Consider the following 72,089-nt stretch of genomic DNA (forward strand, 5'->3'; position numbering starts at 1 on the left):
TTCTGAAATTTTAGTAACTTCAAATAAGAAGTGAACCAAACTCATCAAAATTGATAGCAACTATTCCCACAAGTGCCTAGAGACTATATCATGCATTAGAACTACTTGGGACCAAATAAATTTTACATGCAAGCTCAAGAACATGGTCACCTAAGCAGCAAAAATTTGCAATGGATAAAGCACTAGAACAAAAACTAATTGGACCATTGGAGGAGTTACATACCAAAGAACAATCCCCCAAAGCAGTTTTGTGAGTGGAGCTTTGAGCAAGGAGATCGAAAATGGCAGCAAGATGAGCTAGAAATCGTGCTTGAGCTGGCTGGTGATTTTTTTGGGAGGAAGAAGGAGTGTGTGGGTGCAGGAATAAGTGGAGGGGGGCCACCAGGGACCCACGAGGCAGGGGGCACGCCCAGGGGGTGTGGGCGCGCCCTGGACCCTCGTGGCCAGGTGCTTGCTCCCCCTGATGTGTTCTTAGTGCCAGATGTTCTCAAATATTCTTGAAAAATCATATTTCATTTTCAGGGCATTTGGAGAACTTTTATTTTCGGGGTATTTTTTATTGCACGGATAATTCAGAAAACTGACAGAAAATACTATTTTTGCTTTATTTAATCTAAACAACAGAAAGTGAAAGGAAGGTACAGAAGGTTGTGCTTTCTAACTTCATCCATCTCATGCTCATCAAAAGGAATCCACTAACAAGGTTGATCAGGTCTTGTTAACAAACTCATTCCGGATCGCATGAAACTGGAGAATTTTCGAATAGCACTAGGTTACCTCAACGGGGATATGCACATCCCCAATAATAAGAATATCATATTTCTTCTTGACAGTAGGAAGAGGAAATTCAAAACCTCCAATAGTAATAGTTGAAATTTTTCCAATAGAATTGATACTGTAGACTTGACGTTGTTTCCTCGGAACGTGTACCGTATGCTCATTGTCATTAACATGAAAAGTGACATTGCCTTTGTTGCAATCAATAACAGCCCCTGCAGTATTCAAAAAGGGTCTACCAAGAATAATAGACATACTATCGTCCTCGGGAATATCAAGAATAACAAAGTCCGTTAAAATAGTAATGTTTGCAACCACAACAGGCACATCCTCACAAATACCGACAGGTATAGCAGTTGATTTATCGGCCATTTGCAAAGATATTTCAGTAGGTGTCAACTTGTTCAAATCAAGTCTACGATATAAAGAGAGAGGCATAACACTAACACCGGCTCGAAGATCACATAAAGCAGTTTTAACATAGTTTCTTTTAATGGAGCATGGTATAGTTGGTACTCCTGGATCTCCTAGTTTCTTAGGTATTCCACCTTTAAAGGTGTAATTAGCAAGCATGGTGGAAATTTCAGCTTCTGGTATCTTTCTTTTATTAGTAACAATATCTTTCATGTACTTATCATAAGGATTCATTTTAAGCATATCAGTCAAACGCATACGCAAAAATATAGGTCTAATCATTTCAGCAAAGCGCTCAAAATCCTCATCATCCTTTTTCTTGGATGGTTTAGGAGGAAAAGGCATGGGTTTCTGAACCCATGGTTCTCTTTCCTTACCGTGTTTCCTAGCAACAAAGTCTCTCTTATCATAACATTGATTCTTTGATTGTGGGTTATCAAGATCCACAGCAGGTTCAATCTCTACATCGTTATTATCGCTAGGTTGAGCATCAACATGAACATCATCATTAACATTATCACTAGGTTCATGTTCATTACCAGATTATGTTTCAGCATCAGAAATAGAAATATAATTGGGATTCTCAGGTGTGTCAACAATAGGTTCACTAGAAGCATGCAAAGTCCTATCATTTTTTTTTCTTCCTCTTAGAAGGACTAGGTGCATCAACATTAGTTCTCTGAGAATCTTGCTCAATTCTCTTAGGGTGGCCCTCAGGATACAAAGGTTCCTGAGTTATTTTACCCCCTCTAGTTGCAACTCTAACAGCAAAGTCATTATTCTTACTATTTAATTCATTGAGCAAATCATTTTGAGCTTTAAGTACCTGTTCTACTTGAGTGGTAACCATAGAAGCATGTTTACTAATGAGTTTAAGTTCACCTTTAACTCTAGACATATAATCACTCAAGTGTTCAATCATATAAGCATTGCGTTTTAATTGTCTACCAAAATAAGCATTGAAGTTTTCTTGTTTAACAATAAAATTTTCAAACTCATCTAAGCATTGGCTAGCAGACTTATAATGAGGAATATCACCTTCATCAAATCTATAAAGAGAATTTACCTTTACTACCTGTGTCGGGTTATCAAGACCACGTATTTCAACAGGCGGCAAATTAAGACCATGTATTTCTTCAATAGGTGGTAAATTCTTAACATCTTCAGCTTTAATACCTTTTTCTTTCATAGATTTCTTTGCCTCTTGCATATCTTCAGGACTGAGAAATAGAATACCCCTTTTCTTCGGAGTTGGCTTACGAGTTGGTTCAGGAAGTGTCCAATTGTTTTCATTAGTCAACATATTATTCAATAGCAATTCAGCTTGATCAACTGTTCTTTCCCTGAAAACACAACCAGCACAACTATCCAGGTGGTCTCTGGAAGCATCGGTTAGTCCATTATAAAAGATATCAAGTATTTCATTTTTCTTGAGAGGATGGTCAGGCAAAGCATTAAGTAATTGGAGAAGCCTCCCCCAAGCTTGCGGGAGACTCTCTTCTTCAATTTACACAAAATTATATATTTCCCTTAAAGCAGCTTGTTTCTTATGAGCGGGGAAATATTTAGCGGAGAAGTAATAAATCATATCCTGGGGACTACGCACACAACCAGGATCAAGAGAATTAAACCAGGTTTTAGCATCACCCTTTAATGAGAACGGAAATAACTTGAGGATATAATAGTAGCGAGTTTTCTCATCATTAGTGAATAGGGTGGCTATATCATTTAATTTAGTAAGATGTGCCACAACAGTTTTAGATTCATAGCCATAGAAAGGATCAGATTCAACCAAATTAATTATCTTAGGATCGACAGAGAAATCATAATCCTTATCAGTAACAAAGATAGGTGAAGTAGCAAAAGCAGGGTCATATTTCATTCTAGCATTCAGAGATTTTTCTTTAAGGTTAGCTAATAATTTCTTAAGATCATTCCTATCATTGCAAGCAAGAAAATCTCTAGCAGTTCCTTCATCCATAACATAACCCTCAGGCACAACAGGCAATTCATATCTAGGGGGAGAATCTTCATCATCACTTTCATCAATATTATTAGTTTCAATAATTTCATTCTCTCTAGCCCTAGCAAGTTGTTCATCAAGAAATTCACCTAGTGGCACAGTATTATCAAGCATAGAAGTAGTTTCATCATAAGTATCATGCATAGCAGAAGTGGCATCAACAATAACATGCGACATATCAGAATTAATAGCAGAAGCAGGTTTAGGTGTCGCAAGCTTACTCAAAACAGAAGGTGAATCAAGTGCAGAGCTAGATGGCAGTTCCTTACCTCCCCTCATAGTTGAGGGATAAATTTTGGTTTTCTCGTCTTTCAAGTTCCTCGTAGTGACCAGCAGATATAAATCCCAAGTGACTCAAGGAATAGAGCTAATCTCCCCGGCAACGGCGCCAGAAAATAGTCTTGCTAACCCACAAGTATAGGGGATCGCAACAGTTTTCGAGGGTAGAGTATTCAACCCAAATTTATTGATTCGACACAAGGGGAGCCAAAGAATATTCTCAAGTATTAGCAGTTGAGTTGTCAATTCAACCACACCTGGATAACTTAATATCTGCAGCAAAGTATTTAGTAGCAAAGTAGTATGGAAGTAACGGTAACGGTGGCAAAAGTGACGATAGCAGTTTTGTAGTAATTGTAACAGTGGCAACGGAAAAGTAACTAAGCAAAGATCAATATGTGAAAAGCTCGTAGGCATTGGATCGGTGATGGAGAATTATGTCGGATGCGATTATTCATGCAACAGTTATAACATAGGGTGACACAGAACTAGCTCCAATTCATCAATGTAATGTAGGCATGTATTCCGAATATAGTCAAACGTGCTTATGGAAAAGAACTTGCATGACATCTTTTGTCCTACCCTCCCATGGCAGCGGGGTCCTATTGGAAACTAAGGGATATTAAGGCCTCCTTTTAATAGAGTACCGGACCAAAGCATTAACACATAGTGAATACATGAACTCCTCAAACTACGGTCATCACCAGGAGTGGTCCCGATTATTGTCACTTCGGGGTTGCCGGATCATAACACATAGTAGGTGACTATAGACTTGCAAGATAGGATCAAGAACTCACATATATTCATGAAAACATAATAGGTTCGGATCTGAAATGATGGCACTCGGGCCCTAGTGACAAGCATTAAGCATCGCAAAGTCATAGCAACATCAATCTCAGAACATAATGGATACTAGGGATCAAACCCTAACAAAACTAACTCGATTACATGATAAATCTCATCCAACCCATCACCGTCTAGCAAGCCTACGATGGAATTACTCATGCACGGCAATCATGACGACGGCGACGGATTCCCCTCTCTGGAGCCCCGAACGGACTCCAGATCAGCCCTCCCGAGAGAGATTAGGGCTTGGCGGCGGCTCCGTATCGTAAAACGCGATGAATACTTCTCTCTGATTTTTTTTCTCCCCGAACGTGAATATATGGAGTTGGAGTTGAGGTCGGTGGAGCACAAGGGGTCCACGAGGCAGGGGGCGCGCCCAGGGGGGCAGGCGGGCCTCCCACCCTCGTGGACAGGGTGTGGCCCCCCTGGCCTTGATTCTTTTGCCAGTATTTTTTATTAATTCCAAAAATAATCTCCGTGAAGTTTCAAGTCATTCCGAGAACTTTTATTTCTGCACAAAAATAACACCATGGCAACTCTGCTGAAAACAGCGTCGGTCCAGGTTAGTTCCATTCAAATCATGCAAGTTAGAGTCCAGAACAAGGGCAAAAGTGTTTGGAAAAGTAGATACGACGGAGACGTATCAACTGTTCATTATGGGCCAATTTCATATCGGGCCTTTGATGGGCCGAGAGTTACAAAGTGCCTCATATGGGCCGAAAGACATCATGGGCCATACATGGGCCGAAAGTTACAACGGGCTGGAATCATGTTGGACGGCCCAGATGAAGCTACTGGGCTTAATTCCGATAGGCCGTAACGGGCCGGTAGTTAGCGGGTCGTAAATGGGCTATATACGAACAGGCCGTTAACAGGCTTTCCGTGGAACGGCCCGTTACCTTTTGACCAAGTCAAATGGGCAGGCCTTTTCACCGGAATGGGCCTCTGTTGGGCCGTGCCATATGTCGACGTATCATAGGCGCCTTCTGTCCAATGAGTGGATGACATCTGTCCCAACGGTGAGCCAACATGTGTTTCCTCTGGCCAATAGAATTTTAAACGTGGAAAATACCCATTGGTCCGAGCTGTTAACGGGTTATCGGATCCAAAACCGGACCCGATAGCTTAACAGCGACCTGTTATGGTGGATGCCACGTGCCGGTCACCCTTGACGAAAGCACTTCTATGCCGCGCGATTTATCATCATGGAAGTGGACACTTCTGTGATGATAATTTTGGTAATGTCATGCAACACTTCTACGATAGCACAGGTATGACTATCTTGATTATGTCATAAAATCGTCATGGATGTACATGCATGACAGAAAACGTGACCTACTGTGACAAACACGTATCATCACGAAAGTGTATTTTTTTGTAGTGTCTCATATGCTTTGTGTTGCTCAAAACGCTTTTGGAGCCCCGGTTCTAAGCTGTAAAGCATGCCGCACTGAACCAGGGAGTAATCATCACTACGTGACTGCCAGGCGTTCATAATGTCTTGAGTTGCTGGGAAAATGGGTGCGTCACCTAGCGGTGCTTCAAGGACATATGCTTTCTTGGCAGCTATGAGGATGATCCTCAAGTTACGGACCCAATCCGTATAGTTGCTACTATCGTCTTTCAGCTTGGTTTTCTCTAGGAACACGTTGAAGTTGAGGGCAACATTAGCGTGGGCCATTGGGTCTACAAGATAGATTGTAAAGACAATTTTAGACTAAGTTCATGATAATTAAGTTCATTTAATCAAATTATTTAATGAACTCCCACTCATATAGATATCCCTCTAGTCATCTAAGTGATACATGATCCGAATCGACTAGGCCATGTCCGATCATCACGTGAGACGGACTAGTCATCAACGGTGAACATCTCCATGTTGATCGCATCTACTATACGACTCATGTTCGACCTTTCGGTCTCTCGTGTTCCGAGGTCATGTCTGTACATGCTAGGCTCGTCAAGTCAACCTAAGTGTTTCGCATGTGTAAATCTGGCTTACACCCGTTGTATGCGAACGTTAGAATCTATCACACCCGATCATCACGTGGTGATTCGAAACAACGAACCTTCGCAACGGTGCACACTTTAGGGGAACACATTTCTTGATATTTTAGTGAGGGGTCATCTTATTTATGCTACCGTCGTTCTAAGCAAATAAGATGTAAACATGACAAACATCACATGCAAATCATAAAATGACATGATAAGGCCAATATCATCTTGCACTTTTGATCTCCATCTTCGAGGCGCGGCATGATCACCATCGTCACCCGCATGACACCATGATCTCCATCATCGTGTCTTCATGAAATTGTCGTCTTGCCAACTATTACTTCTACTACTCTGGCTAACGGTTAGCAATAAAGTAAAGTAATTACATGGCGCTTAAATTGACTCGCAGGTCATACAATAAATTAAGACAACTCCTATGGCTCCTGCCGGTTGTCATACTCATCGACATGCAAGTCGTGATTCCTATTACAAGAACATGATCAATCTCATACATCACATATATAATTCATCACATCTTTTTGGCCATATCACATCACATAGCATACCCTGCAAAAACAAGTTAGACATCCTCTAATTGTTGTTGCATGTTTTATGTGGCTGCTATGGGTTTCTAGCAAGAACGTTTCTTACCTACGCAAAAGCCACAACGGTGATATGCCAATTGCTATTTACCCTTCATAAGGACCCTCTTCATCGAATCCGATCCGACTAAAGTGGGAGAGACGGACACCCGCTAGCCACCTTATGCAACAAGTGCATGTCAGTTGGTGGAACCTGTCTCACGTAAGCGTACGTGTAAGGTCGGTCCGAGACGCTTCATCCCACAATGCCGCCGAATCAAGATAGGACTAGTAACAGTAAGCAAATTGAACAAATCATCGCCCACAACTACTTGCATTCTACTCGTGCATAGAATCTACGCATAAACCTGGCTCTAATAACACTGTTGGGGAACGTAGTAATAATTCAAAAAAATTCCTACGTGTCACCAACATCAATCTAGGAGATACTAGCAACGAAAGAGAGGCAGTGCATCTTCATACCCTTGAAGATCGCTAAGTGGAAGCGTTACAAGAACGCGGTTGATGGAGTCGTACTCGCGGTGATTCAAATCGCGGAAGATCCGATCCAAGCGCCGAACGGACGGCGCCTCCGCGTTCAACACACGTACAGCCCGGGGACGTCTCCTCCTTCTTGATCCAGCAAGGGGAGAGGAGAAGTTGAGGGAGAACTCCGGCAGCACAACGGCGTGGTGGTGGAGCTCGTGGTTCTCCGATAAAGCTTCGCCAAGCACTACGGAGGAGGAGGTGTAGGAGGAGGGAGGGCTGCGCCAGGGGGAAGGGGTGCAGCTCCCATGCACCTCCCCACTATATATAGGGGTGGAGGGGGCTGTTTTCTTGCCCTCCAAGTCCATTGGGGTGTTGGCATAGGTGGGAGGAAAGAAATCCCATCCTTTCCCTTCCCCACCGATTGTTATCCCCCCTTTTTAGGGATCTTGATCTTATCCCTTCGGGATATGATCTTATTCCTTCTAAGGGGGGGTCTTGGTGCGCCTTGACCAGCGGTGTGGGGCCTTTCCCCCACTACCCACGTTCATGTGGGTCCCCCCATGCAGGTGGGCCCCACTCCAGAACCTTCTAGAACCTTCCCGGTACAATACCGAAAAATCCCGAACATTTTTTGGTGGCCAAAATAGGACTTCCCATATATAAATCTTTACCTCCGGACCATTACAGAACTCCTCGTGATGTCCGGGATCTCATCTGAGACTCCAAACAACTTTCGGTAACCACATACAATTCCCATTACAACTTTAGCGTCACCGAACCTTAAGTGTGTAGACCCTACGAGTTCGGGAACCATGCAGAAATGACCGAGACACCTCTCCGACCAATAACAAATAGCGGGATCTGGATACCCATATTGGCTCCCACATGTTCCACGATGATCTCATCGGATGAACCACGATGCCGGGGATTCAATCAATCCCGTATACAATTCCCTTTGTCCATCAGTATGTTACTTGCCCGAGATTCGATCGTCGGTATCCCCATACCTCGTTCAATCTCATTACCGGCAAGTCTCTTTACTCATTCCGTAACACATGATCCCATGACTAACTCCTTTAGTCACACTGAGCTCATTATGATGATGCATTACCGAGTGGGCCCAGAGATATCTTTCCGTCATACGGAGTGACAAATCCCAGTCTCGATTCGTGCCAACCAACAGACACTTTCGGAGATACCTGTAGTGCACCTTTATAGTCACCCAGTTACGTTGTGACGTTTGATACACCCAAAGCATTCCTACGGCATCCGGGAGTTGCACAATCTCATGGTCTAAGGAAATGATACTTGACATTAGAAAAGCTCTAGCAAACGAACTACATGATCTTGTGCTATGCTTAGGATTGGGTCTTGTCCATCACATCATTCTCCTAATGATGTGATCCCGTTATCAACGACATCCAATGTCCATGGTAAGGAAACCATAACCATCTATTGATCAACGAGCTAGTCAACTAGAGGCTCACTAGGGACATGTTGTGGTCTATGTATTCACATACGGTTTCCGGTTCATACAATTATAGCATGAACAATAGACAATTATCATGAACAAGGAAATATAATAATAACCACTTTATTATTGCCTCTAGGGCATATTTCCAACAATTAAATCGGATAGAACTGCAAGAAGATCGTGGAGAACCTGGTATTGAAGATCAAAGAGAGAGAACAAGCCATCTAGCTACAAGATACGGACCCGTAGGTCTGTGATGAACAACTCACGCATCATCGGAAGGCGGCAGGGATGTAGAAGCCCTCCGTGATCGTTCCCCCTTCGGCAGAGTAATAGAAAAGGCCTCCAGATGAGATTGCGGAAGAACATAAACTTGCGGCGGCGGAAAAAGGGTTTTTGGTGGCTCTATGTTGATTTCGCAGTTTCAGAATTTATAGAAGTGGAATTAGGTCAGACGAAGCCTCGTGAGCCCTCAGGGCGCGCCCTGTTGCCTTGATGTCTCCTTGATCATCGTCTGGTCTCCTCCCAAAGATTCTAAGGTCTCTCTTGTCTAGAAAAAAATCGTCAAAAAGTTTCATAGCATTTCGACTCTGTTTGGTACTGATTTTCTGAAAAATCAAAAACAAGCAGAAAAAAGCAACTGACACGAGGCACTGGGTTAATAGATTAGTCCCAAAAAAGATATAAAATAGCACAAAAAGACATATAAAGTATCCAATATTGATAATATAATAGCATGAAAAATCAGAAATTATAGATACGGGCGGATAAGGTGTCCACTTTCCGGGGCCCATGGTCGGCCGGCGAGCTGCCAGACATGGATAAGTCATGTCGTGAGAAAAGGGCGTCCGCGATCATTTAGACTAGGTTAGAATAGGGTTTAATTGAAATATGTAAAAAAATGCATGTGCTCCGTTTAGATGAAAATCATCTGGTTTTAAGTAAAAAATATCCAAGTTTGAATAGAATTCGTCCGGTTTGTTCGAATTTGCATGATTTTTTTAATTCCATTTGAAATGTCTCTGGACATTTGCGGCTACGGTGGATGGTCGGCTCCCACATCAGTGTTCGTGAATCGCTGCCCACCGGTCCACGGGCGGATAAGGTGTCCAGTTTGGTGGTCAATGGTCCTAACACGTATACCCCAGACGACTGTACAAGCCTCTTCCCGTGATACCGTATTACTCTCTCCATTCCAATATAAGGTGCATTGGTTCCTGTGCAAGTCAAATTTATGCATGTTTGAGTAAGATTGTAGAATAAAATATCAACATCTACAATACAATATAAATAAGCATGAAAATACTTTTTGTGACAGATTCAATGATACAAATTTGGTACTGTAGATATTGATACTTTTTTTTCTAAAAATTTGGCTAGACATGCACATATTTGACTTTTCAAAAAAAGTAATACACCTTATATTCCGGAATGGATGGAGTATGAAATACCGATATAGTGTACACTAGTATGGATATTTGAATGGAACGAAGAGCACGGTGAGAAATACTCACCAAGTTTTCTTCGAAGAGGGAAATCATGCAAGGAAGGACGACACAAATGGAGGGCCGGCTACATGGTGGACTTTGAAAAAAAACATATTTCTATATCCCCAAAAATGCATTTTTCGTACATACACAAATATAACATGTTTAGAAAATTTTCATAACAATATACTTTCATACATGGTGTATAAAAAACTAATACATACATGAAAATGGGACATTCTTTGGTTGTTATTGTTGGCCGGCATTTTTTGTGTGTGTGCAGCTTGCAAATCGTAACTTTTTTTTTGAAAGAAATTTTACAAATATGTATAAGTTTCACAGAATTTTTTTCGATTTTTTTAAATTACAAAATATCATTTTTTAATAATTTGAAATAAAGTGCTCAATGTACCCGTTTATCAAAACTTCGCACTCCGCCCCGGGCTCCTCTTATTAAGCGCGCTATGCGCTACAGATCGAGGAAGCGCACCCCCTTCCCCCGTGCACCCTTTAGGCCCAGTCTATATGTGGGGCGGGATGACACCATTTTTATCATTTTTATTTTTTATTTTTTTATTTTTCAGTTTTTTTAATAATCCGAGATTCAGGAAAGTTACAGTTTTCAACAAATTCCGAATTTTGTAAAAATGTTGATGAAATAATAAATTTTTTGTGTATTAAAAAAATGACGATATTTTGAAATGAACGTTCACGTATTGTTTTGTTTTTTTGCTGAATTTGGAAAAACAAATCATCAACTTTAAAAATGTTCACAACAATGATTGTAAATTATAAAAAAACTTCATGGATACAAAAAATGTTCCTGAAAACAGTACATGATCATTCATTCAGAAAATTGTTTCCAAAATTCAATAAATGTTCCCCCATTCAAAACAAATGCTCACGATTTCAGGAAAATATGTTCTCTAATTTAAAATATATTCACAAATATGAAAGATGTTCACGATTAAAAATCACAAATTTGAAAATTCTTCACAATTTTATAAAAATGGTTGAGATATTTAAAAAAATCATGATTTCCAAAAAAACTTGACGAATTAAAAAATAATTTGTAAAATAAAAAATAAAAAATAAATGGGAAATAAAATTAAAAGAAAAACTAACCTGAAAATGGAAAAGAAAAAATAAAATAAAGAAAATAACCAAAATGAAAAAATATATGAAATAACGAAAATGAAAAGGTAGAAAAAACGCAAGTAAAAAACGTTATGGGAAGGTTAGCCACCCGCGCGCCGAATAGGATTAGCCGGCAACACAACTCCGGGGCTTCACGTCAGCAACTGATCCCAATGGTTGGAAACTGTAATCGTTGCCTGCGATATATCGTAGCCCGGCTGCCATAGTGTCATATTCTCGTGGAGGTCGTGCGGTGAGGCTGGGTGGGCAATGCGTCGTGGGCGTAAATGGGAGCTCCTATATGGCGACATGTGTGCCTGATGAAGCGGAAAAGCGGAGAGCAACTAGTTAACGAGCGCTTTTTCGGAAGCCTCGCAACGATCAGCGTCACTTGGAGCGCTCTCAGCTATTCGCCACGTCTCACGCTCTGGACTCTCCCTCTGGATTTTGTCTTTTTTATTTTTCAGCACGCGTTTTCGGCTTTTTAAACGGTTTTTTCGGGATTTTTTCGACGTTTTGGTTTTCCTCCGGTCTTTCTTAGCTTTTCGATAAAAAAAATTACGCAAAAAAACGAGTTTTTTTTCTTTCGCGGAAGTCACGGTTTTCTTCCGCGAGAGGCACGGTTGTGCTTTAGCGAGAGTCACGGCCGTGCCTTTCGAAAACGGAAAAAAACGCGTTTTTTCTTTTTTTTTCTTTCGCGAGAGTCACGGTTTGCTTCCGCGAGAGGCACGGTTGTGCTTTCGCGAAAGTCACGGCCGTGCCTCTCGGAAAAGGAAAAACAAAACGCATTTTCTGTTTTTCTTTTCTTTCGCGAGAGTCGCGGTTTTGCTTCCGCGAGAGGCACGGTTGTGCTTTCGCGAGAGTCACGGCCGTGCCTCTCGGAAAGGGAAAAAAATACGTGTTTTCTGTTTTTTTTCTTTCTTTCGCGAGAGTCACGGTTTTGCTTTCGTGAGAGGCACGGTTGTGCTTTCGCGAGAGTCACGGCCGTGCCTCTCGGAAACGGAAAAAAATGCGTTTTCTGTTTTTTTTCACGAGAGTGATGGTTTTGCTTCCACGAGAGGCACGGTTGTGATTTCGTGAGAGGCACGGTTGTGATTTCGTGAGAGGCACGGGCGTGCCTCTTTCGGAAAGGGAAAAAACCGTGCTCCCGGTTCGTTTTCCCGGTTTTTTCGTAAAAAAAAAGTTCGTTAAAACCTATCAACATGGGATCTAGTTTTAAAGATCTCGACGCGAGGAATCCAATGGTGAAAACGGTTCAAGATTTGGACGCATGGTTTAGGAGATAAAACGTTTTGAATAAACGGATCTACGAAAAAAGGGAAAACTCCCAGGTTGCGACAAGTGGCGCGCTGCATGTGCGCTACTTGTCGCGACCTGGGAAAGTGAAGTGTTCTTTGAAACGAGTACTCCTTAATTAGTGATTTCGGGAAAAGCGCATCCCCCCGCCCCCCCTCCTCGCACGCGCCCTGTTGGGCCGGCCCATGCACGGGGCGGGACGCCCCCTTTTTTTGTTTTTTCTTTTTCTTTTTTCCCTTTTTAAAATAATCCAGGATTTCAAAAAAGCTCCAGATTTCTAAATAGTTGTGAATTTTGAAAAAGAATGTTCAAAAAATCATAAAATGATCGTGAATTTAGAAAATAAAATATTCATGATCTTGATTTTGTTTCAAGAAATCGTAAAATGTTCGCACATTAGAAATATGCTCGTGATTTTGAAAAATGTTCAGATATTATGTTCCCAATTTTAAAAAATATTCGCATATTCAAACAATGTTCATGAACTAGAACAAAATGTTCCGAATTCAAAAAATGCACTTGAAATTTGTAAAAATGTTCACAAAAAACGAAAAAATGTTCGTGAATTTGAAAATATTCCCAAAAGTTCAAGGAACTTCATCGGTTCAAAAATGTTCGTTGATTCAGAAAATGCTCATGAATTCGAAAAAATGTTCTTACATTTCTATAAACTGTTCACAAAATAAATAAATGTTTGTTATATTCAAAAATATTCATGACTTCAAAAAACTGTTCACAAATGCTCCTGCCACATTGATCATCTTGGGCCTCCACTCGCGCCGTCGCGTGTTCCTTTTTCATCGCCTCATGTCCACTATGCTCGGAATAAAATCTTTGCTCGAAACAAAATCTTCATTGTCCCTCATGTCCCCGTCGCCCCCGTCGGCCGGATGACAGGTACCGCCGAGCCGAGGCACCGACCGGAAGAATTGTCCAGTTCCGAGCTTCCCAGCCCCTGCTCCCGTGCTCCGTCTGCGGTGCTAACCGAACATGCGTGGCATCAGCACCGGGGCCACACGTTGCCATGCATGGTCACTCGTGGCAACTGCACGTTGATGTGCTGCATGTCGACTGATCTAGGTGCTGACGCCACAACACAAGGAATTTCGTAGGCTCTTAAAACCCTCGTGTTGTTACACGCTACTCGCACATTGGCATGGCTGTGGCAAAATTGCATACAACATGATTCTTCTTTCTTTGCAAAATTGCATTGACAGGGACAGCCCTCTTTTTACGCGGGAAATAACAGCATGGGATATTTGTTTGCAGGGCATCTCCGACGCCGACGCATAAACTTCCCGTAACCGTCGTTAGAACCGACGCATAAACTTCCCGTAACCGTCGTTAGAACCGCGGAAGCTATCCATCGCGGCCCTTTATCGGTCTGCGAAGCGATCCGGACACGATTCTTTCTGCGAATCGAAGACAAAAGTAGAAAAGGTTTCTGGGAGTCTCGACCGATCACAAGCCCGTTTTTTACCACCTCGCCACCAGAAGCCCCTCACACCTCCCGCGTGTTTTTGGTCGGCACCCGCACTCATACCCGCCCAGAGCGAACGCGATCGCTCACTGGCGCCGGCATTGAAGCGGCGCGTCGGCCGAGAGAGCGCCGCTCGCGCCGCTTCCCGGTACAGGCGACGGTCGCGCGTTCAAACGACACGACGGCCGCCCGTCCGTCCGTCTGCCGCCCGCATTGATGACACGCGATTGCTGAGGCGTCTCCTCCGACGCCACCCGTTCGTCTGTCTGCCGCCCACCGATGCTATATAAACCGCTGCTCTGGTGCCCCGGCCATTACACTCATCCCTCTCCACACCACTCCCCGCCATGGATCCTTTCGCGGCCAAAGCTCTCTGAGACGGGCTGACACCGGAGCAGAAGCAGGCCCTGGCCGCCATTGCTACCGACTGGCAGATCGGCAGGCAGCCAGAGGACGTGCAAATGGAGGACGCCTCCTCCGACGAGCCAGCGCCACCCTCCACTTCCTCCGCGGCACCTTCCTCTTCCTCCACGGCACCCTCCTCCTCCGCTCCACTCTCGCCGGTGCATTGCACCCTTAGAGCATCTCCAGCCGCGCCCCCAACAGCCCCCCCAGGCGTTTTTTTGCCGCCGGCGCCCAAAAATCGGCCCAGTCACCCCCCAGGATCCGGTTTTTCACCGGTTTGGGCCGAAACCGGCGCTAGCGGACCCAGGCCGAACCCGGCGCGCTGGGAAGTGCCTGGGGGCGCCAGGGAAAGTGAATTTGGCGTGAACGGGGATGGGCCCGCCGAGTCAGCGACACGATGCTTCGTCGTCCTCATCGCCTCGGTTCTCGCGGGAATCAATGCCAAGGCTGTCGGGCTGCCGCGCCAGTCAGCCTCCATTGATGCCTCACGGGCGGCGCAGTGAAGAACAGATCGCCTCCGCCAACGGCATCATCCCCCGCGGCCACCTCAACGGCGGCGCGAGTGGTGGGGCGTGCCTAGCCGCACCCTCGAGGCCGTCCTCGACCACATCGAGACCGGCAACACGTCGCGCCTCGAGTACCCCTCGCGCTCGTCGTTCTCTCACCGTCGTGGCAGCTCTTGGATGCCGCGGCGAATGGAGCCGGGGACGTTGATACGTCTCCGTCGTATCTACTTTTCCAAACACTTTTGCCCTTGTTTTGGACTCTAACTTGCATGATTTGAATGTAACTAACCCGGACTGACGCTGTTTTCAGCAGACTTTCCATGGTGTTATTTATGTGCAGAAACAAAAGTTCTCGGAATGACCTGAAACTCCACGGAACGTCTATTTGGAAATAATAAAAAATCCTTGCAAAAGATGAAGACCAGGGGGCCCACCCCCTGGCCACGAGGGTGGAGGGCGCGCCCTCCCCCCTAGGGCGCGCCCCCTACCTCGTGGGCCCCCTGGAGCTCCTCCGACCTCAACTGCAACTCTATATATTTGCTTTCAGGGAGATAAAAATCAGAGAGAAGAATTCATCGAGTTTTACGATACGGAGCCGCCGCCAAGCCCTAAAACCTCTCGGGAGGGCTGATCTGGAGTCCGTTCGGGGCTCCGGAGAGGGGGATTCGTCGCCGTCATCATCATCAACCATCCTCCATCACCAATTTCATGATGCTCACCGTCGTGCGTGAGTAATTCCATCGTAGGCTTGCTGGACGGTGATGGGTTGGATGAGATCTATCATGTAATCGAGTTAGTTTTGTTAGGGTTTGATCCCTAGTATCCACTATGTTCTGAGATTGATGTTGCTATGACTTTGCTATGCTTAATGCTTGTCACTAGGGCCCGAGTGCCATGATTTCAGATCTGAACCTATTATGTTTTCATGAATATATGTGAGTTCTTGATTCTATCTTGCAAGTCTATAGTCACCTACTATGTGTTATGATCCGGCAACCCCGAAGTTACAATTGTTCTTCGCTTATTTAATTTTCTGTTGCTACTGTTACAATCACTACAAAACACCAAAAATACTACTTTTGCTACCGTTACTTTTGTTACCGTTACCACTACTATCATATTACTTTGCTACTAAATACTTTGCTGCAGATATTAAGTTATCCAGGTGTGGTTGAATTGACAACTCAACTGCTAATACTTGAGAATATTCTTTGGCTCCCCTTGTGTCGAATCAATAAATTTGGGTTGAATACTCTACCCTCGAAAACTTTTGCGATCCCCTATACTTGTGGGTTATCAAGACTATTTTCTGGCGTCGTTGCCGGGGAGCATAGCTCTATTCTTTGAGTCACTTGGGATTTATATCTGCTGGTCACTATGAAGAACTTGAAAGATGCTAAGACAACAATTTATCCCTCAACTACGAGGGGAGGTAAGGAACTGCCATCTAGCTCTGCACTTGATTCACCTTCTGTTTTGAGTAAGCTTGCGACACCTAAACCTACTTCTGCTATTCGTTCTGATATGTCGCATGTTATTGATGATGCCACTTCTGCTATGCATGATACTTATGATGAAACTACTTCTATGCTTGATACTACTGTGCCCCTTAGTGAATTTCTTGATGAACAAATTGCTAGGGCTAGAGAGAAAGAAATTATTGAAACTGATTATATTGATGAAAGTGACGATGAAGACTTGCTTGTTATTCCAGAGGGTTATGTTTTTGATAAAGAAGCTTCTTTAGCTATTTTAGCCTGCAAAGATAGATATGAGCTCAATAGGTTATTAGCTAAATGGAATCAGCAATCTCTTGATGATAGAATGAAACCTGACCCTGCTTTTGCTACTTCACCTACCTGTGTTACCGATAGGGATTATGAAATCTCTGTTGATCCTGATATAATTACTTTTGTTGAATCTGATCCTTTTCATGGTTATGAATTTGAAACTGTTGTGGCACATCTTACTAAATTAAATGATATAGCCACCCTGTTCACTAATGATGAGAAATCTCACTACCTTTATATCCTTAAAATATTTCCGTTCTCATTAAAGGGTGATGCTAAGATATGGTTTAATTCTCTTGATCCTGGTTGTGTGTGTAGTCCCCAGGATATGATCTATTACTTCTCTGCTAAATATTTCCCTGCTCATAAGAAACAATCTGCTTTAAGGGATATATACAACTTTGTGCAAATTGAAGAGAGTCTCCCACAAGCTTGGGGGAGGCTTCTCAAGTTACTTAATTCTTTGCCTGATCATCCTCTCAAGAAAAATGAAATACTTGATATCTTTTATAATGGACTAACCGATGCCTCCAGAGATTACCTGGATAGTTGTGTTGGTTCTGTTTTCAGGGAAAGAACACCGGATGAAGCTGAAATTTTATTGAATAATATGTTGACAAATGAAAATAATTGGACACTTCCTGAGCCAGCTCCTGAGCCAATTCCCGAGCCTATTCCTAAACCAACTCCGAAGAAGAGAGGTGTTCTATTTCTTAGTCCTGAAGATATGCAAGAGGCAAAGAAATCCATGAAAGAAAAAGGTACTAAAGCTGAAGATGTTAAGAATTTACCTCCTATTGAAGAAATACATGGTCTTAATTTACTGCATGTTGAAGAAACATATGATCTTAATCCATTACCTACTGAAGAACCTCATGGTCTTGATAACCCGACACAGGTAGTAAAGGTAAATTCTCTCGATAGATATGATAAAGCTGAAATCCCTCCTACTGAAATTGCTAGCCAATGCTTGGATGAGTTTGATAACTTTATGGTTAAGCAAGAAGATTTCAATGCTTATTTTGGTAGACAATTAAAACAAAATGCTTATATGATTGAACACTTGGGTGATTATATGTCTAGAGTTAAAGGTGAACTTAAACTCATTACTAAACATGCTTCTATGGTTACTACTCAAGTAGAACAAGTACTTAAGGCTCAAAATGATTTGCTCAATGAAATGAATAGTAAGAAAAATGACTATGTTGTTAGAGTGGCTACTAGAACTGGTAGAATGACTCGGGAACCTTTGTATCCTGAAGGCCACCCCAAGAGAATTGAGCAAGATTCTTAGAGAAATATTATTGATGCACCTAGTCCTTCTAAAAAGAAGAAAAAGAAAAATGATAGGACTTTGCATGCTTCTAGTGAACCTATTGCTGAAACACAATCTGGTAATGAAAATGAATCTAATGAAAAATGTTAATGATGATGTTCATGATGATGCTCAACCTAGTAATGATAATGATGTAGAAATTGAACCTGCTGTTGATCATGATAACCCACAATCAAAGAATCAACGTTATGATAAGAGAGACTTTGTTGCTAGGAAACATGGTAAAGAAAGGGAACCATGGGTTCAGAAACCCATGCATTTTCCTCCCAACCATCGAAGAAAAAGGATGATGAGGATTTTGAGCGCTTTGCTGAAATGATTAGACCTATCTTTTTGCGTATGCGATTAACTGATATGCTCAAAATGAATCCTTATGCTAAGTATATCAAAGATATTGTTACAAACAAGAGAAAGATACCGGAAGCTGAAATTTCCACCATGCTTGCTAATTATACTTTTAAGGGTGGAATACCTAAGAAACTAGGAGATCCAGGAGTACCCACTATACCATGCTCCATTAAAAGAAACTATGTTAAAACTGCTTTATGTGATCTTGGAGCCGGTGTTAGTGTTATGCCTCTCTCTTTATATCGTAGACTTGACTTGAATAAGTTGACACCTACTGAAATATCTTTGCAAATGGCTGATAAATCAACTGCTATACCTGTCGGTATTTGTGAGGATGTGCCTGTTGTGGTTGCAAACGTTACTATTTTACCGGACTTTGTTATTCTTGATATTCCCGAGGATGATAGTATGTCTATTATTCTTGGAAGACCTTTTTTGAATACTGCAGGGGCTGTTATTGATTGCAACAAAGGCAATGTCACTTTTCATGTTAATGGTAATGAGCATACGGTACACTTTCCGAGGAAACAACCTCAAGTTCATAGTATCAACTCTATTGGAAAAATTTCATCAATTATATTTGGAGGTTTTGAATTTCCTCTTCCTACTGTCAAGAAGAAATAGGATATTCTTATTATTGGGGATGTGCATATCCCCGTTGAGGTAACATAGTGTTATTCGAAATTTCTTCGGTTCCATGTTAGTCGGAATGAGTTTGTTAACAAGACCTGATCAACCTTGTTAGTGGATTCCTTTTGATGAGCATGAGATGGATGAAACTAGAAGGCACAACCTTCTGTACCTTCCTTCTACTTCCTGTTATTTAGTTGAAATAAAGTAAAAATAGCATTTTCCTGTCTGTTTTCTGAGTTATCCGTGCAATATAAAAATACCCCGAAAATAAAAGTTCTCCAAATGCCCTGAAAATGGAATATGATTTTTTCTAGAATTTTTGAGAATATCTGGCACTGAGAACACAGCAGGAGGGGCAAGCACCTGGCCACGAGGGTGGAGGGCGCGCCCCCTACCTCGTGGGCCCATGGTGTCCCTCCTCCACTCATTCCTGCACCCACACACTCCTTCTTCCTCCCACAAACACCAATATCCAGCTCAAGCACGAGTTCTAGCTCATTTTGCTGCGATTTTCGATCTCCTTGCTCAAAGCACCTCTCACAAAACTGCTTGGGAGATTGTTCCTTGGTATGTGACTCCTCCATTGGTCCAATTAGTTTTTGTTCTAGTGCTTTATTCATTGCAAATTTGTGCTGCCTAGGTGACCATGTTCTTGAGCTTGCATGTCAAATTTATATGGTTCCAAGTAGTTCTAATGCATGATAAAGGCTCTAGGCACTTGTAGGAGTAGTTGCTATCAATTTTGTTGAGCTTGGTTCACTTTTGTTTGAAGTTACTAAAAATTTCAGAAATTTTTCAGAGGAAGAAATATGCTTAGGAAAATGTTTCAAGGTGCTTCTTCAAGGAAGCAAGGACCCAGGCTTGCAATGCGTGATGCTGACGAGGAGCCACCAAGGGATGCTCCAGTGCGGCCCTGTGAATGGCCTTCAGAAAATTTTATGGATCGAGCGGGAATCAAGGAAGAATTTAACGCATATTTGCGTAACGCCGATCTTGTGAGCTTTGAGGCAGACAAATGCCGCCAGTACCACTATCTCACTAGTACATTTGTGAGGAGGTTTGAATTTTCATCTTCACGTAATTCTTCAACTGTCCTGTTTGATCTTTATGAAAAATCTTATACCATGGACTTAGAGGATTTTACTTCTGCTTGCAAACTTCCACAATGGGGTAGTGTTAGTGAACCCCGTAAATCTGAATTTAGAAACTTTCTTGCTGGTATAACCATGGGGGAATCTAGAGATATAGCACAAGCTACCATAGGGAGCATTCATTTCCCTGCTATACATTATTTTGCTCTTTTCATAGGTAGGTGCATAAATGGTAAAGATGAAGCATGTCACATGTGTGTCCATGATCTTAGTATTCTTAGGAGTGCTATGTTAGGAGACCAAACTTATAATTTGGGAGCCATTGTTGCACGTAGGTTGCATAATAATAGATTTAATGAAGATTTCTTTGGTGGAATTTATGCAACCCGCTTAGCTGATTTTCTTGGTGTGGACGTTTGTGAGGATGACATTGAGTTGCCTCCTACTTATTTAGACTATAATTCTATGGTCTATCACCAGTTTGTCGAGAGGAATGAATCACCTCTCCGATATCGCTTAATCTTTGATAGACGTCATGCTTTCCGTATTACTCTCCCTGCTCCTGCCTTCTTTGATTATCAGGCAAAAGGAAGACATTTTATCACCAGAGAGGAGGCAGATGAGTACGAGAGGAGGGCGGAGGCAGCTCGCCGCCACGTTGCAGCTCAGGAAGCGATAACCGCTGCATCTCAGAACGACCCCAGCTACACCTACGGGTATCCGCCAGGCCATCCTTGGCAATGAACCAACTTAGGCCAAAAGCCTAAGCTTGGGGGAGTACGTATTTCCCACCGACATTACATTTATGTTCACACACTCATTGCTAAGTGTCAGTGCTGATACTCTTTCACTGTAATATCCATGCTAGTTTATTTTCTTTTTCCTGCTTTCTTCTTGTGTGTTTAATAAACTTTAAGAAAAACAAAAAAAATAGTGTAGTTTTTAGTTAGTTTACTTTTCTTGCTGTAGTAAGTAATAATTAAAAAGAAAACCCAAAAATATTTCTCGTTCTTCTTTTGCTTGTTGGGAGCTTTTCCGTATAAATAGTTTTTATTTGTTTTCTTTTCTTTGGGGGTCGATAGGAGAAGACCATGATTAAATTGTTGAAGTGGCTCTTATATGCATTATTGTTGATTTAACCAAGAGCCCATATTTCCTTGTCTTCTCCTGTTTATTGAATGCACGCAGATTCTAGCTTAGTCCAATGCACGTGCACTCTTATTATTATTCACATCATTCGGTCGTGCAAGTGAAAGGCAATTATCACGATATATGATGGACTGACTGAGACGAGAAAAGCTGGTATGAACTCGACCTCTCTTGTTTTTGTAAATATGATGAGTTCATCGTTCCTGATTCAGCTTATTATGAATAAACATGTTTGCAATGACAATTAGAGATCATAGTTGCTCGTGCCATGCTTGATTAGCTATGAGTTATAATGGTTTACCTTGCGTGCCAACATGCTATTAAAATGGTTGTGATGTGTTATAGTGGGGAGGTATCCTCCTTTGAATGATTTAAGTGACTCGACTTGGCACATGTTCACACATGTAGTTGAAACAAAATCAACATAGCCTTCACGATATTTATGTTCATGGTGGATTATATCCTACTCATGTTTGCATCCAATGTTTATTAATTTTAATGCATGTTCATGACTGTTGTCGCTCTCTAGTTGGTCGCTTCCCAGTCTTTTGCTAGCCTTCACTTGTACTAAGCGGGAATACTGCTTGTGCATCCAATCCCTTAAACCCCAAAGTTATTCCATATGAGTCCACTATACCTTCCTATATGCGGTATCTACCTGCCATTCCAAGTAAATTTGTATGTGCCGAACTCTAAACCTTCAAATAAACATTCTGTTTTGTATGCTCGAATAGCTCATGTATCAACTAGGGCTGTCTGTATCTTCCATGTTAGGTGGGTTATTCTCAAGAGGAGAGGACTCCGCTCCTCATTCACGAGAAAATGGCTGGTCTCCGGGATGCCCAGTCCCATGCTTTATGCAAACTAAATCAAAATAATTGCAAACAAAACTCCCCCTGGGACTGTTGCTAGTTGGAGACACTCGTTGTTTCGAGAAAGTCATGGATTGATGCTTGTTGGTGGAGGGGGAGTATAAACTTTACCATTCTGTTTGGGAACCGCCTATAATGAGTGTAGCATGGAAGATATCGCCATCTCTTGGTTGTTATGTTGACAATCAAAGTATGCCGCTCAAAATATTATTTATCTCTATTTCAAAACCGAGCTCTGGCACCTCTACAAATCCCTGCTTCCCTCTGCGAATGGCCTATCTATTTAATTTCATGTTGAGTCATCACCCTCTTATTAAAAAGCACTAGCTGGAGAGCGCAGCTGTCATTTGCATCCATTACTGTTAATTTATATTGGGTATGACTATGACTGGATCTCTTTTACCATGAATTACAATGTCCAGTCAGTCCTTGATCTTTAAAGGTGCTCCGCATTTATGTTTTGCGGTCTCAGAAAGGGCTAGCGAGATACCATCTTGCTATATCATATCATGATTGTTTTGAGAAAGTGTTGTCATCCGAGATTTATTATTATCGCTCGCTAGTTGATTATGCTATTGATATGACTAAACATGAGACCTGAGAGTTATTGTGAATGTGGTTAGTCATAATCTTTGCTGAAAACTTGAATGCTGGCTTTACATATTTACAACAACAAGAGTAGACAGAGTTTGTAAAAGTTTTTCTTTATCACTTTCAGTTTATCAACTGAATTGCTTGAGGACAAGCAAAGGTTTAAGCTTGGGGGAGTTGATACGTCTCCGTCGTATCTACTTTTCCAAACACTTTTGCCCTTGTTTTGGACTCTAACTTGCATGATTTGAATGGGACTAACCCGGACTGACGTTGTTTTCAGCAGACTTTCCATGGTGTTATTTATGTGCCGATCCAATGCCTACGAGCTTTTCACATATTGTTCTTCGCTTATTTAATTTCCCGTTGCTACTGTTACAATCACTACAAAACACCAAAAATACTACTTTTGCTACCGTTACTTTTGTTACCGTTACCACTACTATCATATTACTTTGCTACTAAATACTTTGCTGCAGATATTAAGCTATCCAGGTGTGGTTGAATTGACAACTCAACTGCTAATACTTGAGAATATTCTTTGGCTCCCGTTGTGTCTAATCAATAAATTTGGGTTGAATACTCTACCCTCGAAAATTGTTGCGATCCCCTATACTTGCGGGTTATCAGACGTCCTCCTCGTCGGGCTCCAGCTCGCTCTCGACCGGCTCATCGGCGCTCCGCCCCGTCAAGCCGAAGCCGGAGTAGGAGACGCCGCTTCGGCGCCGCACCCGCAGCGGCGCCCCCGTCACCAACAAGGGCGGCCGCCCCTCCCCGAGCTCCCTCCGCCTGGTCCGGCCGAAGACCGAGCCGGGGCTGCTCCCCGTGAAGCCGGAGCATGCGAAGATGGCCGCGGACGACGAGGCCGCCCTCAAGTGGGCGAGGGAGGACTACGTCCGCGAGAAAGTGCTCCGCCAGCACCGGTCATAGGCTGAGCTCCAGGCCCGGCGCCGCGGGCGCGAGGAGGGTGTGAAGGAAATATGCCCTAGAGGCAATAATAAAGTTGTTATTTATATCTCCTTATATCATGATAAATGTTTATTATTCATGCTAGTACTGTATTAACCGGAAACTTAGTACATGTGTGAATACATAGACAAACCAAGTGTCACTAGTATGCCTCTACTTGACTAGCTCTTTAATCAAAGATGGTTAAGTTTCCTAACCATAGACATGAGTTGTAATTTGATTAACGGGATCACATCATTAGAGAATGATGTGATTGACATGACCCATCCGTTAGCTTAGCACGATGATCGTTTAGTTTGTTGCTATTGCTTTCTTCATGACTTATACATGTTCCTATGACTATGAGATTATGCAACTCCCGAATACCGGAGGAACACTTAGTGTGCTATCAAACGTCACAACGTAACTGGGTGATTATAATGATGATCTACAGGTGTCTCCGATGGTGTTTGTTGAGTTGGCATAGATCAAGATAAGGATTTGTCACTCCGATTGTCGGAGAGGTATCTCTGGGCCCTCTCGGTAATGCACATCACTATAAACCTTGCAAGCAATGTGACTAATGAGTTAGTTGCGGGATGTTGCATTACGGAACGAGTAAAGAGACTTGCTGGTAATGAGATTAAACTAGGTATTGAGATACCGACGATCGAATCTCGGGCAAGTAACATACCGATGACAAAGGGAACAACGTATGTTGTTATGCGGTTTGACCGATAAAGATCTTCGTAGAATATGTAGGAACCAATATGAGCATCCAGGTTCCGCTATTGGTTATTGACCGGAGATGAGTCTCGGTCATGTCTACATAGTTCTCGAACCCGTAGGGTCCGCACGCTTAACGTTCGATGACGATCAGTATTATGAGTTTATGTGTTTTGATGTACCGAAGGTTGTTCGGAGTCCCGGATGTGATCACGGACATGACGAGGAGTCTCGGAATGGTCGAGACATAAATATCGATATATTGGAAGGCTATGTTTGGACACCGGAATGGTTCCGGATGAGTTCAGGCATTTTCCGGAGTACCGGGAGGTTATCGGAACCCCCTCGGGGAGTCAATGGGCCTTATTGGGCCTTAGTGGAAGAGATGAGGAGGTGGCCAAGGTGGGGGCGCCCCCCCCAAGCCCAATCCAAATTGGGAGGGGGTCCGCCCCCCTTTCCTTCTCTCCCTCTCCCTCTTCCTTCTTCTCCTACTCCAACTAGGGAAGGGGGAAACCTACTCCTACCGGGAGTAGGACTCCCCCCCTTGGGCGCGCCATAAAGAGGGCCGGCCCTCCCCTCCTCCACTCCTTTATATACGGGGGAGGGGCACCCCATAGACACACAAGTTGATTGTTTAGCCGTGTGTGGTGCCCCCCTCCACAAATTTCCACCTCATCATATCGTTGTAGTGCTTAGGCGAAGCCCTGCATCGGTAACTTCATCATCACCGTCATCACGCCGTCATGCTGACAAAACTCTCCCTCGACCTCAGCTGGATCTAGAGTTCGTGGGTCATCACCGAGCTGAACGTGTGCAGATCGCGGAGGTGCCGTACCTTCGGTACTAGGATCGGTCGGATCGTGAAGACGTAAGACAATATCAACCGCGTTGTCATAACGCTTCCGCTTTCGGTCTACAAGGGTACGTGGACAACACTCTCCCCTCTCGTTGCTATGCATCACCTAGATAGATCTTGCGTGTTCGTAGGAAAACTTTAGAAATTACTGCGTTCCCCAACAGTGGCATCACAGCCAGGTCTATGCGTAGATGTTATATGCACGAGTAGAACACAAAAAGTTGTGGGCGATAATAGTCATACTGCTTACCAGCATGTCATACTTTGATTCGGCGGTATTGTTGGATGAAGCGGCTCAGACCGACATTACGCGTACGCTTACGCGAGACTGGTTCTACCGACGTGCTTCGCACACAGGTGGCTAGTGGGTGTCTGTTTCTCCAACTTTAGTTGAATCGAGTGTGACTACGCCCGGTCCTTGTTGAAGGTTAAAACTGTTGGAAATATGCCCTAGAGGCAATAATAAATGGTTATTATTATATTTCTTTGTTCATGGTAATTGTCTATTGTTCATGCTATAATTGTGTTATCCGGAAATCGTAATGCATGTGTGAATACATAGACCACAACGTGTCCCTAGTAAGCCTCTAGTTGACTAGCTCGTTGATCAACAGATAGTCATGGTTTCCTGACTATGGACATTGGATGTCATTGATAACGGGATCACATCATTAGGAGAATGATGTGATGGACAAGACCCAATCCTAAGCATAGCTCAAAGATCGTGTTGTTCGTTTCCTAGAGCTTTTCCAATGTCAAGTATCTTCTCCTTAGACCATGAGATCGTGCAACTCCCGGATACCGTAGGAGTACTTTGGGTGTGCCAAACGTCACAACGTAACTGGGTGACTATAAAGGTACACTACGGGTATCTCCGAAAGTGTCTGTTGGGTTGGCACGGATCGAGACTGGGATTTGTCACTCCGTATGACGGAGAGGTATCTCTGGGCCCACTCGGTAATGCATCATCATAATGAGCTCAATGTGACTAAGGAGTTAGTCACGGGATCATGCATTGCGGTACGAGTAAAGAGACTTGCCGGTAACGAGATTGAACAAGGTATTGGGATACCGACGATCGAATCTCGGGCAAGTAACATACCGATTGACAAAGGGAATTGTATACGGGATTGATTGAATCCTCGACATCGTGGTTCATCCGATGAGATCATCGTGGAACATGTGGGAGCCAACATGGGTATCCAGATCCCGCTGTTGGTTATTGACCGGAGAGGCGTCTCGGTCATGTCTGCATGTCTCCCGAACCCGTAGGGTCTACACACTTAAGGTTCGGTGACGCTAGGGTTGTAGAGATATGAGTATGCGGAAACCCGAAAGTTGTTCGGAGTCCCGGATGAGATCCCGGACGTCACGAGGAGTTCCGGAATGGTCCGGAGGTGAAGAATTATATATAGGAAGTCCAGTTTCGGCCACCGGGAAAGTTTTGGGGGTTATCGGTATTGTACCGGGACCACCGGAAGGGTCCCGGGGGTCCAGCGGGTGGGGCCACCTATCCCGGAGGGCCCCATGGGCTGAAGTGGGAAGGGAACCAGCCCTTAGTGGGCTGGGGCGCCCCCCATGGGCCTCCCCCCTGCGCCTAGGGTTGGAAACCCTAGGGTGGGGGGGCGCCCCACTTGACTTGGGGGGGAAGTTTCCCCCCCTTGGCCGCCCCCCCCATAGATGGGTTCTTGGCCGGCGCCCCCCTCCCAGGGGCCTATATAAAGGGGGGAGGGAGGGCAGCAATACTACAGCCTTTGGCGCCTCCCTCCTCCCCTGCAACACCTCTCCCTCTCGCAGAAGCTTGGCGAAGCCCTGCCGAGATCCCGCTACATCCACCACCACGCCGTCGTGCTGCTGGATCTCCATCAACCTCTCCTTCCCCCTTGCTGGATCAAGAAGGAGGAGACGTCGTTGCTCCGTACGTGTGTTGAACGCGGAGGTGCCGTCCGTTCGGCACTCGGTCATCGGTGATTTGGATCACGGCGAGTACGACTCCATCAACCTCGTTCATTGGAACGCTTCCGCTCGCGATCTACAAGGGTATGTAGATGCACTCCTTTCCCCTCGTTGCTAGTATACTCCATAGATGGATCTTGGTGATGCGTAGAAAATTTTAAAATTCTGCTACGATCCCCAACAGTGGCATCATGAGCCAGGCCTATGCGTAGTTACTATGCACGAGTAGAACACAAAGCAGTTGTGGGCGTAGATGTTGCCAATTCTTCTTGCCGCTACTAGTCTTATCTTGTTTCGGCGGTATTGTGGGATGAAGCGGCCCGGACCGACCTTACACGTACGCTTACGTGAGACAGGTTCCACCGACTGACATGCACTAGTTGCATAAGGTGGCTAGCGGGTGTCTGTCTCTCCCACTTTAGTCGGAACGGATTCGATGAAAAGGGTCCTTATGAAGGGTAAATAGAAATTGGCATATCACGTTGTGGTTTTACGTAGGTAAGAAACGTTCTTGCTAGAAACCTATACAAGCCACGTAAAAACTTGCAACAACAATTAGAGGACGTCTAACTTGTTTTTGCAGCATGTGCTATGTGATGTGATATGGCCAGAAGATGTGATGAATGATATATGTGATGTATGAGATTGATCATATTCTTGTAATAGGAATCACGACTTGCATGTCGATGAGTATGACAACCGGCAGGAGCCATAGGAGTTGTCTTTATTATTTTGTATGACCTGCGTGTCATTGAATAACGCCATGTAAATTACTTTACTTTATTGCTAAACGCGTTAGCCATAGAAGTAGAAGTAATCGTTGGCGTGACAACTTCATGAAGACACGATGATGGAGATCATGATGATGGAGATCATGGTGTCATGCCGGTGACAAAGATGATCATGGCGCCCCGAAGATGGAGATCAAAGGAGCAAAATGATATTGGCCATATCATGTCACTATTTGATTGCATGTGATGTTTATCATGTTTTGCATCTTATTTGCTTAGAACGACGGTAGTAAGTAAGATGATCCCTTATGATAATTTCAAGAAAGTGTTCCCCCTAACTGTGCACCGTTGCGAAGGTTCGTTGTTTCGAAGCACCACGTGATGATCGGGTGTGATAGATTCTAACGTTCGCATACAACGGGTGTTGACGAGCCTAGCATGTACAGACATGGCCTCGGACACACGCAATACACTTAGGTTGACTTGACGAGCCTAGCATGTACAGACATGGCCTCGGAACACGGAGGACCGAAAGGTCGAGCATGAGTCGTATAGAAGATACGATCAACATGGAGATGTTCACCGATCTTGACTAGTCCGTCTCACGTGATGATCGGACACGGCCTAGTTAACTCGGATCATGTTTCACTTAGATGACTAGAGGGATGTCTATCTGAGTGGGAGTTCATTGAGTAATTTGATTAGATGAACTTAATTATCATGAACTTAGTCTAAAATCTTTACAATATGTCTTGTAGATCAAATGGCCCACGTTGTCCTCAACTTCAACGCGTTCCTAGAGAAAACCAAGCTGAAAGATGATGGCAGCAACTATACGGACTGGGTCCGGAACCTGAGGATCATCCTCATAGCTGCCAAGAAAGATTATGTCCTAGAAGCACCGCTAGGTGAAGCACCAATCCCAGAGAACCAAGACGTTATGAACGCTTGGCAATCACGTGCTGATGATTACTCCCTCGTTCAGTGCGGCATGCTTTACAGCTTAGAACCGGGTCTCCAAAAGCGTTTTGAGAAACATGGAGCATATGAGATGTTCGAAGAGCTGAAAATGGTTTTCCAAGCTCATGCCCGGGTCGAGAGATATGAAGTCTCCGACAAGTTCTTCAGCTGTAAAATGGAGGAAAATAGTTCTGTTAGTGAGCACATACTCAGAATGTCTGGGTTACACAACCGCTTGTCTCAGCTGGGAGTTAATCTCCCGGATGACGCGGTCATTGACAGAATCCTTCAGTCGCTTCCACCAAGCTACAAGAGCTTTGTGATGAACTTCAATATGCAGGGGATGGAAAAGACCATTCCTGAGGTATATTCGATGCTGAAATCAGCGGAGGTGGAGATCAGAAAAGAACATCAAGTGTTGATGGTGAATAAAACCACTAAGTTCAAGAAGGGCAAGGGTAAGAAGAACTTCAAGAAGGACGGCAAGGGAGTTGCCGCGCCCGGTAAGCCAGTTACTGGGAAGAAGCCAAGGAATGGACCCAAGCCTGAGACTGAGTGCTTTTATTGCAAGGGAAGTGGTCACTGGAAGCGGAACTGCCCCAAATACTTAGCGGACAAGAAGGCCGGCAACACCAAAGGTATATGTGATATACATGTAATTGATGTGTACCTTACCAGTACTCGTAGTAGCTCCTGGGTATTTGATACCGGTGCGGTTGCTCATATTTGTAACTCAAAACAGGAACTGCGGAATAAACGGAGACTGGCAAAGGACGAGGTGACGATGCGCGTCGGGAATGGTTCCAAGGTCGATGTGATCGCCGTCGGCACGCTACCTCTGCATCTACCTACGGGATTAGTTTTAAACCTCAATAATTGTTATTTAGTGCCAGCTTTGAGCATGAACATTGTATCTGGATCTCGTTTAATTCGAGATGGCTACTCATTTAAATCCGAGAATAATGGTTGTTCTATTTATATGAGAGATATGTTTTATGGTCATGCCCCGCTGGTCAATGGTTTATTCTTGATGAATCTCGAACGTGATGTTACACATATTCATAGTGTGAATACCAAAAGATGTAAAGTTGATAACGATAGTCCCACATACTTGTGGCACTGCCGCCTTGGTCACATTGGTGTCAAGCGCATGAAGAAGCTCCATGCAGATGGACTTTTGGAGTCTCTTGATTACGAATCATTTGACACGTGCGAACCATGCCTCATGGGTAAGATGACCAAGACTCCGTTCTCCGGAACAATGGAGCGAGCAACCAACTTATTGGAAATTATACATACCGATGTGTGCGGTCCAATGAGTGTTGAGGCTCGCGGAGGATATCGTTATGTTCTCACTCTCACTGATGACTTAAGTAGATATGGGTATGTCTACCTAATGAAACACAAGTCTGAAACCTTTGAAAAGTTCAAGGAATTTCAGAGTGAGGTTGAGAATCAACGTGACAGGAAAATAAAATTCTTACGATCAGATCGTGGTGGAGAATATTTAAGTCACGAATTTGGTGCGCACTTAAGGAAATGTGGAATCGTTTCACAACTCACGCCGCCTGGAACACCTCAGCGAAACGGTGTGTCCGAACGTCGTAATCGCACTCTATTGGATATGGTGCGATCTATGATGTCTCTTACCGATTTACCGCTCTCATTTTGGGGCTATGCTTTAGAGACTGCCGCATTCACTTTAAATAGGGCTCCGTCGAAATCCGTTGAGACGACACCGTATGAATTATGGTTTGGGAAGAAACCTAAGCTGTCGTTTCTAAAAGTTTGGGGATGCGATGCTTATGTCAAGAAACTTCAACCTGAAAAGCTCGAACCCAAGTCGGAGAAATGCGTCTTCATAGGATACCCTAAGGAAACTATTGGGTATACCTTCTACCTCAGATCCGAAGGCAAGATCTTCGTTGCCAAGAACGGGTCCTTTCTGGAGAAAGAGTTTCTCTCGAAAGAATTAAGTGGGAGGAAAGTGGAACTTGATGAGGTGATAGTCACCCCTTCCGAACCGGAAAGTAGCGCAGCGCGGGAAGATGTTCCTGTGGTGCCTACACCGACTGGGGAGGAAGTTAATGATGATGATCATGAAGCTTCGGATCAAGTTACTGCTGAACTTCGTAGGTCCACAAGGACACGTTCCGCACCAGAGTGGTACGGCAACCCTGTCCTGGAAATCATGTTGTTAGACAACGGTGAACCTTCGAACTATGAAGAAGCGATGGCGGGCCCGGATTCCGACAAATGGCTAGAAGCCATGAAATCCGAGATAGGATCCATGTATGAAAACGAAGTATGGACTTTGACTGACTTGCCCGATGATCGGCGAGCCATAGAAAATAAATGGATCTTTAAGAAGAAGACAGACGCGGATGGTAATGTGACCATCTATAAGGCTCGACTTGTCGCTAAGGGTTATCGACAAGTTCAAGGGGTTGACTACGATGAGACTTTCTCACCCGTAGCGAAGCTGAAGTCCGTCCGAATCATGTTAGCAATTGCCGCATACTATGATTATGAGATATGGCAGATGGACGTCAAAACGGCATTCCTTAACGGCTTCCTTAAGGAAGAATTGTATATGATGCAGCCGGAAGGTTTTGTCGATCCTAAGAATGCTAACAAAGTATGCAAGCTCCAGCGCTCAATCTATGGGCTGGTGCAAGCATCTCGGAGTTGGAACATTCGCTTTGATGAGATGATCAAAGCGTTTGGGTTTACACAGACTTATGGAGAAGCCTGTGTTTACAAGAAAGTGAGTGGGAGCTCTGTAGCATTTCTCTTATTGTATGTGGATGACATACTATTGATGGGAAATGATATAGAATTCTTGGAAAGTATAAAGGCCTATTTGAATAAGTGTTTTTCAATGAAGGACCTTGGAGAAGCTGCTTATATATTAGGCATCAAGATCTATAGAGATAGATCAAGACGCCTCATTGGTCTTTCACAGAGTACGTACCTTGACAAGATATTGAAGAAGTTCAATATGGATCAGTCCAAGAAGGGGTTCTTGCCTGTATTGCAAGGTGTGCAATTGAGCACGGCTCAATGCCCGACCACGGCAGAAGATAGAGAAAAGATGAGTGTCATCCCCTATGCCTCGGCCATAGGGTCTATTATGTATGCCATGCTGTGTACCAGACCTGATGTAAACCTTGCCGTAAGTTTGGTAGGAAGGTACCAAAGTAATCCCGGCATGGAACACTGGACAGCGGTCAAGAATATCCTGAAGTACCTGAAGAGGACTAAGGATATGTTTCTCGTTTATGGAGGTGACGAAGAGCTCGTCGTAAAGGGTTACGTCGACGCTAGCTTCGACACAGATCTGGATGACTCGAAGTCACAAACCGGATACGTGTATATTTTGAATGGAGGAGCAGTAAGCTGGTGCAGTTGCAAGCAAAGCGTCGTGGCGGGATCTACATGTGAAGCGGAGTACATGGCAGCCTCGGAGGCAGCACAGGAAGCAGTCTGGATGAAGGAGTTCATTACCGACCTAGGGGTGATTCCCAATGCGTCGGGCCCGATGACTCTCTTCTGTGACAACACTGGAGCTATTGCCCTTGCGAAGGAGCCCAGGTTTCACAGGAAGACCAGGCATATCAAGCGTCGCTTCAACTCCATTCGTGAAAGTGTTCAAAATGGAGACATAGATATTTGTAAAGTACATACGGACCTGAATGTAGCAGATCCGTTGACTAAACCTCTCCCTAGAGCAAAACATGATCAACACCAGGACGCAATGGGTGTTCGATTCATCACAATGTAACTAGATTATTGACTCTAGTGCAAGTGGGAGACTGTTGGAAATATGCCCTAGAGGCAATAATAAATGGTTATTATTATATTTCTTTGTTCATGGTAATTGTCTATTGTTCATGCTATAATTGTGTTATCCGGAAATCGTAATGCATGTGTGAATACATAGACCACAACGTGTCCCTAGTAAGCCTCTAGTTGACTAGCTCGTTGATCAACAGATAGTCATGGTTTCCTGACTATGGACATTGGATGTCATTGATAACGGGATCACATCATTAGGAGAATGATGTGATGGACAAGACCCAATCCTAAGCATAGCTCAAAGATCGTGTAGTTCGTTTGCTAGAGATTTTCCAATGTCAAGTATCTTCTCCTTAGACCATGAGATCGTGCAACTCCCGGATACCGTAGGAGTACTTTGGGTGTGCCAAACGTCACAACGTAACTGGGTGACTATAAAGGTACACTACGGGTATCTCCGAAAGTGTCTGTTGGGTTGGCACGGATCGAGACTGGGATTTGTCACTCCGTATGACGGAGAGGTATCTCTGGGCCCACTCGGTAATGCATCATCATAATGAGCTCAATGTGACTAAGGAGTTAGTCACGGGATCATGCATTGCGGTACGAGTAAAGAGACTTGCCGGTAACGAGATTGAACAAGGTATTGGGATACCGACGATCGAATCTCGGGCAAGTAACATACCGATTGACAAAGGGAATTGTATACGGGATTGATTGAATCCTCGACATCATGGTTCATCCGATGAGATCATCGTGGAACATGTGGGAGCCAACATGGGTATCCAGATCCCGCTGTTGGTTATTGACCGGAGAGGCGTCTCGGTCATGTCTGCATGTCTCCCGAACCCGTAGGGTCTACACACTTAAGGTTCGGTGACGCTAGGGTTGTAGAGATATGAGTATGCGGAAACCCGAAAGTTGTTCGGAGTCCCGGATGAGATCCCGGACGTCACGAGGAGTTCCGGAATGGTCCGGAGGTGAAGAATTATATATAGGAAGTCCAGTTTTGGCCACCGGGAAAGTTTCGGGGGTTATCGGTATTGTACCGGGACCACCGGAAGGGTCCCGGGGGTCCACCGGGTGGGGCCACCTATCCCGGAGGGCCCCATGGGCTGAAGTGGGAAGGGAACCAGCCCTTAGTGGGCTGGGGCGCCCCCCATGGGCCTCCCCCCTGCGCCTAGGGTTGGAAACCCTAGGGTGGGGGGCGCCCCACTTGACTTGGGGGGGAAGTTTCCCCCCTTGGCCGCCGCCCCCCCATAGATGGGTTCTTGGCCGGCGCCCCCCTCCCAGGGGGCCTATATAAAGGGGGGAGGGAGGGCAGCAATACTACAGCCTTTGGCGCCTCCCTCCTCCCCTGCAACACCTCTCCCTCTCGCAGAAGCTTGGCGAAGCCCTGCCGAGATCCCGCTACATCCACCACCACGCCGTCGTGCTGCTGGATCTCCATCAACCTCTCCTTCCCCCTTGCTGGATCAAGAAGGAGGAGACGTCGCTGCTCCGTACGTGTGTTGAACGCGGAGGTGCCGTCCGTTCGGCACTCGGTCATCGGTGATTTGGATCACGGCGAGTACGACTCCATCAACCTCGTTCATTGGAACGCTTCCGCTCGCGATCTACAAGGGTATGTAGATGCACTCCTTTCCCCTCGTTGCTAGTATACTCCATAGATGGATCTTGGTGATGCGTAGAAAATTTTAAAATTCTGCTACGATCCCCAACAAAAACAGCACATTTGACGAAAAATCGTTGGGGTTTTGATGCGTAGGTAAGAACGGTTCTTGCTAAAGCCCGTAGCAGCCACGTAAAACTTGCAACAACAAAGTAGAGGACGTCTAACGGATGTGGTGTTTCTGAACATGATCACACCCGCGCTCTATATCTGGGCGGTTGAGTAGTGTCTGGGGATTCGATGCATTAAAGAGCTGGGTGAGATATGAGAGCGTCTGCAGTATTAAAAAAGAAGAAATACACCTGAGCTATCACTAGGACGGAGACAGAGGAACGGCGGTCATAGATGGCAGGAAGCTGAGCCGTGGCTCAAACTCGTGGGGCTCCTTCCTGATCCGTGGCTCAGAATTCGGGGTACTGTCGTCTCCTACCTTAGCCTGCTGGATTCAGTTAGTGGGAGTTGCGGAGACGCCGCCGCCACCCGACTCGGGCGAATCCATTGCCGGCGATGGAATTCCTTCCGCAGCTGATTAGAAGGTAAGAAAATTTGATGAATCTGGAGCAGTGGAAATTGGTGTTGCCTTTGGTCTTGATTTGCTTCCCGCTTGTGTTCTTGTGCACAGGTCCCCATTGGTTGAGGAGGTGGATGGAAGTCATCCCTCCATGGATCTGCTGGATTACGGACGGCGGCGTCTTTCAGGGCAGTGGAAGAACCGACAGCGGCGGCGTCCTTGTGGGTAGACATGCGGAACTGTCAAACAAGGAGGCGTGGATGGACGACGGGAGAGCTCGGCCCAGTTGTCTGAGCTATCGACTTGCAAGATGGATGCACCCGGGTGGTTAAAGAGGTTCGCTAGAAAATCGGAAATCTAACATTTTGCCTATGTCTGCTTCGTTGATAATACTGGGATCAAAGTGATCTGGGATGAGTAGATCTGTGACAATTCCCTTGGCCATGGTAGCAATGGAAATTGGTATTGTTTTGAGTGTACGTTATGATATTATTCTCTGCTATTACAAAAACTTAGCAAATGTACATACTGCTTGAAGGATGTTGTGATTATAATTTATTTGAGGCAATGCACACATTGATGTCTCATTCGGCATTAAGCATGTGGAGTCGTTAATTTTCTCAACTATTCTCCTTGGATATATGCTCATGGAGTCGCTTTGTTGCTTCATTCTCCTCTCTGAATTCAAGATTTGGTTCAGCAGTGCACACATTGATGTCTCATTCAGCATTAAGCATACAGAGTCGTTAATTTTCTCAAGTATTCTCCTTGGATATATGTTAATGGAGTCGTTTGTTGCATCATTGTCCTCTCTTAATTGAAGATTTGGTTCAGCACTGCCCAGGATTTTTGGTGTATGTTGTCATGGATTCGATGTCACGCAGGTCCAGGGATTTCAGAAGGCCTAGTCAGTCCACAATAGTTCTTGAGAATTACTTGTTGACCTATACCCTGTTGCAGACAAACCGACTATAGATACTTGCGAGTTGCGATACGATCAACTGAAATTTAGAATTACTGGTTGCTAAAGGGCACACATGAAAAACCGAATTCGTGTTTTTTACTTCTTCCTTTTTGTAGTATTTGATGGAGAACAATGATTTCATGGCCATCGGGATAATCGGTCCACCTGGTCTGGCATGTCAACCACCATGAACGAGATTTATGGATACAAAGGGAGCTCGCCTGAAACTGCGTTCATATACTCATGTGGTTCCATTGTACTTAAATTCCGGTTGCCTTTTTACTTATATATGGTTCCTTCCACCTTTGCCTTTCCAATAACCAGTAATTGATCAGTATTTTCTGTTGCTCTGCAAGGAATTTCTGTAGCTTGGCGTTTTTTTGGCATCTGTCGATGATATTTTGCTGGCTCATCAGAAGGGATTAATAATTTTAACATGTGGGAGATCATGCTTATGGTAAGTTATCTGGCTACAATTTCTCTATGCAGACTTCTTTAGAGAATTTATCCTCATAACCTCATTGGACTTGTTCATCTGTCAGACTATTGCACTCATTAGCGTCTTATGCATAGTTGATAATATAGCACAAAATCTTATCCAACATTTTGGGAATGGAATTATTGCATTATATTCTACTGATGAAAACGTTTGGAATTAATCTGTGTTCATCTAACTAAAATACGGTAACCGATGACCCCAAAGCTACAAGTGATGTTTGCCAATATTGTGGTGGAAATCTGAAATGCGTGTTATACTGTATTTCTACAGGTTAATTTGCTGATGTAACATATCTGACCCATCATTTTAAACCTCAGTTATCTTCATCAAACAAGGAAAATGAAATTGATAACCTATCAGGCAATGAAGACTGCATGTCCAATCTCTGTTTTCTACACGCCGGGTGAGCATCATGAACTGTTATACCTGCCTTAAGAGTATTTTTCATTTGATAAGATGGTCACTTATATTTCTATGAGTAAATAAATCTTCCAGTTTCTTGTTGGTAAAAGAAATCCCTGTCATCCTTCACGCCACAACCTATTGTGGCCTTCATGCCTTAGCATGTGCCTGATCCTTACAGAGTTTCAGGGCAACTACTAGACTCCATGATTTGGCGAATATATATTTAGAGGTGAATAAGGACATTTAATCATTCCATGCACCACGAACATCATAAAAACTAGCGCGTGGAGACATGTAGAGTACATAGTTTGATACATTTTCCTTTTATTGATCATTTGGTTGATGCTTCTTCTGCAGCCTGGATTTTCTTCTCATGAAAAGTGAAAATTAACACTGGCGAAACATATGACCAAGAGTCCGCATGACCTACATCATCGACTCTGCCCAGGTTAGCTATCTTTCTATAACCAGTATTTTTTTTGTTTGATCATTCACCAGACCATGTGTCTTTGATTTAATTGATATGTTGTTTATTCCTTTGATTCGGTATAAATAGGCTATAAACTTCGAGTCTAGGTATTCCCCTAATGCCACTGTATATGCTGTTGAAAACTGCAGGCCGCTCCAGCAGTAGTGAGGATCCCTTACAATATGATACTTGATATGCTAACAGAACTAGGATTACCAAAGGTTTAATATCGCCAGAAAATATATGACGGTAGTAAGTTCTGTGTCACTGTCTTTTTACCACTCCTATGCTACTCCATGACAGTGGATCTACCCATGCATCCATATCTGCAGTCCTTCCCATAGATGCTGATGCAGCAGAGGACACAGTTGCTATTGAAGCTAAAGGTGCTTGGAAAAGACAACCAACACAGAGATCAGACTACAATGAAAATCGCATGAAGCGCCTCCAGAACCTGAATGAGCAGCTCATGCACCTGCTCAACATACTGAATGGGAGCAAAGAAAAGCTTGCTAGGGGTTGACTCCTTGCAGTGAGGCACATGAGCTCCTTTTGTGAACAAATACAAAACTTGACATCTCTTCACTACTCATTTGCCTGAGACGCCATAAGATGAGGTCATAAACACACCTCTAGGCAATATCGGTGGTAGCATTTTAATTCTGCACAGTGAGCTATGTAGTAGATTTGCTGTCACTTGTCATGTGCTTTGGTGCAGGGGAGACCGCTGATGTGGGCTAACCTGGCTATCGAGGGACATGCTAGCGAGATATGCACAAGGGCAATGCTTGGGCATATATTGTATGAGTGCGTCGCATACCAGGTTTAATATGCGAAGAAGAAGAAATCATATCTTGCAATACATATGGAGGTCGAGCGCAAGGAGAAGTGGTGCGGAGTATCATACAAGGTCACAATGATGGAGGGTGGGGATGGCTTTGACTGAGTGTGGGCAGATCGCCCACATGAGCCTACTACACATTAACACACCCATGTTCTTGAGGTATTGTTTTCCTTAAATTAGTATAGTTCCCAGCACTAGCAATGCAAATGTGCAGGGTTAAGGGCCACAGGAGAAACAACTGCACAAAACCAATGGATCTGAGATTAGGAGGTGTCTGATGTTGGTGTGAAGTGCATGGCAGCAGCAGCAGCATCAGTTCTGACTGATGAAAACCAAGGAGAGCAAGGGTGTAATCTGAGATATGTTGATGTGTTCGGCAGTGTGGTGCCGTCCGGCAGTGAGGCTGACTATGGATGTATCTATGCAGTGCATTTCCAGGATCAGACGATTCGATGTAGAATTATTGTTATTTTCACGTGATTCATGGCCCCACCTGGTGTGCGTGATGCCGGTGACGAGAGTGGCATGTTGCCTGAGACTGAATTGCAGTGCTTCTCTGTGTTTGATACTGAATTCTGATGCTTGTTCAGGCAGACTTGTGGCGCTTGTTTGTGTAGCATGAAACTGAATTGTGCCACCTGAAGTTGTATAGAGAATATCTAAAATAAGTGGAATCAGGGGTGATGTGATCATTGGGCGTTGGGTAGCATCAATTCCTGTTTTTTCGGGCGATCAATTTGATTATTGTCGTGCATTGTTGCTGGTTTTAGCGTAAACAGTGGGGAATCTTCAGGGGTAAGGGTTCTTCAGTGGAACGATGAAGGCTAATGAATAGGCGGGTGTAAACGGAGCGTTCATCCGCCTCCGAGCCGTGGCCCATAGTGTTGCCAGTGCGTTCTGAGCCGTGACGCGTGAGACGGAAGCGTCACATTAAATGGGTTGGTGGGTGGGCCATGGGCTGGAATATGGTTGCATATACAATTTAGAATACACTGACATATACATGGGCTGGTGGGAATCCAGGAGCGAACGAGCGATGAAGATAACGAGCTCATCTGAGCTCGTGCTCAGAACAGCACTTTCGACGTCTAACTTGTTTTTGCAGGGCATGTTGTGATGTGATATGGTCAAGACGTGATTATATAAATTGTTGTATGAGATGATCATGTTTTATAACACAGTTATCGGCAACTGGCATGAGCCATATGGTTGTCGCTTTATTGTATGAAAGGCAATCGCCATGTAATTGCTTTACTTTATCACTAAGCGGTAGCGATAGTCGTACAAGCAATAGTTGGCGAGACGACAACGATGCTTCGATGGAGATCAAGGTGTCAAGCCGGTGACGATGGTGATCATGACGGTGCTTTGGAGATGGAGATCAAAGGTACAAGATGATGATGGCCATATCATATCACTTATATTGATTGCATGTGATGTTTATCCTTTATGCATCTTATTTTGCTTAGTTAGGCGGTAGCATTATAAGATGATCTCTCACTAAATTTCAAGGTACAAGTGTTCTCCCTGAGTATGCACCGTTGCTACAGTTCGTCGTGCCGAGACACCACGTGATGATCGGGTGTGATAAGCTATACGTTCACATACAACGGGTGCAAGCCAGTTTTGCACACGCAGAATACTCGGGTTAAACTTGACGAGCCTAGCATATGCAGATATGGCCTCGGAACACTGAGACCGAAAGGTCGAGCGTGAATCATATAGTAGATATGATCAACATAGTGATGTTCACCATTGAAAACTACTCCATCTCACGTGATGATCGGACATGGTTTAGTTGATATGGATCACGTGATCACTTAGGTGATTAGAGGGATGTCTATCTAAGTGGGAGTTCTTAAGTAATATGATTAATTGAACTTTAATTTATCATGAACTTAGTACCTGATAGTAGTTTGCATGTCTATGTTTTTGTAGATAAATGGCCCGTGTGGTTGGTCCGTTGAATTTTAATGCGTTCCTAGATAAAGCTAAGTTGAAAGATGATGGTAGCAATTACACAGACTGGGTCCATAACTTGAGGATTATCCTCATTGCTGCACAAAAGAATTACGTCCTGGAAGCACCGCTAGGTGCTAAACCTGCTGCAGGAGCAACGCCAGATGTTATGAATGTCTGGCAGAGCAAAGCTAATGACTACTCGATAGTTCAGTGTGCCATGCTTTATGGCTTAGAACCGAGACTTCAACGATGTTTTGAACGTCATGGAGCATATGAGATGTTCCAGGAGTTGAAGTTAATATTTCAAGCAAATGCCCGGATTGAGAGATATGAAGTCTCCAATAAGTTCTATAGCTGCAAAATGGAGGAAATAGTTCTGTCAGTGAGCATATACTCAGAATGTTTGGGTACCACAATCACTTGACTCAGCTGGGAGTTAATTTTCAAGTTGATAGTGTCATTGACAGAGTTCTTCAATCACTGCCACCAAGCTACAAGAGCTTCGTGATGAACTATAATATGCAGGGGATGGATAAGATGATTCCCGAGCTCTTCGCAATGCTAAAGGCTGCAGAGGTAGAAATCAAGAAGGAGCATCAAGTGTTGATGGTCAACAAGACCACTAGTTTCAAGAAAAAGGGTAAAGGGAAGAAGGGGAAGTTCAAGAAGAACGGCAAGCAAGTTGCTCCTTAAGTGAAGAAACCCAAGTCTGGACCTAAGCCTGAGACTGAGTGCTTCTACTGCAAAGGGAGTGGTCACTGGAAGCGGAACTGCCCCAAGTATTTGGCGGAGAAGAAGGATGGCAAAGTGGAAGGTATATTTGATATACATGTTATTTATGTGTACCTTACTAATGCTCGCAGTAGTGCCTGGGTATTTGATACAGGTTATGTTGCTAATATTTGCAACTCGAAACAGGGGCTACGGATTAAGCGAAGATTGGCTAAGGACGAGGTGACGATGCGCGTGGGAAATGGTTCCAAAGTTGATTTGATCGCTGTCGGCACGCTACCTCTACATGTACCTTCAAGATTAGTTTTAGACCTAAATAATTGTTATTTGGTGCCAGTGTTAAGCATGAACATTATATCTGGATCTTGTTTGATGCGAGACGGTTATTCATTTAAATCGGAGAATAATGGTTGTTCTATTTATATGAGTAATATCTTTTATGGTCATGCATCCTTGATGAGTGGTCTATTTTTACTAAATCTTGATAGTAGTGATACACATATTCATAGTATTGAAGCCAAAAGATATAAGTTTAATAACAATAGTGCAACTTATTTGTGGCACTGCCGTTTAGGTCATATTTGTGTAAAGCGCATGAAGAAACTCCATGTTGATGGGCTTTTGGAATCACTTGATTATGAATCACTTGGTGCTTGTGAACCATGCCTCATGGGCAAGATGACTAAGACTCCGTTCTCCGGAACAATGGAGCGAGCAGCAGACTTGTTGGGAATAATACATACTGATGTATGCGGTCTGATGAGTGTTGATGCTTGCGGCGGGTATCGTTATTTTCTGACCTTCACAGATGATTTGAGCAGATATGGGTATATCTACTTGATGAAACATAAGTCTGAAACATTTGAAAAGTTCAAAGAATTTCAGAGTGAAGTGGAAAATCATCGTAACAAGAAAAGAAGTTTTTACGATCTGATCGTGGAAGAGAATATTTGAGTTATGAGTTTGGTCTTCATTTGAAACAATGCGGAATAGTTTCGCAACTCACGCCACCCGGAACACCACAGGTAATGGTGTGTCCGAAGGTCGTAACAGTACTTTATTAGATATGGTGCGATCTATGATGTCTCTTACTGATTTACCGCTATCGTTTTGGGGTTATGCTTTAGAGACGGTTGCATTCACGTTAAATAGGGCACCATCTAAATCCGTTGAGACGACACTATATGAACTGTGGTTTGGTAAGAAACCCAAGTTGTCATTGCTTATGTGAAAAAATTTCAACCTGATAAGCTCGAACCCAAATCGGAGAAATGTGTCTTCATACGATACCCAAAGGAGACTGTTGGCTACACCTTCTATCACAGATTCGAAGGCAAGATATTCGTTGCTAAGAATGGATCCTTTCTAGAGATGGAGTTTCTCTCGAAAGAAGTGAGTGGGAGGAAACTAGAACTTGATGAGGTAACTACACCTGCTCCCTTATTGGAAAGTAGTTCATCACAGAAAACAGTTCCAGTGATTCCTACACCAGTAAGTGAGGAAGCTAATGATGATGATCATGAAACTTCTGATCAAGTTACTACCGAACCTTGTAGGTCAACCAGATTAAGATCCGCACCAGAGTGGTACGGTAATCCTTTTCTGGAGGTCATGTTACTTGACCATGACGAACCTACGAACTATGAGGAAGCGATGATGAGCCCAGATTCCACAAAATGGCCTGAGGCCATGAAATCTAAGATGGGATCCATGTATGAGAACAAAGTGTGGACTTTGGTTGAATTGCCCGATGATCGGCATGCCATAGAGAATAAATGGATCTTCAAGAGGAATACTGAGATGACTACGAAGGAGTTGTTATGAAAGGTTTTCGACAAGTTCAAGGAGTTGACTACGATGAGACCTTCTCACCCGTAGCGATGGTTAAGTCCATCTGAATCATGTGAGCAATTGCCGCATTTTATGATTATGAAATTTGGCAAATGGATGTAAAAACTGCATTCCTGAATGGATTTCTGGAAGAAGAGTTGTATATGATGCAACCAGAAGGTTTTATCGATCCAAAATGTGCTAACAAAGTGTGCAAGCTCCAGCGATCCATTTATGGACTAGTGCAAGCATCTCGGAGTTGGAATAAACGTTTTGATAGTGTGATCTAAGGATGGCAATGGGTAGGGTATGGGGCGGGTAGAGCAATACCATACCCATACTCGTGTAGTTAATGGGTACAAAATTCAACCCATACCCGTACCCATGGGTATGAAACTTTACCCGTACCCATACCCGACGGGTACCCATACTCATTGGGTACCCAATGGGTAGATCACATAGTACACAAGTTATTCATAGTTATACATTCATTGATAGCACATGCGACAAAAAAATTATCTCAACTCAATAACAGATTGATAAGTACATGTGAATTATCTCAATTCAAATTGACAATTGGTGATAACTTTAGGTTCACAAGTTCATGACACACTTCACGGATAAGGTCCACATGTCAATCTAAACGGGTAGGGTATGGGTATATCCATGGTACAAGGCTTTACCCATGCCCTACCCACGACTTAGCGGGTGGGGCATGGGTACTACCCGTGGGTATAAAATTGTGCCCATACCCTGCCCATGCGGGTACGGTATCCGCGGGTACCCGTACCCATTGGTAAAATTGCCATCCTTAGTGTGATCAAAGCATATGGTTTTATACAGACTTTTGGAGAAGTCTGTATTTACAAGAAAGTGAGTGGGAGCTCTGTAGCATTTCTAATATTATATGTGGATGACATATTGTTGATTGGAAATGATGTAGAATTTCTGGATAGCATAAAAGGATACTTGAACAAGAGTATTTCAATGAAAGACCTCGGTGAAGCTGCTTATATATTGGCATCAATATCTATAGAGATAGATCAAGACACTTAATTGGACTTTCACAAAGCACATACCTTGATAAAGTTTTGAAGAAGTTCAAAATGGATCAAGCACAGAAAAGGTTCTTGCCTATGTTACAAGGTGTGAAGTTGAGTCAGACTCAATGCCCGACCACTGCAGAAGATAGAGAGAAAATGAAAGTCATTCCCTATGCTTCAGCCATAGGTTCTATCATGTATGCAATGATGTGTACCAGACCTGATGTGTGCCTTGCTATTAGTTTAGCAGGGAGGTACCAAAGTAATCCAGGAGTGGATCACTGGACAGCGGTCAAGAACATCCTGAAATACCTGAAAAGGACTAAGGATATGTTTCTCGTTTATGGAGGTGACAAAGAGCTCGTCGTAAATGGTTACGTCGATGCAAGTTTTGACACTGATCCGGATGACTCTAAGTCACAAACCGGATACGTATTTATATTGAACGGTGGAGCTGTCAGTTGGTGCAGTTCCAAGCAAAGCGTCGTGGCGGGATCTATGTGTGAAGCGGAGTACATAGCTGCTTCGGAAGCAGCAAATGAAGGAGTCTTGATGAAGGAGTTCATATCCGATCGAGGTGTCATACCTAGTGCATCAGGTCCAATGAAAATCTTTTGTGACGATACTGGAGCAATTGCCTTGGCGAAGGAATCCATATTTCACAAGAGAACCAAACACATCAAGAGACATTTCAATTCCATCCGCGATCAAGTCAAGGAGGGAGACTGATACGTCTCCAACGTATCTATAATTTTTGATTGTTCCATGCTATATTATATTCTGTTTTGGATGTTTAATGGGCTTTATTATACACTTTTATATTTTGGGACTAACCTATTAACCGGAGGCCCAGCCCGGAATTGCTGTTTTTGCCTATTTCGGTGTTTCGCAGAAAAACAATATCAAATGGAGTCCAAACGGAATGAAGCCTTCGGGAACGTGATTTTCGGAACGAACGTGAGCCAGAGGACTTGGACCCTACGTCAAGACATCAACCAGGAAGGCACGAGGTAGGGGGCGCGCCTACCCCCCCCCCCCCCCCAGGCGCGCCCTCCACCCTCGTGGGGCCCACGTTGCTCCACCGACGTACTTCTTCCTCCTATATATACCTACGTACCCCCAAACTACCAGATACAGAGCCAAAAACCTAATTCCACCGCCGCAACCTTCCGTACTCGTGAGATCCCATCTTGGGGCCTTCTCCGGAGCTCCGCCGGAGGGGGCATTGATCACGGAGGGCTTCTACATCAACACCATAGCATCTCCGATGATGTGTGAGTAGTTTACCTCAGACCTTCGGGTCCATAGTTATTAGCTAGATTGCTTCTTGTCTCTCTTTGGTTCTCAATACAAAGTTCTCCACGATTCTCGTGGAGATCTATTCGATGTAATCTTCTTTTGCGGTGTGTTTGTTGAGACCGATGAATTGTGGGTTTATGATCAAGTTTATCTATGAACAATATCTGAATCTTCTCTGAATTCTTTTATGTATGATTGGTTATCTTTGCAAGTCTCTTCGAATTATCAGTTTGGTTTGGCCTACTAAATTGATCTTTCTTGCAATGGGAGAAGTGCTTAGCTTTGGGTTCAATCTTGCGGTGTCCTTTCCCAGTGACAGCAGGGGCAGCAAGGCACGTATTGTATTGTTGCCATCGAGGATAACAAGATGGGGTTTATATCATATTGCATGAGTTTATCCCTCTACATCATGTCATCTTACTTAAAGTGTTACTCTGTTCTTTTGAACTTAATACTCTAGATGCATGCTGGATAGCGGTCGATGTGTGGAGTAATAGTAGTAGATGTAGGCAGGAGTCGGTCTACTTGTCGCGGACGTGATGCCTATATACATGAGCATACCTAGATATTCTCATAAATATGCTCAATTCTGTCAATTGCTCAACACTAATTCGTTCACCCACCATAATACTTATGCTCTCGAGAGAAGCCACTAGTGAAACCTATGGCCCCCGGGTCTATTTTCCATCATATTAATCTTCCAACACTTAGCTATTTTTATTGCCTTTTATTTTAATTTGCATCTTTATCATAAAAATACCGAAAATATTATCTTATCATATCTATCAGATCTCACTTTCGTAAGTGACCGTGAAGGGATTGACAACCCCTTTATTGCGTTGGTTGCGAGGATCTTATATGTTTGTGTAGGTGCGAGGGACTCGTGCGTGGCCTCCTACTGGATTGATACGTTGGTTCTCAAAAACTAAGGGAAATACTTACGCTGCTTTACTGCATCACCCTTTCCTCTTCAAGGGAAAACCAACGCAGTGCTCAAGAGGTAGCAAGAAGGATTTCCGGCGCCGTTGCCGGGGAGTCTACACAAAAGTCAACATACCAAGTACCCATCACAAACCCTTATCTCCCGCATTACATTATTTTTCATTTGCCTCTCGTTTTCCTCTCCCCCACTTCACCCTTGCTGTTTTATTCGCCCACTCTTTTCCGTTCGCCTCTTTTTCTTTACTTGCTTCTTGTTTGCTCGTGTGTTGGATTGCTTGCTTGTCACGATGGCTCAAGATAATACTAAATTGTGTGACTTTACCAATACCAACAACAATGATTTTCTTAGCACTCCGATTTCTCCTCTTACCGATACTGAATCTTGTGAAATCAATACTGCTTTATTGAATCTTGTCATGAAAGATCAATTCGCCGGCCTTCCTAGTGAAGATGCCGCTACCCATCTAAATAGCTTCGTTGATTTGTGTGATATGCAAGAGAAGAAAGATGTGGACAATGATATTGTTAAATTGAAGCTATTTCCTTTTTCGCTTAGAGATCGTGCTAAAGCTTGGTTTTCGTCTCTGCCTAAAAATAGTATTGATTCTTGGAATAAGTGCAAAGATGCTTTTATCTCTAAGTATTTTCCTCCTGCTAAGATCATCTATCTTAGAAACGATATTATGAATTTTAAGCAACTTGATCATGAACATGTTGCACAAACTTGGGAGAGGATGAAATTAATGATATGTAATTGCCCTACACATGGTTTGAATTTGTGGATGATTATACAAAAAATTTATGCCGGATTAAATTTTGCTTCTAGAAATCTTTTAGATTCGGCCGCGGGAGGCACTTTTATGGAAATCACTTTAGGAGAAGCTACTAAACTCCTAGATAATATTATGGTTAATTATTCTCAATGGCACACCGAAAGATCCACTAATAAAAAAGTGCATGCGATAGAAGAAATTAATGTTTTGAGTGGAAAGATGGATGAACTTATGAAATTATTTGATACTAAGAGTGTTTCTTCTGATCCTAATGATATGCCTTTGTCTACTTTGATTGAGAATAATAATGAATCTATGGATGTGAATTTTGTTGGTAGGAATAATTGTGGTAACAACGCGTATAGAGGAAACTTTAATCCTAGGCCATATCCTAGTAATTCCTCTAATAATTATGGTAATTCCTACAACAATTCTTACGGAAATTTTAATAAGACGCCCTCTGAATTTGAGACTAGTGTTAAGGAGTTTATGAATTCGCAAAAGAATTTCAATACTTTGCTTGAAGAAAAATTGCTTAAAGTTGATGAATTGGCTAGGAATGTTGATAGAATTTATCTTGATGTTGATTCCTTGAAACTTATATCTATTCCACCTAAGCATGATATCAATGAGTCTCTCAAGTCCATGAGAATTTCCATTGATGAGTGCAAAGAAAGAACCGCTAGGATGCGTGCTAAGAAAGATTGTTTTGTGAAAGCATGTTCTTCTAGTTTCTATGAAAACAAAGATGAAGATCTAAAAGTTATTTATGTGTCCCCTATTAAATCTTTGTTTTGCAATATGAATCTTGATAATGATGGAACTGAATATGATCCACCTTTACCTAGAAGGCGTTCCAACAATTCGGAGTTTTTAGATCTTGATGCAAAAATTGGTAAAAGTGGGATTGAAGAGATCAAAACTCTAGATATTAATGAACCCACTATCTTGGATTTCAAGGAATTTAATTATGATAATTGCTCTTTGATAGATTGTATTTCCTTGTTGCAATCCGTGCTAAATTCTCCACATGCTTATAGTCAAAATAAAGCCTTTACCAAACATATCGTTGATGCTTTGATGCAATCTTATGAAGAAAAACTTGAGTTGGAAGTTTCTATCCCTAGAGAACTTTATGATGAGTGGGAACCTACTATTAAAATTAAAATTAAAGATCATGAATGCTATGCTTTGTGTGATTTGGGTGCTAGTGTTTCCACGATTCCAAAGACTTTGTGTGATTTGCTAGGTTTCCGCGATTTTGATGATTGTTCTTTAAACTTGCACCTTGCGGATTCCACTATTAAGAAACCTATGGGAAGAATTAATGATGTTCTTATTGTTGCAAATAGGAACTATGTGCCCGTAGATTTTATTGTTCTTGATATAGATTGCAATCCTTCATGTCCCATTATTCTTGGTAGACCTTTTCTTAGAACGATTGGTGCAATTATTGATATGAAGAAAGGAAATATTAGATTCCAATTTCCGTTAAGGAAAGGCATGGAACAATTCCCTAGAAATAAAATAAAATTACCTTATGAATCTATTATGAGAGCCACTTATGGATTGCCTACCAAAGATGGCAATACCTAGATCTATCCTTGCTATTATGCCTAGCTAGGGGCGTTAAACGATAGCGCTTGTTGGGAGGCAACCCAATTTTATTTTTAGTTTTTTGCTTTTTGTTTCTGTTTAGGAATAAATATTTGATCTAGCCTCTGGTTAGATTTGTTTTTATGTTTTAGTTAGTGTTTGTGCCAAGTTTAACCTATAGGATCTTCTTGGATGATAGTTATTTGATCTTGCTGAAAATTCCAGAAACTTTCTGTTCACGAAAACAATTGTTAAAAATCATCATAACGTGATAAAATATTGATTTCAATTGCAGCAGATCAATAAACAAATTTTCTAGGTCTTCATATTTTGATAGATTTTTTGGAGTTCCATAAGTTTGCGTTAGTTACAGATTACTACAGACTGTTCTGTTTTTGACAGATTCTGTTTTTCGTGTGTTGTTTGCTTATTTTGATGAATCTACGGCTAGTAAAATAGTTATAAATCATAGAGAAGTTGGAATACAGTAGGTTTAACACCAACATAAATAAATAATGAGTTCATTACAGTACCTTGAAGTGGTGTTTTGTTTTCTTTCGCTAACGGAGCTCACGAGATTTTCTGCTGAGTTTTGTGTTGTGAAGTTTTCAAGTTTTGGGTGAAAGATTTGATGGATTATGGAACAAGGAGTGGCAAGAGCCTAAGCTTGGGGATGCCCAAGGCACCCCAAGATAATCTAAGGACACCAAAAAGCCAAAGCTTGGGGATGCTCCGGAAGGCATCCCCTCTTTCGTCTACTTCCATCAGTAACTTTACTTGGAGCTATATTTTTATTCACCACATGATATGTGTTTTGCTTGGAGCGTCTTGTATTATTTGTGTTGGAAATATGCCCTAGAGGCAATAATAAATAGGTTATTATTATATTTCCTTGTTCATGATAATCGTTTATTATCCATGCTAGAATTGTATTGATAGGAAACTCAGATACATGTGTGGATACATAGACAACACCATGTCCCTAGTAAGCCTCTAGTTGACTAGCTCATTGATCAATAGATGGTTACGGTTTCCTGACCATGGACATTGGATGTCGTTGATAACGGGATCACATCATTAGGAGAATGATGTGATGGACAAGACCCAATCCTAAGCCTAGCACAAGATCGTGTAGTTCGTTTGCTCAGAGCTTTTCTAATGTCAAGTATCACTTCCTTAGACCATGAGATTGTGCAACTCCCGGATACCGTAGGAATGCTTTGGGTGTGCCAAACGTCACAACGTAACTGGGTGGCTATAAAGGTGCACTACGGGTATCTCCGAAAGTGTCTGTTGGGTTGGCACGAATCGAGACTGGGATTTGTCACTCCGTGTAAACGGAGAGGTATCTCTGGGCCCACTCGGTAGGACATCATCATAATGTGCACAGTGTGACCAAGGAGTTGATCACGGGATGATGTGAGTTACGGAACGAGTAAAGAGACTTGTCGGTAACGAGATTGAACAAGGTATAGGGATACCGACGATCGAATCTCGGGCAAGTAACATACCGCTGGACAAAGGGAATTGCATACGGGATTGATTGAATCCCCGACATCGTGGTTCATCCGATGAGATCATCGTGGAACATGTGGGAGCCAACATGGGTATCCAGATCCCGCTGTTGGTTATTGACCGGAGAACGTCTCGGTCATGTCTGCATGGTTCCCGAACCCGTAGGGTCTACACACTTAAGGTTCGATGACGCTAGGGTTATAGGGAAAGCATGTACGTGGTTACCGAATGTTGTTCGGAGTCCCGGATGAGATCCCGGATGTCACGAGGAGTTCCGGAATGGTCCGGAGGTAAAGATTTATATATGGAAAGTTGTTGTTCGGGTTCCGGGAAAAGTTCGGGTTTTTTCGGTATTGTACCGGGAAGCTTCCAGAAGATTCCGGAGGGGTCCGGAGGTCCGGAAAATGTTCCACCACGTCCAATACAGTAGCATGGGCTGTAAGGGGGCGCCCTAGCCTTAATGGGCCAGGGGCACCAGCCCCCCCAAGGCCCATGCGCATGGGAGAGGGGAAACCCTAAGGGGGAGGGCCTCCACTTGACTCGGGAGGCACTCCTCCCCCCTTTGGCCGCCCCCCAAGCCCCATCTAGGGCTGGCCGCACCCCTTGAGGGGGGAAACCCTAGATGGGGGCGCAGCCCTCCCCCTCCCCTATATATATTGAGGTTTTGGGGCTGCCATAGAGATGAGAACGTCTCCTTTTTGGCGCAGCCCTACCCCTCTTCCTCCTCCTCATCTCCCGCGGTGCTTGGCGAAGCCCTGCGGGATTGCCACGCTCCTCCACCACCACCATGCCGTCGTGTTGCTGCTGTATGGAGTCTTCCCCAACCTCTCCCTCTCTCCTTGCTGGATCAAGGCGTGGGAGACGTCACCGGGCTGCACGTGTGTTGAACGCGGAGGCACCGTTCTTTCGGTGCTTAGATCGGAATCAACCGCGATCTGAATCGCTACGAGTACGACTCCCTCATCCGCGTTCTTGCAACGCTTCCGCATCGCGATCTACAAGGGTATGTAGATTCACTCCCCTTCCTCTCGTTGCTAGATTACTCCATAGATTGATCTTGGTGATGCGTAGAAAATTTTGAATTTCTGCTGCGTTCCCTACAATTTGAGTCTTTGTTTTTTAGTTTACCACAATCATCTTTTCTGTACACACCTTTTGAGAGAGACACACTTGATTCGGAATTTGTTAGAATACTCTATGTGCTTCACTTATATTTTTTGAGCTATATAGTTTTGCTCTAGTGCTTCACTTATATCTTTTAGAGCACGGCGCTGGATTTGTTTTATAGAAACTATTGATCTCTCATGCTTCACTTATATTATTTTGAGAGTCTTTAAAATAGCATGGCAATTTGCTTTAATTATAATATCATGAGAAATTTGATGCTTGATAATGTTTTGAGATATAAAGGTGGTAATATCATGGTTGTGCTAGTTGAGTAATTGTGGAATTGAAAAATACTTGTGTTGGAGTTTGTGATTCCCGTAGCATGCACGTATGGTGAACTGTTATGTAACGAAGTCGGAGCATGAGGTATTTATTGATTGTCATCCTTTGTGTGGCGGTCGGGATCGCGCGATGGTTAACTCCTACCAACCCTTCCCCTAGGAGCATGCGTAGTAGTACTTTGCTTCGAGGGCTATAAATTTTTGCAATAAGTATATGAGTTCTTTATGACTAATGTGAGTCCATGGATTATACGCACACTTACCTTTCCACAATTTTCTAGCCTCTTCGGTACCGTGCATTGCCCTTTCTCACCTTGAGAGTTGGTGCAAACTTCGCCGGTGCATCCAAACCCCGTGATATGATCCGCTCTATCACACATAAACCTCCTTATATCTTCCTCAAAACAGCCACCATACCTACCTATTACGGCATTTCCATAGCCATTCCGAGATATATTGCCGTGCAACTTTCCATCGTTTCGTTTATCATGACACACTCCATCATTGTCATATTGCTTTGCATGATCATGTAGTTGACATTGTATTTGTGGCAAAGCCACCATTCATAATTCTTTCATACATGTCACTCTTGATTCATTGCATATCCCGATACACCGCCAGAGGCATCCACATAGAGTCATATTTTGTTCTAAGTATTGAGTTGTAAGTAAATAAAAGTGTGATGATCACCATTATTAGAGCATTGTCCCAAGTGAGGAAAGGATGATGGAGACTATGATTCCCCCACAAGTCGGGATGAGACTCCGGACTAAAAAAAAAGAGGCCATAAAAAAAGAGAAAAGGCCCAAATAAAAAAATGAGAGAAAAAGAGAGAAGGGACAATGTTACTATCCTTTTACCACACTTGTGCTTCAAAGTAGCACCGTGATCTTCATGATAGAGAGTCTCTCATTTTGTCGCTTTCATATACTAGTGGGAAATTTCATTATAGAACTTGGCTTGTATATTCCAATGATGGGCTTCCTCAACTGCCCGAGGACTTCGTGAGCAAGCAAGTTGGATGCACACCCACTTAGCTTCTTTTGTTTGAGCTTTCATACACTTATAGCTCTAAGTGCATCTGTTGCATGGCAATCCCTACTCCTTGCATTGACATCAATTGATGGGCATCTCCATAGACCGTTGATTAGCCTCGTTGATGTGAGACTTTCTCCTTTTTTTGTCTTCCCACATAACCCCTATCATTATACCTTATTCCACCATAGTGTTATATCCATGGCTTGCGCTCACGTATTGCGTAAGAGTTGAAAAGGCTGAAGCGCGTTAAAAAGTATGAACCAATTGCTTGGCTAAAACCGGGGTTGTACATGATATGAATATTTTGTGTCGGGAAGATGGAGCATAGCCAGACTATATGATTTTGTAGGGATAACTTGCTTTGGCTATGTTATTTTGATAAGGCGTAATTGCTTGGTTAGCATGCTTGAAGTATTATTGTTTTTATGTCAACATTAAACTTTTATCTTGAATCATATCAAATCTGAACATTCATGCCACAATAAGAAGAATTACATTGAAATTATGCCAAGTAGCATTCCACATCAAAAAATTTGTTTTTATCATTTACCTACTCGAGGACGAGCAGGAATTAAGCTTGGGGATGCTTGATACGTCTCCAACGTATCTATAATTTTTTATTGTTCCATGCTATATTATATTCTGTTTTGGATGTTTAATGGGCTTTATTATACACTTTTATATTATTTTTGGGACTAACCTATTAACCGGAGGCCCAGCCCAGAATTGCTGTTTTTGCCTATTTCAGTGTTTCGAAGAAAAAGAATATCAAACGGAGTCCAAACGGAATGAAACCTTCGGGAACGTGATTTTCTGAACGAACGTGATCCAGAGGACTTGGACCCTACGTCAAGACATCAACCAGGAAGGCATGAGGTAGGGGGTGCGCCTGCCCCCCCCCCCCCAGGCGCGCCCTCCACCCTCGTGGGGCCCATGTTGCTCCACCGACGTACTTCTTCCTCCTATATATACCTACGTACCCCCAAACTACCAGCTACGGAGCCAAAAACCTAATTCCACCGCCGCAACCTTCCGTACTCATGAGATCCCATCTTCGGGCCTTTTCCGGAGCTCCGCCGGAGGGGGCATTGATCACGGAGGGCTTCTACATCAACACCATAGCCTCTCCGATGATGTGTGAGTAGTTTACCTCAGACCTTCGGGTCCATAGTTATTAGCTAGATGGCTTCTTGTCTCTCTTTGGTTCTCAATACAAAGTTCTCCATGATTCTCGTGGAGATCTATTCGATGTAATCTTCTTTTGCGGTGTGTTTGTTGAGACCGATGAATTATGGGTTTATGATCAAGTTTATCTATGAATAATATTTGAATCTTCTCTGAATTCTTTTATGTATGATTGGTTATCTTTGCAAGTCTCTTCGAATTATCAGTTTGGTTTGGCCTACTAGATTGATCTTTCTTGCAATGGGAGAAGTGCTTAGCTTTGGGTTCAATCTTGCGGTGTCCTTTCCCAGTGATAGCAGGGGCAGCAAGGCACGTATTGTATTGTTGCCATCGAGGATAACAAGATGGGGTTTATATCATATTGCATGAGTTTATCCCTCTACATCATGTCATCTTACTTAAAGCGTTACTCTGTTCTTTTCAACTTAATACTCTAGATGCATGCTGGATAGCGGTCGATGTGTGGAGTAATAGTAGTAGATGCAGGCAGGAGTCGGTCTACTTGTCGCGGACGTGATGCCTATATACATGATCATACCTAGATATTCTCATAAATATGCTCAATTCTGTCAATTGCTCAACAGTAATTCGTTCACCCACCGTAATACTTTGTAACGCCAACGATGCGGCTATATCTCCCACGTGTCGAGGCACGACTTAGAGGCATAACCGCATAGTGGTTTTGTCGCAAGAAGGGTCATCTTCACACAATCCCATGTAATGAACAAGAATGGGATAAAGAGTTGGCTTACAATCACCACTTCACACAATACATAAATATAATTCATACATCATCCAAAATACAAACATATAGACCGACTACGGTCAAGATCCAAATGAAAATAAGATAACCCCAAATGCTAGATCCCCGATCGTCCCAACTGGGCTCCACTACTGATCATCAGGAAAAGACACATAGTAACGACCACGTTCCTCGTCGAACTCCCACTTGAGATCGACCCCATCATCTGCACTGGCATCGTCGGCACCTGCAACTGTTTTGGTAGAAACTGTGAGTCACGAGGACTCAGCAATCTCACACCCTCGAGATCAAGTCTATTTAAGCTTATAGGAAAGGATGATGTAATGAGGTGGAGCTGTAGCGGCAATAAGCATATATGGTGGCCTACATACGCAAAAGAGAGCGAGAAGAGAAGCAACGGAACGGTCGTCATCTAACAAAGACCAAGAAGTGATCCTGAACTCCTACTTACGTCATTCATAACTCAAACCGTGTTCACTTCCCGGACTCCGCCGAGAAGAGACCATCACGGCTACACACACAGTTGATGTATTTTAATTGGGTCAAGTGACAAGTTCTCTACAACCGGACATTAACAAATTCCCATCTGCCTCATAACCGCGGGCACGGATTTCGAAAGATAATACCCTGCAGGGTGTCCTAACTTAGCCCATCATAAGCTCTCACGATCAACAAAGGATAAACCTTCTCCCGGAAAGACCCGATCAGTCTCGGAATCCTGGTTTACAAGACATTTCGACAATGGTAAAACAAGACCAGCAAAGCCACCCGAATGTGCCGACAAATCCCGATAGGAGCTGCACATATCTCGTTCTCAGGGCACACCGGATGGGCAAGACGTCGGGTTGGCATAGACCCTGGTTGCCCAGGGGGCGCCGGACATCGCCCAGTTTGGGCCAGCACTCGAAGGAGCACTGGTCCGGGGGTTTAAAATAAAGATGACCCTCGGGCTCGCAAAAACCCGGGGGAAAAGGCTTAGGTGGCAAATGGTACCAAGGTTGGGCCTTGCTGGAGGAGTTTTATTCAAGGCGAACTATCAAGGGGGTCCCATAAATCACCCGACCGCGTAAGGAACGCAAACTCAAGGAACATAATACCGGTATGACAGAAACTAGGGCGGCAAGAGTGGAACAAAACACCAGGCATAAGGCCGAGCCTTCCACCCTTTATCAAATATATATATATGCATTAATTAAATAAGAGATATTGTGATATCCCAACATATCCATGTTCCAACATGGAACCAACTTCAACTTCACCTGCAACTAGCAACGCTATAAGAAGGGCTGAGCAAAAGCGGTAACATAGCCAAACAATGGTTTGCTAGGAAAGGATAGTTAGGGGCTGACATGGCAAAATGGGAGGCATGATATAGCAAGTGATAGGTAGCGCAGCATGGCAATAGAGCGAACAACTAGCAAAGCAAAGATAGAAGTGATTTCGAGGGGTGGTCATCTTGCCTGCAAGGTTCTCAGAGTTGTCGAAAGCTTGATCCTCGTAAGCGTACTCGACAGGTTCCTCGTTCACGAACTCGTTTCCCGGCTCTACCCAAGACAAGAACACAAGCAACGGAACCACAATCAATCACGAGAAATGCACAAGCAATATGATGCAAAACATGTATGATATGCGAGATATGATATGCGATGCATATGCGTGCTCCGGAAGGAAAAAGATGAACAAGGCAGTAACTTGGCAAACCAAGCATGCCACTGGAAAGATGAGATGATTTCGGTCGAAATCGATATAAAGTTCACCGGAAACGGATGCACGGTTTGCAAATGGTAAGCAAAACAAGAATGACACGAATCTGCGATTAACAGCATGATAGCACTTGAAATGCAACAAGCAACAATGCCACAACACTCCAACATAGCAAAAAAGCATATGCAATAATCTACAGGAGATTCTTGACAAAAGATGAACACTGAGCTACGGCTAGATCACAACATAACAAGCTCAAACAAGCATGGCAAAAGTGCAAAAGATAACAGGATCACAGCCTTGGTGAAAAACTGGACATGGCAGAAAACAGCATCAGGTAGCAATGTTTAGAGCACGAAATCAATATGCTATAGGAACTTAACATAGAAAAACATGGCATGGCAGTATTCTCCTAAATGCATATGACAAAAGTCCCTTACTGACGATAAGCCAAAAAGGACCAGAAAATATGATGGCAAGCATGTAAACATAGCAAGTTTCGTTATCAGGTTTCAGACTTAGCAGAAAACAGAGCATGGCAGAAATAATAATATGAGGGCATCTTTGTGAGCTTGATGCACTCACTACAGAGCAATGCATGACAAAATAAGCATACCTACAACACGATGGCATGTTTATGAAGCTATCCATGGCAAGAGCAAATACATATCATGTATGGATCAACTACAATAAGCTTGGCAAAAATGAATATCATGTTAAGAATCTGCCAGAAATATTTTATAGCAAAAGTAGAGCAGGATTGAGTCATGCTATGGCACTCCATAATTGCAAACAAGGGCAGGAATAGATCAATTACAACAATATATACAAAACATCCTTACTAAACATCTCCAAAATATGCATGGATCTCTCTGTAGCATCAAGTTTACATGGCAACAAAATAACAGCAGATAAGGACTTAGAGAATTCACTAAGTCCCTGAAATCAGAAACATTACGGGGCCTAGTTTGCATGCCTGTGCTAGTCACCACAGAGATCACAAAAATACATGGCATACTCCACTGGAAAGATGGCATGGCATACAACAAAACACATGTAGAGCTCATGCCCATAAGATGCACAGATTAAATGATATAAAATGACAAATCTCCAAGTTCTGATAAGAACCAGAAGATAACAGCAACTAGCCCTCTTGCAACAGAGATTTGGGCATCAAGATGACCTCTAATGAACATGGTCCAATTGAACAAAATGTAGAGCATCACGAGGCGAACAATTTGACATATTACACGCGTGAAACGGAGCTACATGCAAGGAGTTATGCAATGATGAATATGGGTACTTGCTGTAAAATGCAAAAGACTTGAAAGATTTCGGGCACGGGAAAAGTCAACGTTCGTACTGTAGATCTGGATCGAGATCGAGGTTGCTCGGGCCGGCCGGAGTTCGCCGGAGCTCGGGCGCTGGGGGAAGAGGAGGTGACCGGAAGGAGGAGGAGAGGCCGGAGGAGAGGAGGCGGCGGCGCCAGCGGGCGGCGGCGCGGCGACGAGGGCGGCGGGGCGCGGGTGCCCGCGGCGGCGGCAGCGCTCCCCGGCGCGGCGGCGGCGCGGGTGGTCGGGGCCGGCGGACGGGAGGCGAGGTGCGGCGGCGGAGCACACGGGCCGGGAGGGCCCGCCCCGAGCCGAGCGGGCCGGCGCGGTGGAGAGGGCGGCGGCGACAGGTGGCAGGCGGCGATTGGACGCGGGCGGCGGCGCGATTCCGTCCGGCGCGGGCGGACACGTCCGGCGCGCGGAGGGACGAAGGCTAGGGTTTCGTCTGCGTGAGTTTTTCGGGGGGAGATGCATATTTATAGGTAGAGGGAGCTAGGAGGCTCCAAATGAGGTGCGGTTTTCGCCCACACGATCGTGATCGAACGACCTAGAGCATGGAAGAGAGTTTGGTGGGTTTTGGGCTGGTTTTGAGGGGGGTTTTGCTGCAACACACAAATGGACATTGCGGATGCCCGGTTAACCATTGGAGTACCAAACTACCTCCAAATTGAACGAAACTTGACCGGTGGTATACTAAGGCCACATGACAAGCCTCGGTCCATTCCGAGAACGTTTGACACCCGCACACGAAAGAAAACAAGAGGGGTGCACCGGAGGAGATGGGAGCGCCGGATTGCAAAACGGACAACGGGGAAAATGTTCTTATGCATGAGACGAACACGTATGCAAATGCAATGCACATGATGACATGATATGAAATGCATGACATGAACAAAATGCAAAACGAAAAACAAAACCCGACCACGAAGGGAATATCATAGCACATAGCCGAAAATGGCAAGAGTCGGAGTTACAAATATGGAAAGTTACATCCGGGGTGTTACATACTTATGCTCTCGAGAGAAGCCACTAGTGAAACCTATGCCCCCCGGGTCTATTTTCCATCATATTAATCTTCCAACACTTAGCTATTTTTATTGCCTTTTATTTTACTTCGCATCTTTATCAATACCAAAAATATTATCTTATCATATCTATCACATCTCACTTTCGTAAGTGACCGTGAAGGGATTGACAACCCCTTTATTGTGTTGGTTGCGAGGATCTTTTTTTTTTGTAGGTGCGAGGGACTCGTGCGTGGCCTCCTACTGGATTGATACCTTGGTTCTCAAAAACTGAGGGAAATACTTACGCTGCTTTACTGCATCATCCTTTCCTCTTCAAGGGAAAACCAACGCAATGCTCAAGAGGTAGCAGAGACATTGAGATTTGCAAGATACATACGGATCTGAATGTTGCAGACCCGTTGACTAAGCCTCTCCCACGAGGAAAACATGATCAGCACCAAGACTCCATGGGTGTTAGAATCATTACTGTGTAATCTAGATTATTGACTCTAGTGCAAGTGGGAGACTGAAGGAAATATGCCCTAGAGGCAATAATAAAGTTGTTATTTATATTTCCTTATATCATGATAAATGTTTATTATTCATGCTAGAATTGTATTAACCGGAAACTTAGTACATGTGTGAATACATAGACAAACAGAGTGTCACTAGTATGCCTCTACTTGACTAGCTCGTTAATCAAAGATGGTTAAGTTTCCTAACCATAGACATGAGTTTTCATTTGATTAACGGGATCACATCATTAGAGAATGATGTGATTGACATGACACATCCGTTAGCTTAGCACGATGATCGTTTAATTTGTTGCTATTGCTTTCTTCATGACTTATACATGTTCCTATGACTATGAGATTATGCAACTCCCGAATACCGGAGGAACACTTAGTGTGCTATCAAACGTCACAACGTAACTGGGTGATTATAAAGATGATCTACAGGTGTCTCCGATGGTGTTTGTTGAGTTGGCATAGATCAAGATTATGATTTGTCACTCCGATTGTCGGAGAGGTATCTCTGGGCCCTCTCGGTAATGCACATCACTATAAGCCTTGCAAGCAATGTGACTAATGAGTTAGTTGCGGGATGTTGCATTACGGAACGAGTAAAGAGACTTGCCGATAACGATGTTGAACTAGGTATTGAGATACCGACGATCGAATCTCGGGCAAGTAACATACCGATGACAAAGGGAACAACGTATGTTGTTATGCGGTTTGACCGATAAAGATCTTCGTAGAATATGTAGGAACCAATATGAGCATCCAGGTTCCGCTATTGGTTATTGACTAGAGATGAGTCTCGGTCATGTCTACATAGTTTTCGAACCCGTAGGGTCCGCACGCTTAACGTTCGATGATGATCAGTATTATGAGTTTATGTGTTTTGATGTACCGAAGGTTGTTCGGAGTCCCGAATGTGATCACGGACATGACGAGGAGTCTCAGAATGGTCGAGACATAAAGATCTATATATTGAAAAGCTATGTTTGGACACCGGAATGGTTCCGGATGAGTTCGGGCATTTTTCGGAGTACCGGGAGGTTACCGGAACCCCCCGGGGAGTCAATGGGCCTTATTGGGCCTTAGTGGAAGAGGAGGAGACGGCCAAGGTGGGGGCGCACCCCCCCCCCAAGCCCAATCCGAATTGGGCGGGGGCCGGGCCCCCTTTCCTTCTCTCCCTCTCCCTTTTCCTTCTCCTACTCCAACTAGGGAAGGGGGGAAACCTACTCCTACCGGGAGTAGGACTCCCCACCTTGGGCGCGCCATAGAGAGGGCCGGCCCTCCCCTCCTCCACTCCTTTATATACGGGGGAGGGGGCACCCCATAGACACACAAGTTGATTGTTTAGCCGTGTGCGGTGCCCCCCTCCACAAATTTCCACCTCGGTCATATCGTTGTAGTGCTTAGGCGAAGCCCTGCATCGGTAACTTCATCATCACCGTCATCACGCCGTCGTGCTGACGAAACTCTCCCTCGACCTCAGCTGGATCTAGAGTTCGTGGGACATCACCGAGCTGAACCTGTGCAGATCGCGGGGGTGTCGTACCTTCGGTACTAGGATCGGTCGGATCGTGAAGACGTACGACTACATCAACCGCGTTGTCATAACGCTTCTGCTTTCGGTCTACGAGGGTACGTGGACAACGCTCTCCCCTCTCGTTGTTATGCATCACCTGGATAGATCTTGCGTGTTCGTAGGAATTTTTTTGAAATTACTGCGTTCCCCAACAGGGTGGCGCCGTCATCCTGGACAGCGACGAGGAGGACGAGGCCGGGCCATCCAATCCAGCCCCGCGCGTCGGCGACCCTGGCCAGGGGTGCTGTAGGGACGGCGGCTCCGGCGGGGCGCGCGACGACGACGACGGCGGCGGCGACTACACCCGTTTCTACAGGCTCCTCGACATGTAGAAGGCGGGCGGCGGCCGCGGGGTAGCAGGGCTAGGCGTAGTTTGCATGTTCAGCTGTTTTTGTACAAATTTCTATGAAATATCGCCGAGTTTGTGCCAGATCATCGAGTTTGTACAAATTTGTATGAAAGATCGCCGAGTTTGCGTGATTTTCGCGGCGACCTGGGGGCGACGACTGGGAACGCAATCGCCCCCACGCGCCAAGCAAACGCCGGTTCGGCCCCAGTCGGCTCTTTTTCGGCGTCCTGGGGGCCGAACAACTAGAGATACTCTTACTATCGGCGAGACCCGTGCACATTATATGGACATGGTGTGGAGGAGCGAGAGGAGCAGTTTCAGGAGGTGCAGGCTGACGCCTCCGCGGACTGGTCCCCTGTCCGCACACGGATGCGGAAGCTTTTTACATGCCATCTCGAATCAAGTACATGAGTCAGTCAGGCAGTCAGGCAGGCAGGCAGTCAGTCAACCAGTGACGGAGCATGCCGCATGCGGGCGTGCGTATGCATACGAAATACGGACCCCTCTCACAGCTGACCGCCAAAACTACCGCGCCCGCGGGTGCAGGCGCGCACGATCGAAAGTAGCCGTTGCACGTTGGTGGGTGAGGCTATTTAATCTTGGCCGCGTACCGAATAATGGAACGACCGTTTCAAAGTCGGACCGCAAGATGTCTGTCACTAGAGAGAGATCTTTTTTTTCGAAACGTATTGCCACTAGAGATACCATGTAACAGTAGAACAAGAAAGTGAAAAGAAGAGCAACGGACGACGTGTATGCGAGTAAATGGTCCAAAACCTTGGAAGACAGCAACGGCATCGCCGCGTCGCTCTCGGACAGCCGATGAGATGTCAAAGTGTGAGGCGCGCACACAAGCAAAAGGGTAAAGAAAAGGAAAAGAAACGCATGATGTGCACGTCGATAGATACATGTACGTGGCCATCGCTGTATTGGGCCGCTTGACTGCGTACGCCGCGCGGAGGCGCGGGAAAGACGAGACTTTTTACCGTTTGCCAAAACGCCGTCTCGTTCTCAGGTCAGCCCCGGACGGACTCCGGTGCTCGGCGTGCGTCAAGGTGACACGCGCGCGAAGAGCGCGGCTCGGCTCGCGCCCGGCTTGTGGCTTCTGAATTTTATTTAAAACACAGTACAGATGCAAGCGCTTATATACACGCATATATATCATCCCTATAACTGTATACATACACTCTATTTCTATGGACACCTTCGAAATACTAAACCGACATATCATCTTAAAATTTATAAAGTCATCGTAGGCACCTCGCCATCGACGGGAACGTCTCCTCTCACTGAATACGCATCGCTGAAAATTCTAAAATAAATCTAAAAATAAATGCGAGCATCAAGATTGGTTCGCTGTGGCATGTGAATTGAAGGGTGCGTAGTTGTCTCTGTTAGAGTAGTCATTATGGTATACGACTTTTAGTCCAAGTCAGTTTTGTACCCCTACCCCAAGTCGGTTTGTACCATCTTATATACTCTTGTATGCCGCACCAAATCATCAATAAGCAACAATTTTATTCAGCTTTCATGGTATCAGATATCGGTCCCAGGGTTTAGGGTATGGCTCCGCCAACGCCACCGCCGCCGCCGCTGCCCGGCTACTTCGAGCGCCGGGCCGCACTCATCGCCAAGGCTGCCAACGCCGCGGCCGCTTCTCTCTCGGCCCTCACCATAGCTTCACAAAACTACCCTGCACCCATCCTCGCCGCACCAATATCTCTGGCTGACACAATCTCCGACGTCAGCCCCTACATCCCCATAGTTCTTGATCTCGCCGCCCATAACTACTACCATTGGAGACATCTCTTCGATCTCCACTTCTGCCGCTGCAACCTGCGCTCACATGTCACCGCCAACTGTCTTCCCCGCCCCGACGATCCGCAATGGTTGAAAGACGATCTCGCGATCGTCCAGTGGTTCTACACCCGCATCACCACCGAGATCTTCAACATGCTCGATCACGACGGCGCCACCGCTGCCAACATCTGGCACTCCCTCCGTCAGCTCTTCCAAAGCAACACCGACGCTCGGAAAAACGCTCTCCACACCGAGCTTCGCAATATGGTGCAAGGAGACGCCCCGGTGAACCTGTTCTGCCAGCGCGTTAAGACCATTGGTGATGAGCTCCGCGAACTCGGCGATACAGTTAGCGACTCACAGCTAATCAATATCGTCGGCGGCGGCCTCAGCGAAGACTTTGACAAGCAAGCCTCGTTCATACCGATGATACGGCCCCCTCCTACCTTCGCTGAAGTTCGTTCCTTGCTACAACTCGCGGCGGAAACACAAGCTCGCAAGGACTCTCGCACCAAGGTCTTTCATGATGCGGCTCGTCCTCCTCTGTCGTCTACACCATCGCCGCCTTCCAGGCCGGCTCCTGCCGCCGGGCCGTCCGCATCGTCATCTGTTCAACTGCCCCCAGGCCGGCGTCCTAGTCCGAATTACCGCGGCAAAAACCCTATCTACAGGCCGCCGTCGACTAGTTCGGTTCCGCCTACGACATCACCAGCACCGAGTCCTGCACCACCCACCAGTGCTCCATCTGCGGTTGCATGGCGGCCTCCTCATGATCCTTGGACGGGGCTTGTTCAAGCATGGCACATGCCCTGGTCCGCTCCGTCCACCCTCGGTGCTCCGCCGGTATACTCAGGTGCCTGGCAACCCGGCCTTCGGCCGCCTACTGGTGCTCCCGGGGTTCTCAACCCCCGACAGCCGGCCAATGCCTATCACGCCGCCCCGACGTATGCTCCTTATGGTCATTACAGCACCGACGGCGGCGCCTACTACACACCTCAGCCGGCCCTGCTCCCGACACCAGCCCCACCACAGCCGGCCAATGCCTACTACATTCCCCAGCCGGCCCTACTGCCTTCACCATCATATCCGCCGGCACTGCTTCCGACGCCACCCTCACCTGCGACGCCGAGCTGGGATCAAGCTGCCTTTCTCCAGGCCATGAATAACTTTGCTGCACAAGGAAACTCAGGTACGGATTGGATCTTTGATTCAGGGGCCTCTAGTCATATGTCTGCATCTAGTAATTGGTTATCTTCTTGCACTAAATCTCCTTTCCCTTCCATTATCCTTGGAGATGGATCATGAAGTGCTCGAATTGCAGCAAGACCTCTCCTATAAGGAGCATCCTGTCCGCATTCTCGACCAAGCTGAACGCCGCACACGTCAGAAGGCGATCAAGTTTCTCAAAGTCCAGTGGTCGCACCATTCTGAAGATGAGGCCACTTGGGAACGAGAGGATCGTCTGCGCGAAGAATACCCCGCACTGTTTCCTTCTACCTCCTAAATCTCGGGACGAGATTTCTTGTAGTGGAGGAGATTTGTAACACCCCGAGAATCATGCTACAGTAACTCTCTGTGATTAAGCTAATCATGTTGCTAAACAGGGCTTGATCACATTGGAATCACATTTCTTTTCAACCACCTAGTTCAAACTTCAATTAAATTTAAAGTGGAAAATAAAAGTTTTCAAAAATTTAAACAAAAATGTTCGGGCCATGCCAGATATTGCACTGATAATTATTGTGGAGAAAACACATTTTTATAAAATGCCTAAATACTTTTAAATGAAATAAAACAAAAAAGAAAATAAATAAATAAAAAGAAAATACAAAAGAAAACAGAACAAACAAAGAAAAAAAAGGAGAAGGAGAAGCCCCCCCCCACTGGACCCCTGGCCCAACTAGGCCGACCCCAGGCCCAGCCGGCCTAGCCCACCTCCCCGGGTCGCCCTCCCCTTCCCTGTTCCCCCGACCGGGGTCGGAACAGGGGCAGGTCCCCGCCGCACCCCCTCGCCGGCGACGGGGGAGGATAAGGCCGCCAGCGCCCCCGCCCCCTCGGGCCCCTCTCCCACTCGCCCCCCCCCCCCCCCGCTCACCTCTCGGCCTCTGCGCCTCTCCCTATCCCCCCAGATCCACGCCGCTCCCTCCTTCCCCACCGCCCGAGCGCGGTCGTCGACGTGCCGCCGTCGTTCACGCGGCCACCGAGCCCCGTTCCCCTCCCCGACGTGTCCACGAGCTCCGCCGCGTCGAGCCCGTCCTCCCCGACCACCTGCTCGAGCCGGGACCCCCCTACATCACCCCCGACATCGCCGTCTCCCTCCTCCGCTCCGACAAGCTCCGCCGCCGCTCTTCACCAACTCCGGCCGCGCCCCTGCAGCTACTAAACCCCCAAGGGCCACCGTGTGCGCCGCTCGGTGAGCCCCTGCTTCCTCCTCTCTCTCTCGTGCGCCCTAGCTAGTTGCCGCCAAAGCGCCCGAACGCGGCGCCGCGGAGCTCGTCGCCGGCGGGTCTCCGGTGACCTTTTGGTCACGGGCTCCAGCCCGTTGCACTCCCCACAGCGCGTAGATGCTCCCCAGCCCCTCCGCTTGCTCGATAGCACGCCGTAGCCCCGTTTCCGTCGGGCACCCGTGCACGCCGCCGCCTTCGCCGCTCGCCGGCGCCGATTCCGGCCAAGTCCGGCGAAGCTACGGCCACCACTGGATGCGGCGCTGCGAGCTCCTTCGAATGAGCCTAGCCCCGCTCCTCCCCGAGCCCCGTAGCGTGATTCCGGCCAACTCCGGCGAGGGGCCGCCTCTGTTTTGGTCGCCGGAGTCGCTCCGGCGCCGGCCGCCGACGTGGCTGGCCTAGGGCCACCCCAGTGCCACTGCCAGTGGGCCCCGTGGGTCCCAGTTGACTGGGTTGACCCAGTCAACTGCTGACTGGGCAGGCCCCAGCCGCTGACATGCGGGCCCCGCCGCATAATTAACAAAAAAAATGTTTTTATAAATAAAACTAATTAATTAATCTAATTAGGCACTGACAGGTGGGGTCCAATAGTTAATTAACTAAAATTAGTTAGTTTAATCTTCTGTTAGCCCACTGTCTATGACAGGTAGGGCCCACTGGTCAGTTTGACCTGGTCTCATGCTGACGTCATAATTCATTTTTGCTAAATTCAAATAATTCCAGAAATTCAAATAATCTTCAAAAATTCATATCTTTTAAACCGTAACTCGGATGAAAATGTTTTCTACATGAAAGTTGCTCAGAACGACGAGACGAATCCGAATACGCAGTCCGTTCGTCCACCACACCTCCCTAACCTATCGAACTAGCAACTTTCCCCCTCCGGTCCGTTTGTCCGAAAACGCGAAACATCGGGAATACTTCCCGGATGTTCCCCCCCCTTCGCCGGCACCACCTACTGTCGCGTTAGGACACACCTAGCACCGCTCATTGTCATGTCACGCATCGTCATGCTTATGTTTGCATTGTATTTACTGTTTCTTCCCCCTTCTTCTCTCCGGTAGACTACGAGACCGACACTGCTGCTGCCCAGTTCGACTACGGAGTCGACGACCCCTCCTACTTGCCAGAGCAACCAGGCAAGCCCCCCCTTGATCACCAGATATCGCCTATTCTTCTCTATACTGCTTGCATTAGAGTAGTGTAGCATGTTACTGCTTTTCGATATCCTATCCTGATGCATAGCCTATCCTTGCTACTACTGTTGATACCTTTACCTGCAATCCTACATGCTTAGTATAGGATGCTAGATTTCCATCAGTGGCCCTACACTCTTGTCCGGGTTCTGTGCTATACTATCGGGTCGTGATCACCTAGGCGGTGATCATGGGTATATACTTATATACTATATACATGACACATGTGATGACTAAAGTCGGGTCGGCTCGTAGGAGTACCCGCGAGTGGATCTTTGTGGCGGAGCGACAGGGCAGGTTGAGACCGCCTAGGTGAGAGGTGGGCCTGGCCCTGGTCGGCGTTCGCGGTTACTTAACACGCTTAACGAGATCTTGGTATTTGATCTGAGTCTGACCATTTGGTCTATACGCACTAACCATCTACGTGGGAGTAGTTATGGGTATCCCGACGTCGTGGTATCAGCCGAAGCTCTTTTGACGTCAGCAACTGAGTGGCGCGCGCCGCATTGGACCGTAAGCTCGCGCTTGTATTAAGGGGCTAGGTCTGCTTCCGGCCGCGTATGCAACGTGCAGGTGTGCATAGGGCGATGGGCCCAGACCCCTGCGCGCATAGGGTTAGACCGGCGTGCTGACCTCTCTGTTGAGCCTAGGTGGGGCTGCGACGTGTTGATCTTACGAGGCCGGGCATGACCCAGAAAAGTGTGTCCGGCCAAATGGGATCGAGCGTGTTGGGTTATGTGGTGCACCCCTGCAGGGAAGTTTATCTATTCGAATAGCCGTGTCCTCGGTAAAAGGACGACCCGGAGTTGTACCTTGACCTTATGACAACTAGAACTGGATACTGAATAAAATACACCCTTCCAAGTGCCAGATACAACCCGGTGATCGCTCTCTAACAGGGCGACGAGGAGGGGATCGCCGGATAGGATTATGCTATGCGATGCTACTTGGAGGACTTCAATCTACTCTCTTCTACATGCTGCAAGATGGAGATGTCCAGAAGCGTAGTCTTCGACAGGACTAGCTATCCCCCTCTTATTCTGGCATTCTGCAGTTCAGTCCACTGATATGCCCCTCTACACATATACCCATGCATATGTAGTGTAGCTCCTTGCTTGCGAGTACTTTGGATGAGTACTCACGGTTGCCTTTCTCCCTCTTTTCCCCCCTTTCCTTCCTATCTGGATGTCGCAACCAGATGTTGGAGTCCAGGAGCCAGACGCCACCGTCGACGACTCCTCCTACGACACTGGAGGTGCCTACTACTACGTGCAGCCCGCTGACGACGACCAGGAGTAGTTAGGAGGATCCTAGGCAGGAGGCCTGCGCCTCGTTCGATCTGTATCCCAGTTTGTGCTAGCCTTCTTAAGGCAAACTTGTTTAACTTATGTCTGTACTCAGATATTGTTGCTTCCGCTGACTCGTCTGTGATCGAGCACTTGTATTCGAGCCCTCGAGGCCCCTGGCTTGTATTATGATGCTTGTATGACTTATTTATGTTTTAGAGTTGTGTTGTGATATCTTCCTGTGAGTCCCTGATCTTGGTCGTACACATTTGCGTGCATGATTAGTGTACGGTCAAATCGGGGGCGTCACAAGTTGGTATCAGAGCCGACTGCCTGTAGAAATCCCCCTTTCCACACTCCTTGGCCGAAGTCGAGTCTAGACATTACAAAACTTTTACTAACATGGCTGTGTGTCTTACGGGCCCACGTCACCATTGGGTGGTACTAGGATCTTTTACTCCTCGACCTTTACTCTGGGATTCTGAACTCTCTTCTACTCGGGTTAAACGAATTTACTAACTCTAACACTAGGATCCCGTGACCGCATTCACCCCAAAGTTGGATAAGCCATAGTTGTTTCTTAGAGTAGTATTTTGAACAATTCACACACTGTCATTTGACTCCTTTGAAACGTCTTTGCTTTCAGATGGAACCCACGAGGCAGGTCGTTCGCCACACGATGGCCATTGGTGCCTCGGGATCACCTGCGGTGCTAGCTGAGATGATGACCTATCTGGGTTATCGCTGGCACCCTGAGTACACCGTCTACGAGGAGTACCAGGACTTTAACCAGGAGCAGTACCGTGCCATCGTCCACCTCTACTCTCGGGAGTACGACTCCACTACTGTGCTGCACACCGCACATGGTGTTGGTGTGACCATCGATATGGCTGTCCACGATGCTGCCTATGCTGCTCTGACACGTCTTCGTGGAGAGTATCAGGAGTTGGACACCTCCCCTTTCAGGCACATTGCTATCGCCTCTGATGTTGGTGCGGAGGGATACTATACTGCTGCCTACTCCACTGTCACCCGAGAGCCCTTCTACCATCAGAACCTGGTTCTGCATGCTGATGGGCTGGATCGAGCTAACCGAGCTCTTCGCCACGAGATGTACACCACCCGTCAGCACCTTTACCGTGCTCTGACGCTGCTGCACCCCTTTGTCCGATTTGGACAGGTACCGCGTACTGCGATCTACCCAGCTAGGACCGTGATGCCCCACGGTGTCGGTTGGCCAGAGGTGGGAGGCTACTCCCCTGCACTTGGTCCTCTTCTGCCACCTGAGCGTCGGGCTCTACACCTGAGTATCCGCGGCCCCCAGTCTGCTGACGTGGAGGGCTATCTGTTGCCTCACTACCAGCTGTCGGGCTACGATTACCTCCACAGTACCTCTTGGGACTGATGTAGGCTTGCTTGTAGTGTTAGATGCATTCGCCGCGAGCCTGTGTGCCGCCTATGATGTTTTAGTCTATGTACTGAACTCTATGTACTGAACTCTATGCATGACCCCTTTTGTAAGTTATGCCGACTACTATGTAGTAGCTATCGTGCTCCTCTCGTTATGCATGTTTCATCATGAATGATTCTTGTCTTTGCAAATATTTTCCAATGCTGAACTACCCCTGTTATATATTAGCAGGATGGTTAGACCAGGTGGTCGTGGTCGTGGTGGCAATGCCCCACCACCACCTGAGTACATGGCGGGTATGATCCAACAGTTTGAACTGAACCGCCAGTTCATGGAAAATATGATGGCTCAGTTTCCTCGCCCCAATATGAACCAGCAGCCAGCCCAAGTGACTCTTCAAGATTTCATACGCCTCAACCCAACCATCTACCGCAGCTCAACTCAGCCTCTGGATGCTGATGACTGGCTCCGTGACATCACCTATGAGATGGAGTCTGCCGATGTAGCCCCTGCCAGCTATGTCAACTTTGCTTCCTTCTTTCTGAAGGGACCCGCAGCTCAATGGTGGGACAGCCACAGGCGTACTCTGCCAGCTGGAACAATCATCACCTGGCCAGACTTCCAAGCTGCTTTCCGTGCCCGCTTCATTCCTCAGGGAGTCATGGACCGGAAGAAGCGTGAGTTCCGCAACCTCACCCAAGGCAACAAAACTGTCGAAGCTTATCAGCGGGAGTTTCTGGACTTGTCTCGCTATGCTGAAGAGGACATTGCAACTGATGCACGCAGACAGGAGAAGTTCCGTGATGGCCTTCAAGCTGACATCAAGCTCGCACTTCTAGTGCACGACTTTGCTGATTTCGCCACCTTGGTGAACAAGGCCATCAATGTCGAAACTGGTCTGCAGGAATACCAGAGCTCTCAGAGGCGCAACCGTGACACGGGCTCATCTTCGGGCTCGCCCGCACAGAAGCGTAAGATATGGATCCCGAACAGCATGTGCCGTCCAAATGCATCTACCCCAAGGCAGACCTGTGCTGCACCTCGTCTGCCTCGACCATCTAGGCAGTCAAGACTTCCAGCTCCACCATCCCAAGCTCCTGTTCCCACTCCGAATAATGGCTTGTGCTTCAGGTGTGGTCAACCAGGACACCGTGCTAAAGAATGCAACCAGAACCAGAATCAACTGGCCCTTCCAGCAACTGGCCGTGGTAACAATCAGCCCCGCAACAACAATGCTAAGTCTTATGGTCGTGCTCATGCCAACCACGTTGATCTCAACGAAGCTCAAGACCAGCCTGCTACTGTGATGGGTACACTCCTCGTAAATTCAGTACCAGCATCCGTTTTATTTGATACAGGTGCATCGCATTCATTCATGTCAGAAGATTTTGCATACAAGCACGACGTTAAATGTGAGGAGATGAACACTTCGGTACTGGTCAAAACCCCCGTGGGACAGTGTCAAACCTCCTTGGTTGGCATCGATGTCCCCGTGGAAATCGAAGGGCTGGAATTCTATGCCTCTCCCATTATCCTGAAGTCGTCTAACATCGACCTCATTTTGGGTATGGATTGGTTGAAAGCGCATACTGCTTCTATAGTTTGCGCCACTAAAACCGTCCATCTGCTACACCCTTCAGATGAAATAGTTGCTTACCAAGCTCATCTGGTGCAAAATGCCGAGGCAAGGCTCTATGCATTGAATGCATTGAACGCTGCACCACTCGAGGGCATTGAAAACATTCCCGTCGTGCGTGAATTCCTCGACGTCTTCCCTGAAGAACTTCCAGGGATTCCCCCTGCTAGAGCTGTCGAATTCATCATCGACTTGAAACCAGGCACCACTCCTATAGCCAAGCGACCCTACAAAATGCCGCCGCATGAACTCCTTGAGCTTAAGGAGGAAATCGACAAATCTCTTCGCAAAGGATTCATTCGCCCAAGTTGCTCTCCTTGGGGAGCACCTTCTCTCTTTGTCAAGAAGAAGGATGGGACAAACCGGTTAGTTCAAGACTACCGTCCTATAAACCAAGCTACCATTCAGAATAAATACCCCCTTCCTCGGATCAATGATCTGTATGATCAACTGGCGGGTTCGTCAGTGTTCTCTAAGCTCGACTTGAGGTTGGGCTACCACCAGATCCGTGTTCGCGAAGAGGATATCCCAAAGACCGCCTTCGTGACTCGCTATGGTTCATACGAGTACACCGTCATGTCTTTCGGTTTAACCAATGCTCCAGCCACCTTCTCTCGTCTGATGAACTATATATTCATGGATTACCTCGACAAGTTCGTCGTGGTTTATCTGGATGATATCCTGGTATTTTCCAAGAACGAAGAAGAACATGCTGAACATCTTCGACTTGTGCTGGAAAAGCTACGAGAGCATCAACTATATGCCAAGTTCTCCAAATGTGAATTCTGGCTACCGGAAGTAACCTATCTTGGGCATGTCATCTCTAAGGATGGTATTGCCGTCAACCCCGAGCGAGTTCAGGCTATTCTTGATTGGACTCCTCCCAAGAACGTTAAGCAAGTCAGAAGTTTTCTCGGTCTCGCCAGCTATTGCCGTCGATTCGTCGAGAACTTCTCCAAGATCGCCAGGCCTCTGACTAACCTGTTGCATAAGGGCGTCAAGTTCCAATGGACAGACAAATGTCAGGAAAGTTTCCAGGCACTCAAAGACAAGTTGACTTCTGCTCCAGTTCTAGCTCCACCTGATACTAAGAAGGACTTTGTCATTTACTGCGACGCTTCCCGTCAAGGATTAGGCTGTGTCCTAATGCAAGACCGCAAAGTGATTGCTTATGCCTCTCGGCAATTGCGCCCTCACGAAGAGAACTACCCAGTTCACGACCTCGAACTTGCTGCTGTCATTCATGCGCTGAAGCAGTGGCGACATTACCTTCTCGGTAATCGCTGCGAGATCTTCACTGACCACCAAAGTCTGAAGTATCTGTTTACTCATCCAGATCTGAACCTCCGTCAACAGAGATGGAT

At 45.3% G+C, this 72,089-nt stretch overlaps 1 long non-coding RNA gene across 6 annotated transcripts; it reads left to right on the forward strand.

Moving 5' to 3' along the window:
- The first annotated feature begins 34,902 nt into the window (after positions 1-34,902).
- On the forward strand, positions 34,903-39,067 carry LOC123145539 (uncharacterized). Of its 6 annotated transcripts, none has more exons than XR_006472324.1 (6): positions 34,903-35,182; positions 35,269-36,578; positions 36,891-37,023; positions 37,383-37,473; positions 37,644-37,746; positions 37,798-39,067. It is a non-coding gene; the product is annotated as an uncharacterized lncRNA (long non-coding RNA). The 6 variants fall into 6 exon arrangements; XR_006472321.1 differs by having other exon boundaries at positions 37,827-39,066; XR_006472323.1 differs by having other exon boundaries at positions 35,269-35,493; positions 36,238-36,578; positions 37,644-39,066.
- Positions 39,068-72,089: the final 33,022 nt, after the last annotated feature.

This window comes from Triticum aestivum, chromosome 6D (assembly GCF_018294505.1).
Source record: "Triticum aestivum cultivar Chinese Spring chromosome 6D, IWGSC CS RefSeq v2.1, whole genome shotgun sequence".
Lineage (NCBI taxonomy): Eukaryota > Viridiplantae > Streptophyta > Magnoliopsida > Poales > Poaceae > Triticum > Triticum aestivum.